General features: G+C 37.7%; 1 pseudogene; it reads left to right on the forward strand.

Annotated features, from left to right (window-relative positions):
- The first annotated feature begins 19,207 nt into the window (after positions 1 to 19,207).
- LOC149171603 (protein MANNAN SYNTHESIS-RELATED 1-like) lies at positions 19,208 to 48,451 on the forward strand (annotated as a pseudogene).
- Positions 48,452 to 72,089: the final 23,638 nt, after the last annotated feature.

Here is a 72,089-nt window from a genome sequence, read left to right on the forward strand (position 1 = left end):
AAATTCAACATTTTTGGGTACCTAAGTGAGCCAAAATTGTGTGACATGTGGACCAATCCTATGGAACCATGTGGCAACAATGATGTAAGCATGACCTCATCCTTAAGGCTACATACCAGCTGGTTATAAAGGCACAAAGGCAAAATTTGTGCGTGGACTAGATGTTGAAAATAACATCAAGAAAAATCCTAATTTAATTTGTCTTTGAATTAAATTAGGAATTAAATTGTAATTCTAATTCCCATAGAAACTTGTAACAGTTAAATAAGTTAAGTTGACTTAGTTGAATTAGTTAATTCGAGTTGGGAGTGTATCTAGAGTCATATAGAGTGGTTCCAAAATTTTAGGGGCCCAGGTTGAGTTCTTTTGAGTTTTAATTATTCAATTCAATTTAATTGAGTTAAATTTAGTTAAACTAGTTCCAACTGATGGAAGAATTAGTGGGAGATCTAGTAGTGGGGTATAACCAGCACTACTCAACCAGTAAACTGAAGATTCACTCATAATTAACTAATGCATGCTAGATCAGAGAAAGACCTAGTTGAGATTGGAGTTCAAAGAAAATGTACTATCAGTTGTGCAATCATATAAATTAAACAAATGGTGCATGCAGTCATAGGAAGGCCTAAAATAAATCATTCCTTAATTAGAAAACTCAATAATTTTAACCATTTGAATTGCCTTTAAAAGGAGGAATGAAGGCACAAGTTTAATCATTATTTTGGTGAGAACGATTTGGTGAGACCAAGCAATAAGAAGCACACGTTTGTGCATTGAAATTGTGAGGGCAAGGAAGTAGGAGCTTGGAAGTCTAGGAATTTAGCTAAGTATTGGCCAAAGGTAGTAAGTAGGGCAGAGGATAAAAAATAATTGTGAAGGTTGAGCTCAAGGTTGAGCAGAGCATATTGTGTTCATCCAAATTCTTTGACTAATGCAATATACAAATAGCAAGGGTTTTTAACTATGACTTTCCTCATAAAATCATTATGTTATGTGTGATTGAATTCTTTCTCTTATACGCTTCATGATTTCATCAATCATTTATTGTTTTCACTAATGAGTAGAGTAGATTCAAAACTTTTTCCTCTAGTAAACTACAATTAGTGGTTTGAATCTACAAGGAATTTCTACATGGAACCAAAGCTAGATTTGTAGAAATTTCTACATGGTATCAAAGCTAGATTTGTAGAAATTTCTACATCATATCAGAGCTAGATTTGTAGAAATTTCTACATTGTATTGGAGTTCAAATCAAAATAAAAGAAAAGAATTTGAAGTTTTCCTTGCAGATTGATGGAGCTCTAGTTCAGGGCAGAGCTAGAAGACCCTATGTGCAGACTTCTTAATGGAGCTAGAAGGTTGCTAGTGGGAAGATAAGCGAGCCAATGTTTAGTGACACAAAAGGGAGTTGTGATCATTGATATTGGCAGAATGAGGAGCAACGAAATTTCCCACAAGGAGATAAAAACTTAGAAGGAGTTTAGTTTCAGAGGGAGCAACCCTATGGAAGTTAGTACTTCAGGATTTGGGTAGATAAGACTCATTATCGCAATAGTTGCAACAACAGTGCAGAAGCAACAACAGTAGCGGTTTGAGTAGATCAAATTTAGCTCATGCATGCAAAGCCTTGAGGAGAAATGCAAATGTTAGAGACTTGGTGGTTGAGAGGGAGCATGAATTACCTCTCAACATGCAGCCTTAGATAAAACCTCATATGCAACCTCAATAAGTTGTCGAGCAGCCACAGTTGAAGCAAAGAGGAGGCTAATTAGAGACATCCACTCAAGCAAAGACCTCTAGTAGGGGGATATTTGGGGCAAGTGGGTAGAGGGAGAACATGCAGCCATACCTCCAGGTGAGAGGTGGGGCAATGTGAACCAATAGTCCCAAGAGTGCAGAAATTTGGTCAGGGTCCAATGAGGTATTTTTTACCTCATGGATCATTACATTTCTACGGAGGGCCATAGTATTCAGTAGCAAGAGGATCAGTGTCAGTTAGATATTGAGGAGTGCAGATCAGTGTTGAAAACAAAGCATGATGTGTAGTAGTAAAGTCAATAGTAGCACAATTTTCTGAGTAGACAGTTGTAGACACAATTGATTCAATTTATTTTATTTAGATGCTTTTTGGTTGCAGATGTTGCAGTAGCAACAAAAACAGTGACAAGTGTTGCATACCGAACATTCCAAAGGTACCAAATCAGGATAGTGTTGAATTCCTTTCTTACTGAGAGGGAGTTTTTAAAATAAAAACAAGAAATATTAAAAATAGCATCAATAAAAATCAGACAAATTAAATTAGGAATTAAATTGTAATTCTAATACTCATAGAAACTTGTAATAGTTAACTAAGTTAAATTGACTTAGTTGACTCAGTTAATTCGAGTTGGGAGTGTATCTAAAGTCATGTAGAGTGGTTCCTAAATTTTTGGGGCTAGGTTGAGTTCTTTTCAGTTGTAATTATTTAATTCAGTTAAAATAGTTCCAACTAATGAAGGAATTAGTCTTAGATCCGATAGTGGGGTGTAACCAACACTTTTCAACCAATAAAACAAAGATTCACTCATAATTAACTCATGCATGTCAGATCATGGAAAGACACAATTGATATTGGAGTTCAAGGACAGTGTACTGTCAGTTGTAAAATCATCTAAATTAAACAGATAGTGCATGCAGTCAGAAGAAGGCCTAAAATAAATCATTCCTTAATTAGAACATTCACTAATTTTAACCATTCGAATTGCCTTTAAAAGGAGTAATTAAGGCATAAGTTTAATCATTGTTTTGGTGAGCACGAGTTGGTGATACCAAGCAATAGGAAGCACAAGTTTGTGCATGGAGATAATGAGGGCAAGGAAGTTGGAACTTGGAAGGCTAGGAATTTGGCTAAGTATTGGTGAAAGGTAGTCAGTCCAACAGAGGATAGAAAATACTTGCAGGTTGAGTTAAAGGTTGAGCAGAGCATATTGTATTCATCCAATTTCTTTGACTAATGAAATATACAAATAGCAGGGTTTTTAGCTGTGGATTTGCCCAGAAAATGATTGTGTTATGTGTGATTGAATTCTTTCTCTTATACGCTTCGTGATTTCATCGATAGTTTATTGTCTCCGCTGATGTGTAGAGTAGATTCAAGTATTTTATTTTAGTAAATTATAATTAGCAGTTTGAATTTATAAGGAATTTCTACACTATGAATTAGGCTCATGTGGGATACAACTCAACCTGACTTGCAGTTTATTGGTGCATGAGTGCAACATTGATCCCACTGGGAGACGCCATCCTTGAGGCTTCATCCCTGAGGTTTAAAATGGAACGCATGCAAAAGTAGCAGGATGATTTGGCACCATGTTGTGGGGGAAAGTATCCAACTCGGAATGACCCTAACCCACTCTAAGGGTGACAGTTCCTTAGCAACAACAGAAAGCAAAGCTATCTAAAGTTTCTTCTTTATGACATGCAAGAGATAAAAGGGAGAGATCCACTTACCGATGTCTTGCGCAAATGGTCGATCCAATCTCCTTTGTTTGCTGCTTGCTCCCGGCTCCAAGTCTTTTCACGGGCCCAACTACATGAGATCCTGCAAATAAGACAAGGAAAGGAAACTACAAGAAGCATGCATTCATAATCGATTCAAGGATTAGCATAAATCAAAGACGCAAGTAAGACAACACACCATTGAAACACATGCGAATAGAAGAACCTCAAATGCTTTATTAATATATGGAAGTAAGGTTCAGGCGGTGATACAACCATGAGAGGTCCAATCCAGCATCACCTTCTGGACGCAGAGAAATCTCTTCTTCACCTCCCTCAAGCAATCACCCAATACTTCACAACTGTAAACCAACAGCGATTCTTTGCACTGAATTCCGCCCTCCAGATCCCATGGGATGAGATCCTTATATAGAGTTTTGGAGTGAAGATAAGTCAGCTTGATGTGTGACTTGTCCTCTTCAACCCCAGTTGTTCTTCAGTTCTTCACTTGGAGTTTCTGTCTTCCACTTGGAGTTTTAGAAGCTCTTAACTCATCATTAGGCGAATCTTATGATCAAGTGTCTTTTTGGAAGCTTCCTGGGCACTGGCACATTGAGAAAAAGATTCCTCCACATGTCCAAGTACGCCCAGCACAGGTAGCCTTTGTTGCACTTGCTATGCAGCACAGGTAGCCTTTGTTGCACTTGCTATGCAGCACAGGTAGCCTTTGTTGCACTTGCTATGCAGCGCAGGTAGCCTTTGAAGCAACTGCTTTGATCCAAAATTGACCTGTTTTTGAGTGTTTTTCAGTGGAGAACTGATTTGCAGTGCTGTGGTTTGCTGACCTTGTTCCTCTAAGGGTAAGAACAACTTGTTTAGGGACTTTGGATCCCTTAGATAATTGACATTTCATGCTCTATGCTGTAAGGCACAAAAATGTCTATAACAGTTGCCCCCTAAAGTATGAGGTCGTTTATCGGGTGAAATGCTTTATTAGGAGGATCCGAAGTTCATTCAATCATCGGGAGGTGACCTGTAACAAAATACAATACAATACAATACATTATCTTTTCATACTTTCTTTTCATGATCTAATTGATGCGGGCATTTCCCATGCTCAGCTTTATAAATACATTTGTTGTACATAAACAGACGGCCGTCTGATAATAGACTGATAATTCTCTGCTTTTAATTATCATCCTTTTAGTAGGATGATCATCTGCTGCACATGTCTATGTTTTTATCTCCTGAATATATATCGCAGCCCGGATAGATGAAACTAGATCCGGGGTCTTCAAACTTGTCCAATCTTCACTTTAGTACAAGTCGATCCATGTGAGAATTTCTTGAAGTCGAACATGGAAAGACATCGCTTGATTACCAGTCAATAATGTAAACTGTTAACAAGCGCGAGAGGAATCACCGATAATGATGATGACCCTCAAGGTACTGCAGCACAATTCACGTGGTGTGAATATAGGATCTGACGTCGAACACCACGCAAAGTCTCCTGGTCGAAGGTCGTTAATGTATACCTATCGCCGGAGTGAGAAACTTGCCATTGAGGCATGCAAGCTTCAAAGTACTGAGGGGGTGTTCCTAGATCAACTTCTTGGATAATGAGCTGATGTCGACAAGAAGTGATCCGTCAAAGGAGGGCCTTAATGAATCCCACATTAGTGACACGGAACGGAGCTAGTGATGATGGTGAAAACGATATGTGAAATATGATTCAGGGTGGCGGTCATGGAAGGATGAAAGATGATGTACGGTAGTGGATGGGACCCGGTTGACACTTTCTGAATGACATCTCTTGAACATATAACGACACTGATGTGATGGATCGGTAGCATTACCCCATGTATGGATGGTATGGCGAGACCATGGTGAAGGGACCGGTGAATGATAATAACCCAACCCGATATTTACGGAGGCAAAAGTGTCATGTTCAAGAGCGACTTGCTACCATTAAGCTTTGAGGTTCTTCCCAATTTTTCCCCAGTCATTTCTGACCAGTACCTCTTTATTTTTGTCAAGCTTGAGGAGGATAACATATGCTTGATCTATAAGCTGCCCTTCAGGCAAGCCCATCGCTATGTTTTAACGAGCCTAGCGATAGGGAAACTCGTTCTTGTCTAAAGACAAGTTTGTCGCTATCTAATATTTTTAACGAGCCCAGCGACAAAGACAACTCGGTCCTTTTCATTTTTAGAGAGTCTGAAAAGTGTACATAAAGTAGACTCCAAGGGTCCTTTTTCGTCATCTAATCCCTTAAGTCCGAAAAAGTATAAAACAATACAGAAGGGATGAATGTTCGATATCTTTATCGAGCCGAACTAGACAAGCGCTCGATCTTTTTGTGCAATAATCCCTCGGGTCCAAAAAGATTAAAATCTAGAGGAGGGATAGCTCTTCCAGTCCTTTTAACGAGCTGGAAGGCCAAAACTCAACAAAATTTTCATTTTTTACGAGTCAGTGAAAAGAGCTTAAAGAAGACTCGTATTTTGAGGAACGAGTGATAAACAGGGGTAGCAGCAGATTCCAGGTACAGGTTGGAATTTTCCAATCATGGCAGTATTACAAGGATGGCTAGGTGGGATCACTCTTCGCAGCTGTTCCTCAAAATAGGTAAACAATCAAGTGGATGTGAATGATCGGCCAAATGAAAAGTGGAGGTGACGGTGCACAAACACGACCAAGGCTTTTATGGCTGATGAATTTACGGTCTCAAATGGTTATTTATCGGTTCATTTTTTCTGGATGAGCTTGAACTCTGGGGGAAGCCTGCTCACTAGCTTATGTTTATTTTTTAACGAGCATGAATTTCTGCGTTAAAACTGCTCAGATCTTGCGTTTATTTTTTAACGAGCATGAACTTTGCCAAAACTGCTCGTTTTTACCAGTCATAAAGTAGTAAGGTCTCATGGAAGATCGCTATTTTTTAAAGAGCTTAATCTCCCTACGTATTGCTCCAAATCCTCTCTTTATGCAAGCTGGGTATCAGCCCATCCTACGGGTTAGCGGGGTTAGTCCTACCTAAAACTAAAAAGCCGCCCGAGCTTGCATTCCAAGAGGTTTGCATGCCCCCAGGTGTAAGTCTAACTTCAAGGCTGCCCCTACTTTTCCGTTAAAAACCTTTGTTTTCAACAGGTGAGGCTTACCTCTTTCAGGTTACCCAAAGATTTTCCTGCTAATTCTTTCAAACAGAAACTTTTTTCGGCGACGGTGAATGACGTTTCTCCGCCACACACTTAACTTTGAAAAAAGAATCCTTTTCCAGAACAACCCCATTCCTAACAGCCCCTTCTTCCGCATGAGAGCTCTTGCCGGCTCTTCTGTTTTACGAAGAAGGAGGGGACGGAGTACGGACTAGTCATATTCTCCCGCGGAAATTCTACTTTACACCCAAGGTTTTTTCTGCCTCCAGAGCAGACCAGGATGCATGCGCCCTGGGTTCCGGCCTTCCTTTCCCGAATTACTCGCATTCATCGGGAAGAAGAAGCGGAGGTAGAGACCTTTCTTGATCAAATAGACCATTGAGGATAGGTATGTGACTACTTGCGATGCGTGATCTCGGAAGTGAAAGTTGGTCTTCGAGCTTGACCATCCTTCCTTCGTATGGAAAACACATTATTCGAAAGAGTGAGGAGACTATTGCTTCCATGCAATATATGTAGTCTCGTCCAAGGAGTAGGTTATAATCCAAGGGTCCTTGGACGACCATCAAATTCATCTTGACAGCCTTCCCTTTCAATGTAATAGGCACATTACGTAGAATCCCTAATGGTCGACTGGTTCCTTTGTCAAAACCCGAGAGACGCCTTGTCTCGGGCAAAAGCGCCGGGCAACCGAGTGCTTTCCAAGCAATAGAGGACAGGATACTCACAGATGCCCCTTCATCAATGATAGTTCCAGCCATCACCATTTTGTATATTTGGACTATAATTCTAAATGGTATACTGGCTGGTAACCGGGGTCTGCCTAGTTGGTTCCAATCAAAGGACACAACCAGGTTGCTTGGTGGTGGGACCGAATATACGGCCGGATATGATCCTGACGATGCTCCTTCCTACGACAAAGGAGTGGGCACATTGCCCTGACGTTCATCAGAATCGGTGTTGATGAAAAGAATCTGGACGGTGTCATCCTTACTCTCTTCGGTAGGGGTGTCAACTGAAGATGAATCCTCAGTGACTGTGGTATTTGAAGATGAAACTTCTAAAGGGAGAACCGGGTCAACTACCGTTTCGACCTTTGGACTTTCGTCCGGTCCGGATTTAGTAGGTTCACTTTCAGTGACTGACACTTCAGCTGGCCCTATGCGCGGGGCAGCTGTATTTTCAACCAACGAAGGACTTGGCGTGAGTTTTTGATATCCAGGAGGAAGTAGCAACGGTGCAACCGGTTGATCTTCCAAAACTCTCTTTGCTTCGTCTAAAAAGGGACAACGGCGAAGGGTGTGATTGCCTTCACACAGTTCGGAGGGGAATCTCATTCCCCTTCGTCGTCTGGGACCTTCACTTTCGCTGGTCGACGGTAAGCATTCAACCTGGTTGTCAGAGGTTGACGCTTCCGAACTGTGCAAACGAGGGGACCAGTCCCTTAGTATCCGGGGAATACTGGGACAATCACGGTGGAGGTGGTCTCCTCTACATATGACACATGGCAATTTGGGCCCGGTCCGTGCTGTGTGTGGGTTTTCGTTAGATACCTTTTGCTTGCCCCCAGGCGCCTTTGGCTCTTTCTGCTTCTTTTCCTTCTTCTTTTCTATGGGAGCCGCGCTTTTGGCGGCTTGACCTTTCGAAGAAGAAGGATCGAAGGAAGGCGTATAAGAAGTGGAAGGCTGGAGGGTAGCTCTAGACTGGTCTAACTGTTGACTCGACTGTTCAGGAACCGTGGTGGTCTGAACTACAGCGATTGAGAATAGCCAAATTGGCAGGCCAATTGTCAGCCCTGGAAGCGACAATGTGGCCATGTGGGGCGCACCAACTTCTCCCCAAGAGGAGAAAGGGCTAGGGGTCCCATCATGTGGAATCCCTTTGTTGGTGTGTTCCATGTTCTCAACCTAAAGATCAACGTAGGAATAAGGGGTGATTATGTTCCGTTTAAGATGAATTTTATTTGACGACGCTTTAGACACAACTTGCTTTTTCACTTTTTAAGAGTCGAGAAAAAGCTAAAGATGACTCTAGTCTCCTTCAATGTATTAACGAGCCCGAAGTGACAAATGCTCGGATGGACTTTTTCAGTTATAGAGTTTGAAAAAGGCCAAAAGAAACTACTCTGGAGTTCTAGGCAAGGGTGTGCCAAACCTTTCACGAAACCACAGAATACGTTTTACGGTACGAGTGGTCGATCTTCGTGAATGCTGTGTTCACTGCATCGCGATCAGTAGGGCGGCCGACACGGCTTCCTATGGATAAAGGCTTTGTTCCTATAGGGGTCCCCCAATATACCCGACGGTACGCGGGGGCACAAGTCCGTATTAGTGCTATCGTCCCTCAGGAGGAATCACCCACCTTTATAGAGATCAACAGTCACTATGTTTAACGACGCCAGTTCACGTCTCTACCTAGACCTCTACTGTGTTTCGTTATGTTTCAAAGCGTTGTTAGATAAATTCAGTTCTTTTTAGGTTAATCTTGCTTAGCAGTTTTCCTTTATGGATCACCACGTGATGTATGTTACAACTCCTAAATGCAGTCTAAGAATGATAAGCAAGCTTTTTCAATTCTTTCAACTTATGAAAACCTTAACTACTGAAGGAAAAGAAAGACATCATCTTTTCAACAGATCATAGAGCACACACTGATGCAATTTTTCCTAAATCAACATGCAAACTGTCAAAATGCACATGCACAATGCAAGTATTTCTTTTCTCCTTCCTTAATGTTGGTGTATTACAAAAATAAAGCTGTTGTATAATTTCGAATTCAATTTCAAGCGTAAGCAAACAAGTTTTTGTCCAACAATCAAAAGAACACCTTAAGATTCACTCGTTTCAACACAAGAAATACTGAAATTCGAACCATATAACGAAAGCAAATGCTCAAGCAGCTATGAACAGCAATAAACTAGCTCTTAGAATCACAACAACACTTTCTCATAGGTCTAGATCCAAGAGGTCATAGCAAGACTAGTTCACTTTCGCTATGCGAAACTGTGAATGACAGCAAGAAATACAATAAGAACAATCACGGTTTCTTCATACAACTGAGGCGGAATGAAGGCAAAGAGAAGTGGTTTCAGCTGGGTATACAGGTTGACAACAGGCTGCAAAAACAATACTGAAAACTGGGAAACAGACAGTGGGGAATCCCAGCTGCACAAGGCAAAACTGGATCAGCGCAGGTGTTGCACTGTCAAACTGAGATGCAGCGCAGGTAGCCCCTTTGGGACCTGCGTTGCAGTGCAGGTAGCCTTTGTTGCAGCTGCACTGATGAGACAACTCTCGTCTCTCTCAGATTCCGGGTCACAGTTTGCTCAAAAATCAATGGTTTTTGGCCAAATCAGAGGCTATCAGTCAAGTATACACTAGAGGATGATTAAAGGAAGATGAACACTATCACAAAGAGCTAAAAAGAGTCCTTGTGGATCAGCTCTTCAAATCATAAACATGCCCAGCACTGGGCTAGAGTAGCTGCCCTCTACTTTTCATTCGAAAGACTCGAATGCAGTTCGATTCGGTACTCCTTTGTTTAAGAAATGAATAGCAAGAAACACAAGCTACCAACAAGACACGATCCCCAGCGGAGTCGCCAGTCTGTTGTGGGGGAAATTATCCAACTCAGAATGACCCTAACCCACTCTAAGGGTGACAGTTCCTTAGCAACAGCAGAAAGCAAAGCTATCTAAAGTTTCTTCTTTATGACATGCAAGAGATAAAAGGGAGAGATCCACTTACCGATGTCTTGCGCAAATGGTCGATCCAATCTCCTTTGTTTGCTGCTTGCTCCCGGCTCCAAGTCTTTTCACGGGCCCAGCTACACGAGATCCTGCAAATAAGACAAGGAAAGGAAACTACAAGAAGCATGCATTCATAATCGATTCAAGGATTAGCATAAAACAAAGACGCAAGTAAGACAACACACCATTGAAACACATGCGAATAGAAGAACCTCAAATGCTTTATTAATATATGGAAGTAAGGTTCAGGCGGTGATACAACCATGAGAGGTCCAATCCAGCATCACCTTCCCGACGGAGAGAAATCTCTTCTTCACCTCCCTCAAGCAATCACCCAATACTTCACAACTGTAAACCAACAGTGATTCTTTGCACTGAATTCCGCCCTCCAGATCCCATGGGATGAGATCCTTATATAGAGTTTTGGAGTGAAGATAAGTCAGCTTGATGTGTGACTTGTTGTCCTCTTCAACCCCAGTTGTTCTTCAGTTCTTCACTTGGAGTTTCTGTCTTCCACTTGGAGTTTTAGAAGCTCTTAACTCATCATTAGGCGAATCTTATGATCAAGTGTCTTTTTGGAAGCTTCCTGGGCACTGGCACATTGAGAAAAAGATTCCTCCACATGTCCAAGTACGCCCAGCGCAGGTAGCCTTTGTTGCACTTGCTATGCAGCGCAGGTAGCCTTTGTTGCACTTGCTATGCAGCGCAGGTAGCCTTTGGAGCAGCTGCTTTGATCCAAAATTGACCTGTTTTTGAGTGTTTTTCAGTGGAGAACTGATTTGCAGTGCTGTGGTTTGCTGACCTTGTTCCTCTAAGGGTAAGAACAACTTGTTTAGGGACTTTGGATCCCTTAGATTATTGACATTTCATGCTCTATGCTGTAAGGCACAAAAATGTCTATAACACACCAAGCAAGCATGACATAGCACAGGACAATGAGAAAGGCTCCAGGCAGACCCACAGGACACGACATTCCTAAGGCTTCACCCTGGGGAAAATAAAAGTGGGAAAGGGAGAAAGCGACAAGATGACAACGTTGGGAATGACGGCCCCAAAGGACATGTAAAACTGCAAGGAAAACCCTGGTAGTTTTTAAATGTGCAATAAAAATAACGTTGGGATAGAGGCACTCGGGGCCAATAATGTGAGAACTTTGTTCTACAAGTGCCATGTGACCAAGGGTGTAGAGGAAGATAAGCCCTCGGAGATTAAATGTAAAATGATGCACATAGAAGTTAAAGGTTGTGGTTATGGCACTTGGTCTTATGGGCCAAAAGGACCACAAATTGTAGAGTTAAATTAAAAGGCTTGGTTCAAGCAAATTTCACCATCCCTAGTCTTCCTTACATGACATGAAGAATTAAATGAAAGGAATGCTTAGGTTCCCATTACTTGAATTAATAGAGTTTCAGTGGTGGAGAATTTGTACAAAGCAGAGTGATAATGTTTCCCATACACATTTCGACTAACAATTAATTCTCGATATGGAAGTGCACTCTGAATGTCAATCACTTAATTAATTTAGCTATAGAGGCTAAGTATTTAGATGTGTCAGCAAAATGGAGATCATACAAGTGCCAAAGGTTGAGTGAACCATTCCATATGCAGGATTTTAATTGAAGACTAGTGTGCCACAATATGCACTAAGTGTGGTGGTTGATGAGCTGATAGGGAGTGTTGTGCATTATATCTGCGGTGAACAAAAAGGCTCAGAAAACATTGAGTCTAGTGTCAAGCAGTATTGTGTGCAAAGTGAAGAGTGTGAGGGGTTGTAAGTAACCAAGTGTGAGCATAAGGGTGAGTGTGGCTGAGAAATGATAGTTATATAGACCAATTCAGAGCTAAGACCACAGCTAGTTGAGCAGTGAAGTGTGTAGTGCAAAGAAGGACTGCAAAGCAGAGAGGAAGTTGTTTTTCACAATAATTAACCATGTTTTATATTTATGTTCATTTGTATAAGCCTCTCTTTTCACATTCTAAAAATTGTATGAAAAGTAGAGAAGTTGGCTAGAGCAAGTGGTGGCATGGATTCATAAGAGGTTGGTGCCTCTTGGCAAGTAGTGGCTTGCTAGCTTAAAGGGGATTGGGACCTCTTATGAGTCGGTGCTCACAAATAATTTGATGTAATTAAGTAGGAGATTAAAATACATCATAAAAACAAATAGATTAGTGGGTTTCTCCCTTTGGTTTTACAAGTAAAAATACATGTGTCAATATGTGAATGCTACTCAATTGATGGATTGCTTGTTCATGTGAATGGTTTACATTCCTACCTATGTTTTGCATTGAGAATATTCACATAATTAACCACCAAGAGTGAAAGGAAATTAAGAATTTAGCTTAACAATTAAAAAAACCTCACTAATTATTGATTCATCCCCCCTCTCAGTAATTCCTTTTTCCAACAATTGATATCAGAGCCAAGTTCCTTCAAGAATAATTTAACCACTATAAGGTAAATCTTTAAGGAATCATGTCTAGACAGAGAGAGTCAAGATGCTTACTCAAGTAAGATACGAGTCTTTGATGGGAAAACTATCCTTTTTTGAAATTCGGGATGGAAGCCTATATCATGTCCATAGGGGTATATGTTTGTAGCTTTATGTTGGTAGATTATGATATCCCTGTAGTCCCTCATACACATGCATTTGGTAAAAAGGTGTATGGAAATAATGCAAAGGCCAAGAATGCCATTATATTTGGTCTTAGTCAATCTAAAATTGTAAAGGTTATGCACTATAAGTTTGCTAAGGAAGTATGGGACAAACTCAATTAGAGTCATGAAGGAGATGAGAAAGTTAAGCAGGCCAAACTTCAAACTTTCAAAATGAGTTTTGAGAGCTTAAGAATGAGTGAAGACGAAATTATAGTGGAGTATTTCCTCAAAGTTGATGAAGTAACCAATATGATCAAAAGACATGGTGAAGCTATCAAAGAAGTTGTAATTGTACAAAAGGTCTTGAGATCTTTGCATATGAGATTTAATGCCAAAACCTTAGCCATTGAAGAGATGACTACTCTAAAAAGTCTCACAATAGATCTGCTACTTAGTACTCTCACAACCTATGATATTAAAATAGGTAAAGAGAAGACCAAACCAAAGGAAGAAAATTTCAAGGTGTTTAAGAAGGCTAAGGAGCACAAGGATTACAAAGAATGTTCCAGATGTGGGTCTGATTAGGAGCTAGCTCATTTTTCCAGTAAACTAAAGCGTGTATTAGGGAAGTACAAAGGTAAGATGTCATTCAAATGCTTTGATTGTGGAAGAGTTGGACATTTTGCATCCAAGTTCCCTTACAAACAAAATTAAGAAAATGACAAAGATCAAAAGCCCAAAGACAAAATTTGGAATTATCAAAAGAATAAATTCTTCAAGAAGAAGAGGCTCTACTCCAGAGAGGATATCTCTATACTAGAATAAAATAGTGGGGATTCTTCAGAGGGTGTGTCAAATGAATATCTACTTATGGCACTTGAAGCTAAATCCAAGAGACAAAATATCACATAATCTGAAGAAGAAGACGAAGAAGGAGTAGTAGACCTTGAAGGGAAGCTCATTAGTTGCCTTAATGAGTTAAAGAAGGCCAGAAAAAGGAACAAGCAACTAAAAGAGTAGTTATTGTGAGTTGAATAAGGTTTGTATAACTTAGACAATTAGGAATTTTTCTATCAAGGAGAAAAACTTGAAGAAGCCATTAAAGTAAAGACAGGCTGGCTTTCCAATTAGAAGAAAAACAAAAAAAATGTGAGAAGCTAGAGGAGCATAATGGTCTCTTAAAGCAAGAGTTGATCAACAAATAGGTTAATGATAGATTTTGTCCCTTAAAGCCAAGTTAGAGGAAGCAAAACAGAAGGAAGAAGTTCTTAATGATTTGATTCTTGAATGGGAAGAGAATTGTCAGAGTCTAGAGGCAGAAATTGTCTCCTTGAGAGCAAATCTTAAGAGATTAGAGACCAAGAAGGATTTGGATAAAAGGTTTATTGAAGGGTCAAGAAAGTTAAACCATATTCTGAGTAGTCAAAGGTCTCCAGAAAACAAGGCAGATCTGGGATATTTTGGATCATAGGAGTCTTCTATGAGAAATATGAACACCATGTCTATAGGATTTGAAGAACCAAATAGCTATGTGAGGGTGCTTCAAGGAAGAATCAATGAAGATAAACAAAAATCAAGCTAGAGAGGTACCAAACATTAGAACAAGAAATCTAAATACTCAAAGGACTCACACTAGAGAAAAATGAACCAATCAACAAGACAAAAGAGGTACCTACAACTAGACCAAACTCCTAAAATCTCCAATTTTAGGCACTCAAATTAATTTTATGGTCATTTCTACAAATGTCATATCTTTGGACTTAAATTTATTAATTGCAAAAGAATCAAAGAAGAAAGAGTTGAAAATTTAACACACAAAAATTATCAGAATGTTAGTTCTTAGAACCCACTTCCCAAGAATAGGAACCCTTTTTCCCCTTTGATGGATGAAATTGAATGCTTCAAATGTAATAATTTTGAGAACAAGGCTAGAGAGTGTAGAAGTAGGTCTGAGTTTACTTCTGAATATTAGATTCTTTGGAATTCAACCTTTCCAAAAGACAAGAAGTTTTGGAAATGTAAGATTGAGAAAACAATGGAGTGTGGACTTGCTTTGTCTGCACATGATCAAGAAAATAGATGGCATGTGGATATTGGTTGTTCCAAGCACATGACTGGGGATAAGAGTAAATTCTTGTATAGGGATTAATGTCACTTTTGGAAACAAATGCTCCTGCTAGGATTAAGGGAAAGGGCATAGTGAGTCTTGATGAAAAGACCAAGGCTCAGAATGTGATGTATGTGGAAGGACTCAAGAAGAAGTTTCTTAGTGTGATCCAAATGTGTGATAATGGCTACAATGTGACCTTTAGATCTAAATAATGTGAGATCCGAAAAGAAGAAAATAGTAAGCTGGTGGGAAATGCAATAAGACCCCACAATAATGTATATGTGTTTGATGACTCGAGAATGAGATGCTACCTGAGTAAAAGAAGCTAAAATTGGTTTACATAACTATATTCCATGGTTTGCCAAGGTTACAGGTTTTTTCTAAAGAAATTCTTTGAAATCTACAGAGGATTTCGTGTCGTTGGTTTAATAGGTCATATGTTCCTCACCCTCTTTCCCGAACATACCACAAGACATATGAAGGAAACCATGCTCTTCCAGGGTTTGTTCTCGTTCCTTTTTGTGGTATTCATCTAAGTTGTAAACAACATTGTTGTTTCTTCTTCCAGTTCATGCAAGACTATCTTCCTTGGTTTGCCAAGGTTATAGGTAATTTTTTTTCCTAAAAACTTTCCTTGAAATCTAGAGAGGATTTCTTTCTCTTCTTTGCTAGAAATTTTGCAACTAGTGTTTTTTTCTTTAACATTTGATAACCCTATCCTTCTATGTTATCTATGCAGGTATTGTGGTTTGATTCCTATGGGATTTTATAGTTATTTACATTAAATCTCTTACCATTATCCATTACATTTGGTTCTTAAACGAGGGTTTTGTTTTTTAGAGTCTAACTTTTACCTTCCATTTTTTTGTACACTGGTTCGTGATAACTCTAGTTCTTACGGGATGATGCCAAAATTAAAGTTTAAAGTTCAAGTTCCTGGGAGTTCGAATGCTAACATTAACATGTTCCCAGTGCTATTCAAAAAAAAGTTTTGTCTTCATCCCTTCCTCCGAGTATCCAGCCTTCTGCCTCTCTGAAATGGATGCTTTTTCACTACCATACATAACTCTCACACAAACAAGCACGAGTGTAAAGATGTAACCCCACGTCTGGAAACAAGGGGAGTTTCTTCGATAGAATGTTGTAGTGTCTTAAATCAAGCATCCACACATTGTACATAATGGTGTGGAATGTTGCGTTTTTTATTACAAGGAATTGAGTGAGTGCATACACTAGATCACTTTCACACACAAACAATGCAACATCTTACTTTCTTATAGGGATTCAAGGTGTAGGAAACATCCTACAAAATACATTGCTCACCATTATCATTATTAAAAGGGCTTCAAATCCAAAGATTGGTATACCTTTTGTAAACATCACCATGGTGCCACGATGGTTCAATGTGAGATAAAATGAATTCTCTTGAGAATGGTTATCTTTATATTGATTGCAGATACTGGAAATATTTTGAAATTTGATATGGTCAACTATTTGACTTCAGTTTATAGGATTTTAAAATACTTCTTGAAATCTACAATCCAATTAAGTTTAGGGTTTGAGAAATAAAAAAAAAAAATAGGTCATAATATAAATAACGTTCTCTCACATCATCAGCCACATCGTTAGCAGTGGCCACTCCTTGCATGACAATCTGCTTAGCCGAGAAAGCACTTCTCTGAATTCCCTATAGTGAAGCTCCTTCTCTGGGAGAAGATGTCATGATGGTAGCATTTCCATTTTGTTTTTCTTGCAGTATTAATTTTTCTTTATCCAAGTGTGATTTCTCTTTGTTTTCAATATTATTGTTTAAGGTCTCCATAAGAAATTCTTTTCAACACTATCTTGCTTCCCCATTTGGCATAATATTGTAGAGATTTGGCACTTGTTCTTCCCAGGAAGAATCCAAACGGTATGGCAGCTATAAAATTGAGTCACAAATCAGATCTGCAAAAGTTTTTGGGCTTAGAAAAATAAATATCCTAATAATCGATTCATTAATTTAAATTTAAATTAAGGCCATAATAACAAAATGGCATTTCCATATTAAAAAAAAATAACACAACATTATTATCAAACCTATAAAGCAATTGTCCCAATTTGTCTCAGTTGAAAGCCATGAAAGTTCCTTAAACATACACTTGCTTAGCTGAGTTGATTTCAAATTTTACTTCGATATGTGTTTGGAAAATGGAGATCCTTCCTTTTAATTGCATCCCTCATAAGCCCCGTGAAGTCACCTAAATATCTTGACGCATTAAAAATGCAAATCACTTCAATCTCTTCTCACGCCCATGCCTATACGACCATGTCCATCACGATCCAAAACCTTCACTAAAAATTTAAAAATTGATTACAACTAAACTTTCGTCTTTTTATCTTTTAAAAATTGATTACAACTAAACTTTCGTCTTTTTATCTTTTAAATGAATGAGGGGGATGGTGGTACACATTTGTCTGAGAGGAAATGATGCAATTATAACTAATTTATTTGGAAGTCTCTATATTTATGAACGCATATTTAAGTTCAAGCAGCAAGAAGTACTCACTATTGTCAAAGTCAATGGTGTATAATTTTGAATATATAAATGTTTAGATGTGAGTTGTTTTTAGTGAGATTTTTGGAAGTTTTTGGTGGGTTTTTTTAATTTAATTTTTTTAAAATCCAGCGAAAATTTATTGAAATCACAATGAAAATGTTCTAAATTTTTTTAAAGTGTTAAATCCATATATAATGAAAAAACCAATTTAAATAACATAAATCAAAATTTTACCTTAAAATTTTCCACTAAATTTACCAAAAAAACACTAAAAACAACTCCCCTGGATGTAAACACGTCATGACAGGCATCCGTTTTGAATGGTGTATCTTATGACGTATACAGTAGTTGTAGCTTATTCATCACCTTCATTTACTCCAATAACACGCCATGAAATGAATACGTGTGAGTTGTCCAGCGGTAGATTAACACAAAGACGTGACAGGCACGCGGATGTATTTTTCTGTGGCCGTGGGACATGGGATTTGTGTGACCGATACACTCCAAATATAATTCCAATCGCTACCGCGGAAATCGGCCAACTGTGTCGGGAGAATATTATAAACGAACAACTTGCAAGTTGCACAATGCAAGTTGCACAATTCTAGTGAAGACACAATAAGTCATATATATAATTCAATTAGATTTGAACTTTCATCTACTGAATTTTATTCAGCGAAACTCACTATTAACTCATATCATTAACCCCATATCACTGTATAGTTCCAATAATTCATTTCGAAAAAAAACACAACAAAGTGTGCATAGAATCTCTCAGACGTAAGATACCGAAGGATTCAAGCCACATTTGCCTTAAAAGAAGCATTGAGTAAAAATAAAACCTACATAGCAGCGCTGACTACTGTCACCTAGCAGTTCCATCGATGTTATCAGGTTAGTCGGCGTTACTGTTCAAACTTTTAAGAGCTTTCTACTTTTATGTGAGGCACGCCCAACTGATTCGGAAACCTGTTGTTGGCCGTTGTAGGTAGAAAGAAGTACCCTATGGTTTCTGATGACAACCTTTGCCCGGAACGAATATCCATAACCATATCCGGTCCAGGGATGCTTTAAGATAAAATATACTCCCCATCATGTACGAGTTAGTTTTTTAAACTGTAAATAATTTATTTTTAATGCATAGTAGTTTATGAAATTCAGCGCACCTTAAAAGGAAAGTATAATCGAGAGACATAATTGTAATCACAATTATCATTGTCTTTTCCGGAAAATCAACTTGCATTGGGAATCGGGACAAATGATGTGTATCTTACTCCATTTTCACCACACCACTTGAGTTTCTTAATTTCCTTTCTGATAATTTTTGTGGATTTTTAAAAGAAATTGATGAAGTATTAACGTAAATTTTGCGAAAGAGACCAAGCCAGACAATTTAGCGTATAAACTACTGTTTTTCTTTTGACTGCTTAAAGAAAAATGATATTGGAGTGTGGTGTGACGCGGAAATGGTTAAGTAGTAGTCCTTATTGATATGATTGATTAAAAAATTGACATCCGCTAATGAAACAAAGCGTTATCCCAATATTTAAATAGGATAATTGGCAGAGAGGATGAGCCATGCCGACCGGCTCCAATCTTCCCCGCCATTCATTAATTTGCTTTCCATATGCCAGGCTATACCGGCTCAACCCAAGTCACACAGGTGCTATATAGGTATATAGGTTGCCTGTGAATTGCTATGCATAGCTACATAAGGCCAATCCCCTTATCGGTTCTTATCGATATTTGCTGTGTTATTCATATCGGCAGTTATAGCAGGAAGAGCAATTCTTCTCTGCAGCCGAACTACCATCACCGTTGTATTACGTGATCGAATCTCCAGGCAGTGTTTCATCATGTTTGATAAGCACAGAAAGCCCGGCCGAGAGCTCAAGGCTCCGCCAAATTCCACTGAGGTACGTGAATCCAAACGCTCCAATGGCGAAGAAACGGACTTGTTTTGTGATTTCTCGCTATTAGACAAATTTACCTTAGCAGAAGAAGAAGAAGCAGCTTTCAGTAAGGATCGTGTAACTGGTGTCATGAGAAGCTTGGAGGTCCCCATCTCGCTTGATTATTCGTGGGCCTTCGATATTTCTCGTGGCTGTGAAGGCCAAACTTCAGTTTCAGACTCGAGTATTGATCTGTGTTACCTCCCAGAGGCTTCAGACGACGATCTTGGTATCCCCTCGGGCCCCATTCTGGAAGTTAGGGATGAGGTTTGTCAATTTCCTTGGGAATCCTCGCGCGCCACAGGTCTTTCCGAGAACCCGGACCTCAAATGCCATAGCGAACACTGGAGTTTTGGAGACGAAGCTGGTTACCAGTTTGCATTGTATGAAGATACCTCGGATACGAGTCAAGTATAGGATTATATGAACAGAGACTTTTTCAGCCAAGACATATTTTCCGAACGAGATTTTTTTGCGGCATGTACATTGGAAACTGCCGATTGCATGTAATCAACTTGATGTTCCATTCTTCGGAATCAGAGCAATATCTACAGCACAATTTCCAGAATCGTTGCATATCTGCACGGTATATTGTTTCCTTAGTGATTTTAAGACACATTTAACTCTTGAACGTGGCCCTAAGCTGAAATAGAAGCGTTGTCTTCATTGGCCACTGAAAATTTGGCCAAATTATGTAATTTTTTTTATTGTATTATGAACATAATATTTTTTTCTTAATATTTTATATGTGGGATTTTAACAAATGATCTAAATTCACTAATTAATTTTAACAAATTCTATATATATATAAAAACCTCCAAAATCGTTAATAATGGCCACAGCATGGCATTAAATGCCCAGCTACATGCGTCCCTGATAGCTATTTAACACACGCGCGGTGATAGATAAATAAAAAATAAGCGCGTGTGTGTTAAACAGCTATCTATCGGGGGCACATGTAGCCGGGTATTTAATGCCCAATAGTATGCCCATTAGCTCTTGCCGTTAACAATTACACTATAACTAAAATATATAGTCATATAACCTTAAAATTGTATTTTTAAACTTTCACATAATTGATCCAAAATATAGGTTTAATATTTTACAATCAATTAAATTTTCAAATTTAGGTTTAATATTTTACAACCAATTAAAATTTTCAAGTTTAGGTACTTTCTTAAACACAATACAATGTGATTAAATTTAAAAGAGGGGGGAGAGGAAGGAAGACGGTGACAAAGTTGGAGCGCTGAGAGAGAGAGTGATGGGGGGAGAGAGAGGAAGGTGGGAGAGAGGGAGAGAGAGGAAGGAAGAGCGAGAGGGAAGAGAGAGAAGGAGAGAGGGGGAGAGAGAAATATGGAGTTGGAAGGTGAGAGAGAGGGAAGAAAGAACAAAGATTTAGAGAGATAGAGTGGAAAGAGAGAGAGGGAGAGATGGACACAGAGTGAAGGAGAGAGGGGAGGAGGCAAGATAGAGAAGAGGAGAGGAGAAATATAGGGAGAGAAGGGGAAGAGAGAGAGAGATGAAGACACACAGATGAAGGGGAGAGAGAGAAGGAGAGGGAGAGGGAGATAATGACAGAGTTGGAGGGAAGAGAGAGGGAGAGAGAGAGAGTGATTGGGGCTAGGGAGAGATAGAGGGAGGTGGGAGAGAAGGGAGAGAGAGGAAGGAAGAGAGAAAGGAGGAGAGAGAGAGGACTCAAGAGAGAGGAGGAGAGAGAGATGGAATTGGAGGGGGACAGAGAGAGAGGCAAGAAGAAAAACATAGAGGTAGAAAGATGGAGAGAGAGAGGGAGTGACAAATGAGCGATGGAGAGAGTGTGAAGGAGAGGGGAGAGAGGGAAGGAAAAGAGAGAGAGAGAGAGAGAGAGAGAAGGGGAAGAGAGGGAGAGGAAGATGGAGGAAGAGAGAGATATGGAGAGAGTGTGTGTATGTTTGGGGGTTGAAATAGAGAGAGGGAATAAAAAAGAGACACATAAATACAAATATAGATATTATATAGTATTATATAACCAACCTAGATATAATTTAACCCTAGATCTATCAAGCATCGAGAGGTATCCAATCTCTCGAGGTGCAAACCTATTTTTTTAGTGCAAAACTTGAGGAAGGGTTTGCACCTCGAGAGATTGGATCCCTCTCTACACTTGATAGATGCGAGGTTAAGATGTATCTAGGTAGGTTTAACATTCATAGAAAATAATAGATATAATTATTATAGTAGAAGTATACTTCACAATTTGGAGAAAATGTCTCTACATAGTCTTCTCCCTCTTACTAGGGAGATTTTCATGAATCTTTCTTTAAACTTCTCTATAGAACCATTTTCTTGTAGATGTCTTTGGAAGTTACCACTGTCTTCCCCTCAAATCTTGAGCACGCTTCCCTTCATCATGACATCCTTTGAACTTGTTAGCTTTTTTGCTCCCATTGAACTTGAAGCTCTTCTGGTCATGATCTGAATTGAGACAGATTAGTAATGTTGTGCTAATTCCCCTCATCATAATATAAAAATGTGCTTGAGGTTTGACTCCAAAATAGCAAGTAAAAGCATGAATTTTATGTGTTTTTACTTAAGTTAATTTCATGAAGAAAACTTAAAACATGAAACCAAAACACTGAATGGAAGCATGCATCAAACAGTAATACACGAGCCATTGATAAAGGAGTTCACCCCTCCTGGGCTACATCTCTTTGGATCAGCTCTAAAGGCATGACCCCTTATCATTATTCTCAATACTAAGAAAAGAAGAGTACATAAGCTGCTGAAATGGAAGGCTAGTTTCTCCTTCAAAAAAACAACTTCATACAAAAGTTTTCACTCCATACACATGTTAATCTAGAGTTAAACATGTAAATCTTCAGAAAACATAGGTATCTTACACCAAGACCCTATACTCAAACTTCCAAGAACATAAACAGTACTACAATCCAATAGAAGTACTTAAACAATTCTCTTTCTCCATACACATATTGAGAAAAGAAAAAATAAAGCTACAAAATTGTTGTAATGGTTGCTGCAGAAAGCATGATGCAAGAGCATGAGGCTTGGAGGAAAAAGTCTTCAAACTTATTCCAAAAATACAAAAATATACAAGCAAAGGATTGGGATCCTTTATCCATCAATTTACCAGCTTTCAAGATAGAATTTTGAGCTAGAATTTAGGATTGAATGATTCTGTAATTAATTAGAGTAGTTTTGATTTAGTTGAGAGCCTTGAGGAGAATATTGCTCACCCTGATTTTTGTTTAAAATAGACAGATTTGATCCATTGTTTGAGGATCTGATAGTTAGAGTGGGGTGTATTAATGTAAGTTTCGAATGATGAAACAAGGATTTGGTCTGATTGGATTGTGAGCAGAACTCATATATCTCTGTGCATTTTTATTAAAATTGTTCAATCCCCGAGGTATTTGCAACCTCTGAATTCTTGCTATGTATTAGAGAAATATCAATTTGCCTTTGAAATCTCAGAGTTTAGATATGGCGTGTTTCCATTTATTTCTTAAGTCGTGTTAATAGCGAGTCGGCCTTGGGTTTTTAATTCATGTATTAATAGAAATCTTGTAAGCGGAGTCCGAATTAGATTAGAAATTGGCGTTTATTATAAAAACTAGACCTGAAAAATTATAGAGGTGGATTTATAGCAGCTGCCTTGAAATCCTCTGACTTATGATATTGCGATGGGCGGATGAGTGATTTAATTGCGACCGTCAGATCGGTGAGTAATTGGGACCGTTGATTTCATTGGCTAACCTGTGCACTAGTGAAATCATTGCAAGTCGTAGAACACTCGGGCTTCATCATCCGATAGATTTCGGGTTGGAAAAGTGAACGGGTGTTAAGCGAGAGGTCGGACCCGAACTTTTTTAGATTGGTGGTTTATAAATTCCATCGGGTCCGGAATTTGATTAAGGGTCGTGTAGTTTGTGCGCCCGAAATTGCTATCGATCGTCAGATCAACTGGAGGTTAGATCTACGACGGAGGAATGCCGAGCAATTGGTTGATCGGGCGAGGAGCTGACCGTCGGATTAGGGGTTGATCGGACGGTGGAGGTTGTGTCGCGTCATTCAAAGGTAGAAGCCCGGTCTATTGTGATTGCCGAAGTGCGATACGCCGATAATGTTATTCCCCACTATTATGAAATTGTGTCGGTTACCATTTGGGCATGATATCTGCATGATAACGAAGGTTTGTGTGATTAATGAAAAGGACTGGTTATTGTAGTTATAAAGGAAAGGTTCATAAAACAGAAAGTTCTTAAATAGGTGTGTTGTGGGGAAAAATGCCTATGTAGGACGATCCTATCCACCTAAGCTGTGACAATGCGTTAGCAACAAATGAGTACAGCTACACTGGTTTCTTCCTTTATGAAATGTGAAAGAAGAGAGATCAATAGACTTACCGGTGTCTTCCGTTTGTCCCTCGATCCAATCTCCCTTCTCTTTGGGTGTTCACAGCTACTTGCCTTCTTGCTTATCCAGCTACAACTTCCTGCAAGATCACAAGAGAACAACTACTTGCGACAAGAGAACAACTACTTGAAACAAGAGAAGAACACTACACAAAGACAGATATTCACATTCATAACTGATTTAGGATTAGAAATAAACCAAATACGCTAATACATTAATACATCAAAATACATCAGCATATAGGGGAAACCAAGATAGCTTTATTGATGAATAACAAGGTTCAGGAAGAGATACAACCCAGAGGTCTCCAATCCAGCATCTCCTTCCCAGCGATTGGAATTCCTATCTTCAGCCCCTTCAAAGCATTAAGCACCCAATGATTCGAGTCTCAAACCAACAACAATTCTTTGCAATAACAAAATTCCGGCCTCTAGATCTCATGGAGAAGAGATCTATATATAGTTATTTTGGAGAGAGGATGAGTCAGCTTGAGATCTGACTAGTGTCCTCTCCCTCTCTTAGTTCTTGAGTCCACTTGGAGGTTCTTGCTTCCACTTGGAGATTTGGAACCTCTTACTCATCACCAGTCGAATTCCCTGAGGCAAGTGTAATTTTGGAAGCTTCCTGAGCATTGACACCTTGAGGAATGAGTCTGCCACTTGTCCAAACTCGCTCAGCGCAGGTAGCTAGTGTTGGAGTTGACATTCAACGCAGGTAGACAGTGGAGCCACTGAAATTCAGCGCAGATGGTCAATGGAGCAGTTGACATGATCCTGAATTGACTTGTTTTTGAGCAGTTTCAGGTGGAGAACTTTTGTGAATTACTGTGGTTTGTTAGCCTTGTTCCTCTAGGGGTAGGAACAACATGTTCAGGGACTTTGGATCCCTTAGATTATGGACATTTCATGCTCAATGCTGTAAGGCACAAAAATGTCTATAACAGTTGCCCCCTAAAGTATGAGGCTGTTTATCGGGCGAAATGCTTTATCAGGGGGATCCGAAGTTCATCCAATGCTGGGAGGAGACCTGTAATACAATACAATACAATACATTATTTTTCATACTGTTTTCATGATCTAGCTGAGGCGGGCATTCCCATGCTCAGCTTTATAAATTCATTTTTCTGTACATAGAACAGACAATCGTCTGATGATAGACTGATAATCTTGATGAAATTATCATCCTTTGAGTAGAATGATTATCTGCTGCAATGATGTATATGTCAATGTCTTTATCTTTCCTGAATATATATCGCAGCTCAGATGGATGAAACTAGATCCGGGGTCTTCAAACTCGTTCGATCTTCACTCTAAGTACAAGTCGATCCATGTGAGAATTGTTCTGAAGTCGAACATGGAAAGACATCGCTTGATTATCGGTCAATGATGTAAACCGTTAACAAGCGCGAGAGGAATCACCGATAATGATAATGACCCTCAAGGTACTGCAGTACAATTCACGTGGTGTGAATAAAGGACTTGGCGTCGAACACCACGCAAAATCTTTCGGTCGAAGGTCATTGATGTATACCTGTCGCCGGAAGTGAGAAACTTGCCATTGAGGCATGCAAGCTTCAAAGTACTGAAGGGGTTGTTCCTAGATCAACTTCTTGGATAATGAGCTGATGTTGACAAGAAGCGATCCGTCACAGGAGGGCCTTAATGAATCCCACATCAGTGACATGGAACGGAGCTAATGATTTTAATGGAGGTGAAAACGATCTATGACATATGATTCAGGGTGGCGGTCATGAATGGATGAAGGATAATGTATGGCAGTGGATGGGACACGGTTGACTCTTTCTGAACGACTTCTATTGAACATATGGCGACACTGATGCGATGGATCGGTAGCATTACCCCAAATATGGATGTTATGGCGAGACCATGGTGATGTGATCGGTGAATGAAACAACCCAACCCGATTGTGGTACGGAGGAAAAGTGTCATGTTCAAGAGTGACCTGCTACCATCAAAGTTTTCTTTAGTTTCTCCCAATTTTTCCCCAGTCATTGCTGACCAGTACCTCTTTGTTTTTGTCAAGCTTGAGGAGGATAACATATGCTTGTTCTATAACTTGCCCTTCGGGCAAGCCCATCGCTATGTTTTAACGAGCCTAGCGATAGTGAAACTCGTTCTCGTCTAAAGACAAGTTTGTCGCTATTTAATAATTTTAACGAGTCTAACGAGAAGGATAACTCGGTCCTTTTCATTTTTAGAGAGTCTGAAAAGGTACATAAAGTCAACTCCAAAATTCCTTTTTCGTCATCTGATCCCTTAAGTCCGAAAAAGTATAAAACAATACAGAAGGGATGAATTTTCGATAGTTTTAATGAGCCGAATAAAACAAGCGCTCGATCTTTTTGTGCAATAATCCCTCAGGTCCAAAAAGATTAAAATCTAGAGGAGGGATAGCTCTTCCTGTCCTTTAACGAGCTGGAAGGCCAAAACTCGGCAATCTTTTCATATTTTACGAGTCAATTGAAAAGAGCTTAAAGAAGACTCGTCTTTTGAGGAACGAGTGATAAACAGGGTTAGCAGCAGATTCCAGGTACAGGTTGGAATTTTCCAATCACGGCAGTGTCACAAGGATGGCTAGGCGAAATCACTCTTCGCAGTTGTTCCTCAAAATGGGTAAACAATCATATGGAGGTGAACGATCGGCCAAATGAAAAGTGGAGGTGGCAGGTGCAAACACGACCAAGGCTTTAATGGCTGATGATATTACATTCACAGTGGTTATTTACTGGGTAGGTTCATTTTTTATTTTAAAATGAGCTTAAACACTGGAGGAAACTCTTGCTCATTGCTTATGTTTATTTTTTAACGAGCATGAAGTCCGCGTTAAAACTGCTCGGATCTTGCGTTTATTTTTTAACGAGCATGAACTTTATGCTAAAACTGCTCGATTACCCAGTCATAAGATAAGAGTGTCTCATCAAGATTCTATTTTTTATGGAGCTTCATCTCACTAAGCTTTGCTCCTCATCCTCTCTTTATGCAAGCTCGGAAACAACTAGTCCTACGAGTTTAAAGGGTTAGAGGTCCTAAAAATTTTAAAAATAAATAGCCGCCCCTTGCTTGCACTCCAAAAGGTTTGCATGCCCCCAGGTATAAAGTACGATTTCAAGGTTACCTCTACTTCTCTTCCTTCAAAACAAATTGTTTTAAAGAGAGAGGCTTACCTCTTTCAGGTTACCCAAAGATTGTCTCGTTAATCTTTCAAACAAAACACTTCTTCGGCGATATCTACCGAAATAGACAAAGGTGAATGACCTTAGTGCCAAACACGTAACTTTGACAAAAGAATCTTATTCTAGAATAACCCCCCTTCCTCTACGGACGGGGTACAGACTAGTCATATTCTCCCGCGGAAACCTACTCTATACCTAAAGTTTCTCTGCCGAAGCAGACCAGGACGCATGCCCCCTCGGTTCCAGTCATATCCTCCCGGATTACTCGCGCTCATCAGGAGGACGGACCGTGGGTTGAGACACTTCTTGCATGAATAGACCATTTAGGGATGGTACATGACTATTTGTGATGCGTGATCCGGGAAACGAAAGTTGGTCCACAAGCTTGACCATTCTTCCTTCATGCGGAAAACACATTACTCTAAAGAGTGAGGAGACAATAGCTCCCATGCAATATATATAGTCTCGTCCAAGGAGTAGGTTATATTCCAAGGGTCCTTGAACGACCATCACGTTCATTTGAACGGTCTTCCCTTTCAACGTTATAGGCACATTGGTGAGGATCCCTAAAGGTCGACTGGTTCCTTTATCAAAACCTGATAGATTTCTCATCTCAGGTAAAAGCGCTGGCGAACCAAGCGCTTTCCAAGCAATAGAGGAAAGGATACTCATAGATGCCCCCTCATCAATGATAGTGCCAGCCATTACCATTCTGTATATTTGAACGATAATTCTGAATGGTATGCTTGCTGGCAACCGGGGTCTGCCTAGTTGGTTCCAGTCAAAGGACACAACCAGGTTGCTTGGTGGTGGGACCGAATATACGGCCGGATATCGCTCTGACGAACTTCCTTCCTGCGATAAAGGAATGGGGGCATTGCCCCCTTGTTCATCAGAGTCAGTGTTAATGAAGAGAATTTGGACGGTGTCGTCTTTATTCTCCTCTGTGATGGTATCATTCGAAGATAGAGCCTCTGAAGGCAAAACCGGGTCAACTGCCGTATCAACCTTTTGACTTTCGTCAGGCATGGATCCAGACGGTTCATCTTCAATGATAGGTGCTTCAGCTGACCACCTGGGTGGGCCAGCTGGATTCTCAACTAGAGAAGGACTTGGCAGGAGTTTTTGATATCCAGGAGGAAGTTGCGTTCGTAAAATCGGGCGATCTTCCATAACTCTTTTAGCCTCGTCTAAGAAGGGACAACGGTGGATGGCGTGATCGCCTTCACACAGTTTGCAGGGAAATCTAAGTTTCCCTCTCTGTCCTGGGGCTTCACTCCCACTAGTTGACGGTGAGCAATCAACATGGCTATCAGAGGTTGATGCTACCGAATTGTGCAAACGGGGAGACCAGTCCCTTAGTATTCGAGGGATACAGGGACAATCTCTTTGGAAGTGGTCTCCCTTGCATATGACGCATGGCGATTTAGGCCTGGTCAGTGCTGTGTGTGGATTTTTGTCAGACGACACTCGTTTGCCCCCATTCCCCTTTGGCTCCTTCTTCTTCTTTTCTTTCTTCTTCTTCTCCTTCTTCTCCTTAGGAGCCTGGTTTTTGGTTTTACCAGTTCCGTCAAGCGAAGATGAAGGAGGAGAGGAAGATGAAGTAGAAGGCTGGTGGGCGACTCTGGTCTGGTCTGATTGTTGACTCGACTGTTCAAGAATGGTGACGTTCTGAACGACATTGGTTGAAAAGAGCCAGACTGGCAGGCCAATTGTCAGTCCTGGAAGCGACAATGTGGCCATGTGGGGCGCACCAACATCTCCCCAAGAGGAGAAGGGACTAGGATTTCCACCAAGGGGAATTCCTTGGTTGGTGTGTTCCATCTTTCAACCTAAAGATCAACGCAGGAATTAAAGGGTGATTGTTCCGTTTAAAATAAATTTTAACGACGCTTTAGACACAACTTTCTTTTTCAGTTTTAAAGAGTCGAGAAAAAGCTAAAGATGACTCTAGTCTCCTTCGATGTTTTAACGAGCCTGAAGTGACAAATGCTCGGATGGACTTTTTCTGTTATAGAGTCTGAAAAAGGCCAAAAGAAACTGCTCTGGAGTTCTAGGCAGAGGGTGTGCCAAAATTTTCGAAAAACCGCAGAATACTTTTTAGGGTACGGGCGGTCGATCTTCGTGAATGCTGTGTTCACTGCATTGCGATCAGTAGGGCGGCCGATACGGCTTCCTAAGGATAAAGGATATATGCCTATAGGGGTCTCCCAATATATACGCGATGGTACGTGGGAGCACAATCCGTACTAGCGCTATCGTCCCTCAGGAGGAATCACCCACCTTCCACGAGATCGATAGTCACTAGGCTTAATGACGCCGGAACACGTCTCTAGCCTAGACCTCTATGTTGTGCGTTATGTTACAAAGCGTTGTTAAGTTCATTCAGTTTATTTTAGGTTGATCTTTTTAAAGTTTGCCTTTCAAGGTTCACCACGAGATGTATGATACAGATTCCTAAATGCAGTCTAAAGATGATAAGCAAGCTTTATTATCTTTTCAACTTTGAAAATCCTAGCTACTAAGGGAAAAGAAAGACACCATCTTTTCTCAAAGAGCAATCAACACACTCCAATGCACGTTTCCTAAATCCAACATGCAAACTATCAAATGCAAAATGCACAATGCAGGTGGTTTGTTTTTCGCTTTCTTAGTATTGATGCCTACAAAGAAAGCTTTTTGTACAACTTTGAATTTGCTTTTAAAATGATCAATACAAACAAGTTCACTTTTTCGAAATCAGAGAAGATAGAAGAGATTACACTACTTAACGATTTTCGAAATAAAGACTTGTTTTGACACTTCAAAAGAGACAAATTCAAACCAATAAGCAAAAGTAAATGTATAATCAATCTGCAAACAACCAATGAACTCTCTTCTAAGATCACAATCAATCAGATCTGAATCAAAGGCTACAGGATGACTACTTTACTCATGCAAAGGAAAACTGTGAATGACGCCACAAACACATAAAAACACTCACAGTCTTTTTGTACAAAAGGAGGCGGAATCTAAGCAAAGAAAAGGAGTTATCTGACTGGTACCTATGCTGGTTAAAGGCTGCAAAAACAGAGATCAAAACAGGGCAACAGAGAGCAGAGAACCCCAGCTGCACAAGGCCAAAATGGTTCAGCGCAACCTCAACACTGAGGACTTCACATTCAGCGCAGGTAGCCTTCACGGGACCTGCGTTGAAATGCAGACTGCCTTCACAGTAGTTGCGCTGAAGGAGAAACTCTCGTTTCTCCTGGGTTCTGGGTCACAAATTGCTCAAAAATCAACAATTTCAGGCCAAATCAGAAACACAAGCAAGGTATAATCAAAGGGATGCTTTGAAGGCTACTAAGATCTATCACAAGGATCATCAAATCATTTGTGAATCCATTTTTCAGATCATAGACAAGTCCAGCAACTGGATCAAAGCAGCAACTTTCTACTTTGCATCCGGGAAAGATGCAGTTCGATTGTTGCTGTCAAGTCTATGAAGTAAACAAAGGACATAAACACAAATGAAATGAATAAACAAATCCTCCCCAGTGGAGTCGCCAATTTGTTGTGGGGAAAAATGCCTATGCAGGACGATCCTATCCACCTAAGGTGTGACAGTGCCTTAGCAACAAACGAGTACAGCTACACTGGTTTCTTCCTTTATGAAATGTGAAAGAAGAGAGATCAATAGACTTACCGGTGTCTTCCGTTTGTCCCTCGATCCAATCTCCCTTCTCTTTGGGTGTTCACAGCTACTTGCCTTCTTTCTTATCCAGCTACAACTTCCTGCAAGATCACAAGAGAACAGCTACTTGCGACAAGAGAACAGCTACTTGAAACAAGAGAAGAAAACTACACAAAGACAGATATTCACATTCATAACTGATTTAGGATTAGAAATAAACCAAATACGCTAATACATTCATACATCAAAATACATCAGCATATAGGCGAAACCAAGATAGCTTTATTGATGAATAACAAGGTTCAAGAAGAGATACAACCCAGAGGTCTCCAATCCAGCATCTCTTTCCCAGCGATTGGAATTCCTATCTTCAGCCCCTTCAAAGCATTAAGCACCCAATGATTCCAGTCTCAAACCAACAGCAATTCTTTGCAATAACAAAATTCCGGCCTCTAGATCTCATGGAGAAGAGATCTATATATAGTTATTTTGGAGAGAGGATGAGTCAGCTTGAGATCTGACTAGTGTCCTCTCCCTCTCTCAGTTCTTGAGTCCACTTGGAGGTTCTTGCTTCCACTTGGAGATTTGGAACCTCTTACTCATCACCAGTCGAATTCCCTGAGGCAAGTGTCATTTTGGAAGCTTCTTGAGCATTGAAACCTTGAGGAATGAGTCTGCCACTTGTCCAAACTCGCTCAGCGCAGGTAGCTAGTGTTGGAGTTGACATTCAACGCAGGTAGACAGTGGAGCCACTGACATTCAGCGCAGATGGTCAATGGAGCAGTTGACATGATCCTGAATTGACTTGTTTTTGAGCAGTTTCAGGTGGAGAACTTTTGTGAATTGTTGTGGTTTGTTAGCCTTGTTCCTCTAGGGGTAGGAACAACATGTTTAGGGACTTTGGATCCCTTAGATTATGGACATTTCATGCTCAATGCTGTAAGGCACAAAAATGTCTATAACAAGGTGACTGATACTCCTCCTGAGATAGAAGAAGGAATTCCACTAGAATTAGAGGAGATTGTTATAGGATTTGAGCATTTGTCAATCACGCATGCAGCCAGGCCATCAAAGCACATGGAGGCTAGAATACCCCTACAAGGTCATCTCCATCTTCAAACTCCTGCATAAACTGAATCAACACTCTGGTTGACTAGGGCACCCATAGGCTTCACTTTAGAAAAATCCTATCCCGAAGTGCTCCTTTGATCCTAAAACCTATTCCAATTAGTTCAGAATCCCCAAAAATGGAAATCTAGCCTCTTTTTGCAACTCATTTGGTCGAAAATTTCCTTAGTTGTGACATATATTAGCCTCTCCATAGTTTTCTCCTCCAAATCTGGATTACTTCCATATAATTTGAATATATGCAATTAAAATTGGCAGTTCCGTTGAAATCAGCGGTTCGACCATCATTGCCACCTATCTCGTGGTTAAGGGTTAAGTGGTCACATGCAGAGTAGTGGTTTAGTGGTTAAGGCTACGGTTCTGTAGCCCTGTCAGTATTGCAATCGTAATTGGCTATCAGCAGAGGGACGAACGTCAACACTCCCTCAGAAAATGCAATCGTCAATCTAGCAGACCCGACGAGTGATAAATTACAACTTTGAAAACATATCGCATCAGGGACTTATCTCAATTGGAACTCATCACATTTCGCTATCGATGATCACTGCTAGAACCATATCGCAAATCACAATAATTTTCTGCAACTGCGATATGCGATAAATCGCATCGCAACCGGGCTTCACCGGGGGATGATTCTAATCATTATGCGATATGCAATTTTCTGGGGCTAATGGAAACCTGTCACTTGGCACCTCCTAATTTGCTGGGACCTTTACCATCTCATCCAGTGAACCTTGAACTTTGACTTGCTCTAACTTCTGCATACAAGCTCATATTTGAGTGTCGTTCACACCATTCGATTTAGAATGATGAGCTTAGATTTGAGTGTCATTCACACCATTCGATTCAAAATGACGATCTCTTCGATCTGAAACTAACCTCCTCGTGATTCTAACACTTTGATTTTTGGCAAATTTTGAGCTCCTGATCGCTCTTCCCCACTATAATCTACAACTTTTCTATACTTTGTCTGCACCGCAAGTGTCTTATAAGTCATCCTTCCTTCTCCTTCACCCTTGTTCTTCGGAGCCATAAGCGATGAGCCAACACCTATCCATGTCACTATGGCCATCCACAACAACATCCTTCCAAAGAAGAATTCCAGGAAGATGAGCACCTTGGAATTGTTTATCTGTAAAATCCTTATCTAGGATAAGATCTTAAAATACTTTTCCAAATGAACCCAAACAAGCTTCACATAGTGAATACTTGTATAACTTGAGTGCTACACACATTTGGAACATACTAAATGTGATGCAACTACTCATACAACAATTTTAAAATGATTTTTCAAACTACAAGTAGAAATGAATTTTACAAAATGGAATAAACTTGACTCCCAAATTTCTCCATTCAAATTGACTATCAACAAGCCAAACTAGCATTGTAATTGCTTAAAAAAAACATTGTTTCATATAAGTGATTTATTTATAAACATCACTTTTACAAATTACCCAACTATTAGGGATATGCAACTAGTGCAAAACGTAAATTTACAAACTTCAGTTGGACAATTAGTCCATCCATTTCTTACCCAACCATGTAAATGAACACTCTATTTGAACTTTCTCTTCTTCTGAAGCTACTTCAGGTATGGTCGCATCTTGCGCCACTTTTTCATTTGTTTCTTCCTCTTCTGGTGCTTGCCCTTACCAGGATGAAGTTATGGAAAGAATTTCCAACACTTCTCGACCCAATGCCCACTGATATTGCAGTGAGTACAGAAGTACTTTTGAGCTCCTCTCGACTCACTTGCCTTTATCCTTGGATGAGATTTTCTCCTGTTAGTCCCAATTCCAGTAGACATAAACATCTTCCTGATGATTGCTTTCCTTTTATCGCAATTATCTACACAATGGTTAGATGAAAGGAAAAAGGTGCATGGAAACATTTTCCTCAACATGTTATTCAAATTTTCATGTTTTTTTCCATCATGAACAACGTTTGAATTAACAGAATGGTTATACCTCTGTTTGTTGTCCTTTGGCTTATGCTGCTTGCATGAGGAACTTGTGTGGCAAGAAGAACTCGACTTTCCTTCTTCTTCATCTTTTACATCTCTCTTAGGAGACGTTCTTGCATTGTAAGTCCTGCTTATGCTTGAGGAACCAGGCAAGAACCATTTCTAGATGCAACTCTCAACATCTTGGCTCCTCATGTCCTTTCTTACGGCAAAAGGAACACGATATCCATCAACTGTCACTAGAAGATCACTCTTCTTTTGCAACATAGCCTAAGCCTTTGTATTTAAGCCTCTCCTTGGTTGTAATTGGATTTTTAATGCCTTGCTGGTTTATGCCAAGGCCTCCTCCCTTGTAACCCATCTTGGTCAAGAGCTTGGATCCAATGCCTTTACTGTGTTTTTCAAAGGTTGCAAATGAATTTACGTCAATACTTTCACATAAGGAAGAAGCATGTAAATTCTTACCATTTGCTTCATCTTTCGATTGACACACAAAGATGTTTTTGATTTCCCTTTGATTCAATATGTGTCCTCTTGGACTCTTCGGCTCTCTTCTTTCAGCTCCTCAAATTTGGGTGTTGATAGAACCTCATCTTCCACATCATGTGGACAAAAGGTACAAACTTGTCCATCTACCTTCTCGGAGGGACTTTCTACACTAGCATCTTGCATAATAGTTGTAGAAAAGCATGATGATTGTGGAGAAGATGGTGGTTTATCACCATTCTTGTTACCTTCTTCCCTTGGAGAACATTCTCCTATTAGAGTCTAGAGCTTTCACCTTGCAATTTGGTATTCCTCTCTTCATAGAGGACTTTCACCATTTCTGCCATGTCTAAGAAAGCCTTTCTAAAAGCCTTCACATCCTCTAACATTCTTGCAGGCTCTCCTCCTTGGGACATGCTTTTCTTGAAGCTTCTATTGCAATTTCAGGTAGAACTTGGTGGTAGAGATTGTAAAAATCTTTCTCTCCTTTCCAAAACCTTCTCCTCAATGAGCTTCAAAACACATTCACCTGCAAACAAGAGTCAATTCCTCCTTGCACAAAACAAACCATAGCTCTGATACCAACTTGATCTAAATTAGGATAGATTAGTAATGTTGTGCTAATTCCCCTCATTAGAATATGAAAATGTGCTTGAAGTTTGACTCCAAAATACCAAGTAAAAGCATGAATTTTATGTGTTTTTACTTAAGTTAGTTTCATGAAGAAAAATTAAACATGAAACCAAAACACTAAATGGAAGCATGCATCAAACAATAATACACCAGCCATTAATAAAGGAATTCACCCCTCCATGTCTACATCTCCTTGGATCGGCTCTAAAGGCATGACCCCTTCTCATTATGTTGAATCTCAAGAAAAGAAGAGTACATAAGCTACTGAAATGGAATGGCTAGTTTCTCCTTCAAAGAAACAAATTCCTAAAAAATTTATCACTCCATACACATGTTACCCTATAGTTAAACATCTAAATATTCAAAAAACAGAGGCATCTTACACCAAGGCCCAATACTCCAACTTCCAAGAACATAAACAATACTAGAATCCTCTTGAAGTACTTAAACAATTCTCTTTCTCCTTACACATATAGAGAAAAGAATAATTAAAGCTACAACACTATTGTAATGGCTACTGCAAAAAGCACATGGAGGCTGGAATACCCCTATAAGGTCATATCCATCTTCAAACACCTACATAAGTTGAATCAACATTCTGGTTTACGAGGACACCCATAGGCTTCACTTTACAAAAATCCTATCTAGAAGTGCTCCTTTGATCCTGAAACCCGTTCTAATTAGTTCATAATACCTTAAAATGAAAATCTAACCTCTTTTTTCAACTCATTTGGTTGAAAATTGCCTTGGTTATGACTTCTGACAGTCTCTCGACAATTTTCTCCTCAAAATCTAGCTTACTGCCAGTTAAATTAAATATATGCAGTTAAAACTGGCAGTTCTGCCGAAATCAGCGGTTCCACCATCATTCCCTCCTATCTCGCAGTTAAGCGTCGAGTGGTCACATGTGGAGTGGTGGTCTAGCGGTTAAGGCTACGGTTCTGCAGCCTTGTCAGAAATCGTAATCGCAATCAGCTATCAACGAAGAGACAGACGCGAACACTCCTTCAGAAACTGCAATCACCGATCTAGTAGACCTGACGAGTTATAAATTACAACTCTTAAAACATACCATGTCCAGGACTTATCGCAATTGGAACTCATCTCATTTCACTATCGACGATCATTGCTAGAACCATATCACAAATCACAATAATTTTCTACGATTACGATATGCAATAAAGCACATCATAACTGAGATTCACCAAGGGATGATTCTAATCATTATTCTATATGCGATTTGTGGGGGCCAATGGCAACTTGCCACTTGGCACCTCCTGATTCGCTAGGACCTTTTCCATGTCATCCAGTCATCCCTGAACTTTGACTTGCTCTAACTTTTGCATACGAGATCAGATTTGAGTGTCGTTCACACCATTGGATTCAGAATGACGACCTCTTCTTTTTGAAGCTAATCTCAGTAGGAGTCTGACACATTGATTTTTTCAAAAATTTTGAGCTCCTGATCAGGTCATCTGGCATGGTTCTAGATGTCTTATTTTATTTCTCCCTCTTGAACATAAATCATTTGTTGAGTTTTTGCATTGTCCTGGGAGAATCATCTTCCCATAGATTTTTCTTCATTATTCTCAGTGATTCCATTTGCTTGCAGGGTCTTGGCATTCTTCATAATGTACCTACAAACATCATTATGAATTCGTGGAAGAATGATTATTATACAACAAAAGAAAAAGAAAACAAGAGGATAACTAATAAAATAATAATAAAGAAAAATATCAAATACTTATCTTTGAGAATTAAAGGGAATTTGTCAACTCCCTCTTGATCCTTTTCTTCTTCCAGAAATCATGAAAATCTATTTGCAATCTCTTCATCTTTATCAACAATTAATGCATTTTCTGTCATTTCCTTCCTTGCATGAGCTAGGGTTTCTTCTTTTAAAGGAATGATCAATAGTTTGAATCTAGTTCTAGGATTTTTTCCACAAACCCTAGATTTTTATTAAATATAACCTTTAAATTTTTTCTAGGGTTTACAAACCCTAAAACTATTAACTCTTACAGTGTGAGGTAATTATTTAGCTTAATTAATATGAATCTTTTCTTATTTTATGTGAGAGACCCCTCCAACTCCCGCTTGCTGTGAAAGTCCTTTTGTAACTAACTCCTTAAGGCTGGAGGAACTCTAGTTAATCATAGTGTCTAGTCATGCCTACTTAGTGGGATCTTCAAATAACTTGCAGAAGCCACCTGCTCACGCTCCTTTGGCTAGAACTTGACCAGATCATGACTATTGTCTTTGATGGTGACTTTATTAAACTCATAGAAACACTACAATATATCATGCAATATCTCAACTTGCATCTCTTACTCTTATTGTTGGAATCTATTAAAACCCTTTGTATCATAAGTCATATGTCGTGAAGCTCCGATACTAGTCACCATGTTGTGTTTTTTGAAAGACGTTACATTATGGATAAAGTAGTATGAAGTCTGGTTGTCAACTCATCTACTCCCGAAGCTATTGCATTTTTTGTGAATTCTTGTTCATGTTGTGGTTTTGAGCCTTCTTCCTCTCAGATGTGAACAGGAATCGACAAACCCTTGGTCCTTTGAAATCAAGTAACTTGACCTTCTCAAAAACATTGTAACAATAACAATAATTTGTTCTTTCCAAGGATAACTCTAATCCTAAAGATGACTATCTTTGCAGGAGAAATTTTTTCCTTCAAAAAATTTGAAGATGACTATCTTTGCAAGAGAAATTTTGGCCTTCAAAAATTTTAAATTCAAATCATCAATATGGCTTAATAGTTCATCACACATGAAACAAGTGAACATGATAAATATACAAAATCCTTATTCAATGCATATCTTTTAGGACTACTGAGATTTTAAGTCTAAATCTCTTCCAGGAGAAGGAGGTCATATATTAGCACAATTGATATGAATTTTTCTTGGTTTATATGATAGATCCATTCTCCTCGGCTCCCTTTGGCTCTAGAGTAACTTTCAATCTATTTTGGAAAAACCAAATCAAAGATTTTCATGAGCGTAGAACAAAGTCAAGGGATTCGTCGATAAAGATACTAACACACGATACACTGAGGGACAAATAGATAACTCTTTATTAATTGGGTCACTGAATAAGTTAGATGGTGTTTACACTATATTCCAATCTGGAGCTAAGATTATAAAATGTTTTCCTTTTGGGTTCGATATGATACTGAACAAGCTTCCATTGAATGTTGGATTACTATTCATGCACTTGTTCTCAATTTATTTAATTTATTTCATGCCTTCATTTTGATTTTGATGCAAATGGTGATGAGTTTACATCTCCACTTTTGTGATTTCATCGGGCCCGAACTTGCTTCCACAATCTCACATGTATTAGCCTCCTACTTGATTGCTCCATTGAGCAGAGGTAACAATATGAATTCACTATAGATTGGAGATTGATACCATATTAGAGTTGGTCCATGTTCATACTCTAGAAAAACGAATGAAACTACAAACAAACCTTCACACCTCTCGATCTCATCCTCATATATTTGTTATGGTATAAAGATGATACAAATTAACATACCAAAATACCACTTGTTTAAAACACTAGAGAAAATATGTTTCCAATGCTCAATCATACAAGATGCCTCCTCCATCATTTCAATAGTTACTCCATACTCACGTGATCAAGTCGGATATTTCCATACTCAATATAGATATTGAATTATATTCATCATATCTTAGAATTAAATGTGCCTTGTTGGAGTATCTTCTATCAGTCCTTGTTTATAACACATTTTCAAATAGAACTAAGAAAATAAATGCGTAAGAGACAACTTGATGGATTTTCCAAAGGTATTTAAAATTTCTTCTTGTTACTTTCTAAGGTTCCTCGATTCTCATAAGATTTCTCGGCCCATGAAAACAAGCTATAAGGCCTCCTTCGCCCTCTATAACAGGCTCTGAGACCTTCTCGGCCTACTGAAGCAGACTGAAGCCTTTCAGCCTATAAATTAAAATCTTTTCCCTCTCCACAAATTTAGGTATACTTCGACCTTCTTGAGGCCATTTAGTTCATCTGAGATTAAAATAAGCCTTCAATCGTTTTCTTCTTTAATTGAGATACAAAAAAAAATTGTCTTTCAGATTAAAACATGGATCATAGGTCACATAGTTAGGACACGAGAAATAGGGAAAATCTAGGCTTCTTCTAGAATATTTTTCTTCCCTTTTACAACCAGAATATTTCTAGAGTTTTTAGGGCTAATGACAGAATACTCCAGAGGTATTTCAAAGTTCTTCATGCTACTGTCTAAAGTTCCTCGATTCTCCTAAGATTTGTCGGCCCACGACAACAAGCTCTAAGACCTCCTGTGCCCTTTGTAACAATCTTTGAGGCCTTCGCAACCTACTAAAGCAGACTGAGGCCTTTCAACCTATAAATTAAGATCTTCTACCCTCTCCACAAATTCAGGTATGCTTCGACCTTCTTGAGTTCACTTAGTCCATTTGAGATTAAACTAGAACTTCAATCATTTTCTTCTTTAGCTGAGACACAAAACAAATTTGTCTTTCAGGTTAAAACATGGATCATAGGTCACATAGGTAGGACATGAGAAATAGGGAAAATCTAGGCTTCTTCTACAATATTTTTCTTCCCTTTTACAACCAGAATAGTACTAGAGTTTTATGAATAGTGATGGAATACTCCCTAGAGGATAACTTGAAATAGATTGACTTCTTTTAATGTTTCTCTTTCACCCATGCTTTGATACCATGTTGATTTTTCATAAGTATTCTTAACTCGTAATTACTTCTAACGATTTAATCCTTTTCATATTCATATTCATCATTAAGAAATTGAACAAAAGACATCAACAATAGAAACATCTATGATAGTGGGATAATAAAGAGATATAGAAACAAGAGACAAAAATATTTTTCCCTAGGAAAAATCACATGGGGGAAAAACCCAACAACCTTTTCCTCAGAGAAATTATTCAATTCAATAGAGATACATCTAATTCTTCAAGTCAAACTTACTATTAACAAGGCCCCAGTCACACCTGGTCAAATTTCCCTCTAGACAAGTCAATCTGCTACCTAAAAATTTTGGCCTAGTCTAATCTACTAGGACCGAAATTCATCCTTCTTCTATGCTTAAAAAATTTTCCACCCGTTGTTGAGAAGAGTTCGGACCTACGGCTAAGAAACTATTCAAAGATTCACATGTGTGAATTTGTAGGAGGAAGGTTCGAATGTTCAATATAGAGAGAGACAAAGCTTGAGATGTCTTCATACTTCTCTCTCCTTCTTGTCCTTTTTTCCTTCATTTGAATGCCCAAAAGATATATTTTTCTTGAGTGGTATGAATTTTTCAATGTGGAGGAGGATGAGTGTAGTATATATAATATTTTGGATGGAAAAATGGGTGTCTATTCAACTCGGCCTTAAATTACTTGACGGAGGGTCGGCTTGATCACTTTGGAGACAAATATTCAAAATCTAAGATTCAAAATTTTCTCTTTAAAACTAACATGAAGAACATGTCTTATATTTATTGTTACATATATTTCAAGGGCCAAAATATTAATTATTAATATCAACCATAGCTACACAATTCAACAACCCCCCTATTACAAGATTTGTAGGCACCAACCTACAACAAACACAAATCCCATCTACTGCAAGATTTATATGGACCAACTTATAGGATACACCAATCCCCTTTGTTGCAATATTTATAGGAACCAACCTACAGGAGAGACCAATCCCATTTGCTGCAATAATTATAGGCAGCAAACCTATAGGAGAAACCAATCCGCTATACTGCAAGATATTCATATGCATCAACCTAGTTCACTGATTTTGATTACTGTTTTTTCCTTCACCATGTCTATTAACGAGTTATGCCTTCATTAGGTCTACTTGCTACTTTTGTATTCACTAGGTCTTATTATTGGTTATGCCTTCACCAAGTTTCGTTCTCCCCTATTTTTCTTGTTACAAAGAAAAAGCTTGTATAACATGCCACATATCTAATTTTGTGAATATAATTCTAGATTTTTTTCTTGAGACACTTCTATATGTATCTTCTAATATTTGAAATTTTCATAGTTTGAAACATCTCTAAAAAAAGTTATAGTAAATATGCCAAATAAACTCATTTGAAGATTATTTCAAGAGAATTCAATAACATTAATTCCATAAAGAATATCTCTAAAATTATAGAAAGTAAAAGTTTGAAATGTCCATCAAATGTATCAAAATGTCTCTACTATGTCTACTCCAAGTCAAAAGCATCCCAGAAAAGAGTCATAACCAAAATTCCAAGACAACTTATTTGAAGAATATTTTAGGAGCATTCAAGAACCTTAACTTCTTTATATTATATATCTAAAATTATAGGAAACTAAGGTATGGAATTCTATCATAATTACAAAGATATGTCTCTTTCGTCTTCTCCAGATTTGACAATTTGAAACATCCCAAAAAAAAATTATAGTAACTTTTCCAAGATGACTTGTTTGAAGTAGATTTTAGGAGCATTTGGAACACTAAATTTCTCATAGAACATCTTTGATATTATAGCTAAACAAGGCATAAATTTAATATCATAATTACATGAAGATATTGCTTTTATTTCCTCCAAATTTCACAATGTGAAACATCCCAAAAGAAAATTTATAGATATAATGAGAGGTTCACATGTTTGAAGAAGATTGTAGGAGCATTCATGAACCCTGCCTTATATCATATCTTCAAATTTATTGTGAAACAAAGTCTAAACTTTCTATCACGGGTGCATAAATATCTCCCCTCTATCTCTTCAAAGTTTCATTGTTTGAAACATCACAAAAAAAACTTATAGTGAATATCCCAACTGACTTGTATGAAACATATTTCTAGAGACTTTAGGAAACATAATTTCATCAAGGCATATCTCTAAAATTATAGTGAGCTAAAGTTTGAAATTCTTACCAGAGTTTTAAGAAGATATCGCCTCTATCTCCTCCAATTGTCATGTTGTAAAAAATTCCATAAGAAAAGTTATTGACAAGATGACTTGTTTATTCCATAAATCACATCTGTGCTCCATCTATAAGACCCAAAAAGTATTCCCCAAATTCTATTACGCATTTCAGATCTATCCTTACTTTTATGGTCTTAAATTCGCTCATATAGCATTTATTTATAGTGTTCATATGTTCACTTATAGGAATGACCAAAGCCACTAAGTTGACGACAACATATTAACTACACCATGATTATTGCCCTAAAACAAACTAAAATAACTAACCTAGTAATTGACAAATTAGATTAAATTTAGATTGAGTACCACCAATGTAGAAAGATAACAAAACCACATTTCCATATAAAAATCATCCTACAATATCATTATAGAAAATATAGAGTGATTGTCTCAGTTGTCTCGGTTGAAAGCCATGGGAATTCCTTTAACATGTACTTACTTAGCCTACTTGATTTCAATTTTTGCATCAATATGTGTTTGAAAAAAGAGGTCCTTCCCTTTAATGGCATCCAATGCATCTCTCATAAGTCCCATGAAATAACCTAAATAATTCAACACATTAAAAATGTGTATCACTCTACTCATGCTTATACAACCATGTCTGTCGCGTTTAAAAATCTTCACTAAAAACTAAAAAAAAAAATTAACTAAACTTTAATGTTTTTATATTTACATCGTAAGGGGCTTCCCTTTGAAAATAACTCCCTCATTTACCACGTGTACCTTTCTGTGCCATCGGATCACATGTTAGACGATTGAACTGTCGCCATCCATTGGATTATTTTGTTAGTCTGCAAATTATGCAGTATTTTTTTAGTTTGCAAATTATTTTGTTAGTTTTTAAAATTTTCAGTATTTTTTTAGTTTGCAAATTATGCAGTTTTATTAATGTAGTTTTTCCATTCCGTTTAAACATCCCTAATTCGCTCTCTCTGGCAGACGCACCATTTGCAGGCTAATGGTATAGATAATTCAGTGAACTACAACAGGGGAATGGTTGATAATAATGCCGCGCAATAGATACTAACTAGCATGAAGTTTCAGGAGCCTCTCTTGAGATACCTTGTCAAAACCTTGGATTCCTTGTAAGTGTACCAACCCTCTTCATTAATGCAGCCTTTTCTCCAAATTACTATTGAACTCTCGGCAATTCCATCACCCAAAATGAAAATTTACTTATCTAAAACAAATACCCAAAAATTTTATGGCTGGAAAATATGGGATGCCAAACTTGAAGGGTGATGATAAGGAGATTGGATCTGATGAATGTGATGACTTTGTTAGTGAATAACCTGATTAATGTGGTCAGGTTGAGAAATCTTATGAGCACTGCTTATAAGGTTGCAGTGGGTTGTTCAGAGCGATGGACTAGAGTTTCTTCCCCATTTGACAAAGTCTGGAGGAACAAGGATTAGAATTGAGTTCTGGGAGTTCGGAATGAGCTTGAATACAAGGAATGACATAGTCTCTAGAGATGGAATGGTGTTCAATGTTGCACTTGGGCTTCTGAATTTGCAATTGCAGAGTAGTAATCCTAAAACTATGAATTATTGTTGGAAATAATACTGAAAGGGGGGATGAATCAGTATTATCAAATCTATAACTTTTTCATTTCATACTCAGATTTATATACGCTACTTTAATGAAGGTAAATCGCGTGTACACGCAACTGTCTTTAAAGCAACCAACGAATATCCAACAAACTTATGATTTAGTTAATTCATCATATGTTGATCTTTAATCAGTGCATCAGTACTTCATTAACCATGTAAATAGTAACCGTGTGCAATAATAATAGAATAAACAATCACACATAAGAAACACACATGAACACCAATATTTAAGGTGGAAACCCAATGTGGGACAAAAACCACCTTTTGTTGTCTTCTTTTAATATAAGAAAAACTTGCTTACAATCTTGTACTGGTGTAGACTCATACCAGTACGCAAGCACCCACCTGCATAAGGCTAAAACCTTCACTCGTTCTCCAGCTTCTACTGGAAGGGAGCTACAACCCCCTAGCTCTTATACTAGCCGATCTGTTTACTAGTACATAGGTGCCAAACTGCAAAAGGCCCCAACCTTTACTCGTTTTCGAGATTCTATTGGAAGGGAACTCCAACCCCCTGGCTCTTGTACTAGTCGATCCATTTACTAGTATGTAGGCGCCAGCCTATAGAAGGCTCCAACCTTTACTCATTTTCCAGCTACTAATTGAAGGGAGCTCTAATCCCTAGGCTCTTGTAATGGCCGATATTTTTACCAGGACATAGGCATCGACCTACAGAAGGCTATGACCTTCTCTCTTCCTCCAGGGACCACGTTTCATAAATTTTTAGACTGGATACTCCTGGAATACAACACCACAATCTAAAGGCCACATTTCATCATATTTTCATGCTGGATCCATCAGTAACATTAAAGCTCAAAATCAATCACCATAGCAATACAACCATCAAATACATCTACATCAATCAATCACTGAAACTCAATCATCAATTTCTGAATCAATCACTGAAAACCCATCATCATTGAAGAAAATCACAATCAATCAATCTGAACATTTAAAACACTTTCACCAGAACACAAAGCAGAACCCAGAACTCTACATCAACAACCAGAACCAACTACAACTTCAAACATCATATTTCATAATGTATACGCTACTTTGATGTGTCGAACCAGCGTGTATACGTGCTTTTACTAAAGCAAACCAACATACAGATCTGCAAATACTAACTTAAAACATCAAAACTATTCTAGACTTCAGTCATGCCTAGATCAGAACATTTACAATGTAAATCATGCATTAGTATTCAGATCTAGAATATCCATGATCAGACCACATAATGATACTTCATATCAGGCCTTTTGATCCTGATCCATCATCCATCATCAACCACATAGGTGCATCCTTAGTTCAGATCAAGCAAAGCGTTGGAAACCCATAACCTACATATTTGATCTAACACTTCATAAGATATTCAATACTTGCACTACTTGGCCTAATGATCTTCTCCTCCTTATATAGTTTTAGGCCTTTCTCAATACCTCGAACTAAAACCACTTAGGACTAATATCTTGGACCAAATATCTTGGACCAATTCCTCTGACCAAATACCTCGGACCAAATACCTTGGACCAAAACCTTAATTTTCCATCCCATACGCGCTTTTCATTCTGTGAAAGTGTGTGTATACATATACGTTCATTTTGTTCTATTAACTTGCATGTATACGCTGCTTGGACAAAGTGAACTAGTGTATAATTCTTAAACCACTCTCTTTCTTCAATCTCTGAAATCTGATCTATAATCCTTTGTTGTTAACCTATTGTGCTGTGAACTATCATCTGTGTGAGTTTCCATCAAGGACAACACCTGTATCATAATGCCATCAATTATCCTTTGTCAATTGTTGATATTGTTGTAGTTAGGGATAAAGGCCTTGAAATTGCGACTTCTTGTCTCAATCCTAGGTTCAAACCATGATTTATTTAGGGCACCATGTAGATTTTACTGCCCTTCCCCAGTCATGACTTGAACATTGTGTACCATGTATTAGGCTTCTGCATATAATCATGAACATGATGCATTATGCATGTTATGCCCAAAATTATGAATCGACAAGTTTGAACCATGATTGTGTATATTGTTCATGGCTCCAGCCTATGTACTTGGTCCTCTATAAGGCGACATTTTGAAGTGCATTTTTTTAAATTATTTCCCCTGAAATCTAAGCATTATATGGCTAAATTTTTCAGTTTTACTATGATCCCAGTTGCAAGACGCCAATTTTTTTCCATGAAAGAAGTATTGATTTTTCTTGAGACAGGAAAGCAGAATAAACGAGAGCCTAGAATTAACCCTAAAGGAGAATTTGGAGAACAGAGTAAAGTTTTATCTGGAACAACATATCAGTTTTGTTCAAATGCTTCAAATATTGGTATAATTTCTCTGAAGACAGAAAAACATTAGAAAAGAGGGCCTAGAATAAACCCTCAACGAGAACTTGGAGATGAAATTACAGATTTTTCTGGATCACTATTTAGAGTTTTATCAAGTGATTCAAATATTGGTGGAATTTCTCTGGATACAGAAAAACGGTGTAAACAAAGGCCTAAAATGAACCTTGGAGGAGAAGATGCAGATGGAACAAAAGGTTTGTCCCAAACAACATCTGAGTTTTATTCAAGTGCTTCAAATATTGATGGAATTTCACTGGATGCCACTACTCTTCCCTTTTTGTTATCATCCTCTTCCTGTAGTATGTCGTTCTCCATAACTGGTAGTTCTAACCTACTGGTTCACAAAAAACAAACCTCTTGACTTCCTATACTTAACCAATGGTTACATTGCTTAAGTTAGATCGATATTATGTAGGAACTGAAGCTATGTTCACAGACCTAGGTCATTTTTCATTTCGTTCCATTCATGTATGGATATGGATCAATACATTGTAAACTAAATTTAAATTTACCTTTAAATTTTAAGATTATGTATGTAAGTAGTCTGACATGTTGGTCTTGATCAGATTTCCTTTACTAGAATAGTTTATCCTGATTTAATATGCACATATGTGGGCCAAGCTGCAAATCACAGAGTTTTTCCACAAGACTTGTCAAATACATTTTACAAATCTACTCCAAGTAGCTTCACTTATCCTTTAATTTGCTCTCTTTTATTTACAACTTATCCTTTAATATGTTTTATTCTTTTCAAGTCTGAGGGCGAGTTTTTTGTTGTTTCTATGGATAAATTTAAATTTTTAATAACTTTTCAAACTGAGCTCACCTTTTTTTAATGATAAATGACTCAAATTTTGTGACAGGACTATATATTGGCCAATTTTTGTAGTTGAAATTGTTGCTTCTATTATAGCAAGCCAAGCCATGATCTTTGCAACTTTTGCTACCATAAAGCAATCCATGTCCCTTGGATGTTTTCTACACTTAATCGTGATTCACACTTCATCAAAACATGAAGGCCAAGTGTATATTCCAAAAATCAACTAAATTTTCATGTTGGCATGTGTCTTTGTCACCATTTCTTTCCAAGATACTACCAAGATCGGAAATGCCTATGGTACACATGTACGATTAGTGTTAAACTAAAATATATAACATAACCTTGAATTTAAATTTTATTTCATAGAAATTGATGTTAGTGTGCTTCTTGATAGGTTGGTGAATTAATGGGTTGGTAATTCAAAATGGTTAAAATGAATAGACACTTAGTGGATGTGTTTGGTGAATCATTTTATGTAGATGATGTATTTTTATTTTATTTGTGCAATCATACTAATAACCATTAGTGTGTGCTTGCCTTGAACAATAAATTTGAGGAAATCTATGATGCTGATAAGTTTATCTACAGTTTCCATGATGTGGTTAAAGTGGCAAGGCAATTTCCTAATGACAGAATAGAAAAAAGAATTGTAGTAATTAAGATTCCACACAGGGTCATAGAAGAATATATAGCAGAAAAGGTGGAGCCATTATTTAGGAGGACAAGCAGTATCATGCTCAGTATCTTCTATCCATCTATAGATATGAAAATCAAAGAAGGGTCAAACCCTAGGATTGAATCTATCTGTTGCTTTGGCATGTATGGTGTTGTTGAGTTTCACCCTGATATTAAAAGGGTGGGAGATAAAATGCTAAAAAATTTACATGATGCAGGGGATGGATCACTAAGAAACTTTATTTCTATAGATTTGAGAATGGATATTTTGCTTAAAAAGGGTCGTGAAAATACTAGTGGCAGCATCAACTGAGGAACAAAAATACGTTTTTGAGCATAGGATATTGACATCTTTTCGAGAAAAGTTGGGCTCCAAATAGATACTCCTCTTTATTTGACACAGTCCACGTGGCATGAAAGCCTCAACTCTCTCAAAGATATATTTCCAAATGTATATACCAAGGTATGAAAACCATCCTGTGGCTGTCATGTTGCCGATCTGTCACTTATGCCCCTTGCCACTTCATCTTTTGTTCGTATCTTCAATCTGGTAGATGTAGGTATAATATTTATTTCACTACTTAACTATAGGACTCCATACATAATTTGTTTCTAAATCAACCTTATGTTGTGATAGGAAAATAGTATGCCATCTGATGAAAAGGAACATTTTTTTTCGTTCTGGAAAAACAAAATTTGAAAGAGCCCTTGATCTTTATATCTGCTCTCACAGTGATGTGTTTGTTCCTGCAATTTCGGGTATGTTCTATGCAAATGTTGTTGGACAGAGAATTGCAGCTGGAAGGACGCAAATACTTGTACCCACAACAAAATAATATTATGTTGTTATGTTGTCAGATTCGGTATCACGTTACATTATTGACAAAAGTCACTTATCCTATTCATGCTTATGTTAAGATTTATATGCCATTCAATTTTGAAAGCCAACTATAGCAAGAAAGTCCACAAAGGTTCCCCAGGCTAGATTTCTTTTATGGATAAGAAAATTGTAAGTTGCTTACCTAAGTTTCAGAATTTGTACTAGCAAAGAGTCCTATTAAATTATGAGAAAATCAACTTCCTACAACATGAAAGCTTTGATGGGGGTGACCTAGAAACTATAACATTAGTTGTTATGTGATGTCTATAAAGTTCTTCTATGATGGGATTCCATAAATACATTTTTAAATTTCAATTTATTCTATGGGAGATTTCATCTGCTAGAAAAAAATTGTTGGAATAACTTTAATATGATTGCACCTTTTAATTTAATGAGTACAAGATTTATTCACTTAACCGAAATTCTGGTATGTTGAAAGCTTTCAGATGGTTTATGTATAATTAGGCAGTGTTAAGTTGAATATCAAGCTTCATGCTAAGAAATTAAGCTAGCCGTAAGCTCCATGAATTACTAGCTGTTATGAGAATAGTTAATGACTTTCACTACTAACTGTCAAAAGATTAATAATTATTTATCCGTTGGAACAATTAACAATCAACATATCATAATTTCATAACACAACAAACTATATCTAGCAATTGCCCCAAAAGGTGCAAGGGAGGCCGATACGATTATTAAATTAAAAAAGTTGTATTTCATTTCCATAATAAAAAAATAGTAATTAATAGGCACAATTTCCTTTACTGGAATAGTCTATCCTTCTTTAATTTGTGCATATGTGGGCCAAGCTGCAAATCTCAGGGAGTTTCACCAAGACTTGTCAGATACATTTTAAAAATCTACTCCAAGTAACTTCACTTATCCTTTAATTTACTCTGTTTTATTTACAACTTATCCTTTAATATATTCTGTTCTTTTCAAGTCTAAGGGCGAGTTCTCTGTTGTTGCTATGGATAATTTTAAATTTTTAATAACTTTTCAAACTGAGCTCACCTTTTTTAATGATAAATGACTCTAGTTTTGTGACAGGGCTATATATTGGCCAACGTTTGTAGTTGTAATTGTTGCTTCTATTATAGCAAGCCAAGCCATGATATCTACAACTTTTTCTATCATAAAGCATTGCATGTCCCTTGGATGCTTTCCATGCGTAACCGTGGTGCACACTTCATCAAAACATGAAGGCCAAGTGTATATTACATAAATCAATTACATTCTCATGTTGCGTCTTTGTCAACATTTCTTTCCAAGATACTACCAATATTGGCAATGCCTATGGTATGTATGTATGATTGGTGTTAAATTAAAATATATAACATAACCTTGCATTTGAATTTTATTTCACAGAAATTGATGTCAGTGTGCTTCTTGATAGGTGGGTTAATTAATGGGGTGGTAATTCAAAATGGTTAAAATGAATAGAAACTTAGTGGATGTGCTTGGTGAATCAGAATGGTTAGGATGGAAATACAAGAAGGGAAGTCATATGTAGAAATATGTTTGTTACTCAAAATATAAGGGATTAAAAATGATTTATAGTATGAATATTTATTTATTTATATATCTATGTTTTTTTTTTAAAAGTCAAAAAATTAGCTGACATTCGAATCCTATATAAATTTATATATTAAAGTTTTGAATTGTATGTAAATTGGATGCAGGCATAGCCATGGTTGGGGTTATGATTGTCACTTCATCTTTCCTCACACTGGTAATGCTTATGATATGGCAGACTCATCTATTGTTGGTCATTATCTTTGTCACTGTATTTGGAGCAATCAAATTCACATACTTCTGAGCAGTGTTGTACAAGTTCCCCCAAGGGGATACCTTGCATCAACTTTTGCTGCAGTGTTGTTATTTGTAATGTATGTGTGGCACTATTTCCATATAAAGAGATACACCTATGAAGTAGAACACAAGGTGTCAACAAAATACATGTTAACCCTGGGTTCGAGTCTCGATGTCACCAAAGTTCCAGGGATTGGGATTTTATACATAGAACTAGCACAAGGAGTTCCAACAATATTTGAACATTTCATGAGAAACCTCCCTACTAGGCACTTTGTCCTTGTATTTGTCTATGTCAAGTATCTTCCTGTGAATACAATTCCAGCTGAAGAACGATTTGTATTTCACAGAATTGGTCCAAAGGAACACAAAATCTATAGATGTGTAGCTAGGTATGGTTATTGGGACACTAGGACTAGGAATGTGGAATTTGAGAACTAGTTATTGGAATACTTGAGAGAATTTATACAGTTCGATTACATATTCGCAAATGATATTAAAAGGCAATTTCAGCATGAAGGAAACAGTTCTAACTCTGGAGAAAGTATAGTCATATTGAGGCTACTTCTAAAAATAAAGTGATGAATACGTATGACTAAGCATCCCTATGGTGGGAATAGGAAGTACTAAAAAGAAGAGGAATTTTTAAGCAGTCGAACTTAGGAAGAAATTAAAGCCAATCGAATGTGAAAGGATGACGAAGAAAGGATAACAAACATGAGCGATCACGGGGAAGAAGGAATATTAGAGAGGCCATGTGTAATTAGCTTTTTAAAAACTAGGTGATATAAATGTTAGTTTTTAGTGTCTATAATATTCGGAGTTGTCTGAACCTTAAATCCCTTTACTAATGACCACCACCACGACCACCAATTTTGTCCATATCATCTTCAGTCACTTCAACATTGAGAAATGCATATTGCAAATAAAGATTGCTCAAACATGATAACATCAACGATGTATCAATACACTATTATGGTCCATCTCTTGTTAAGTGAGACACTATTACTTATATTAATGAAACATTTCTTGCTAATTTATCTAGGTAGGGAGGATGCCCCTATCTCTCATCTCCCTATATAATACTTTGATCACATCTTCTTTCTTTTATGTTATTGGTTCCTATACTACCACGTTAAAGACAATTACTCATTTTAAAAAAATAAGAGCAATGATGACACACATTTGTTTCACAGGAAATGATGCAATTATAATTATAATTTATTTAAAAGCCTCTCTATGTACGCTTATTGAATTTCAATTGCCAAGAAGTATTTACCATTGTCAAAGTCAATGGTGTATATTTTCGAATATATACATGTCTAGATATACACACGTCACGATAGGCATCCGTTTTGAATGGTGCATCTTATGACATATACAGTGGTGGTAGGTGATTCATCATTCACTTTAATAACACGCCATGATATGAAGGAAAGAGGTAACCAGTCATATATTGGGTATTTAATGTCGAAATATATGCGCGCAAGTTAACGCGATAACACGGGAGCGGGCAATTTCGGCATTAAATAATATTTGCCCGCTCCCGTGTTATCGGGCTAACTTGCGCGCATATATTTCGGCATTAAATACCCAATATACGTTGGTTAACTCTTTGCTGAAATGAATACGTGAGTTTTCCATCCCTAGTTGGCGGGCAAAACAGGGTCCAGCGGTAGAGCATCAAAGAGACGTGATAGGCACACAAATGTAAGTTATTCTGTGGCCATGAGACATGGGATTTCTGTGACTGAAAAACTCCATAAGTAATTCCCGGTACTCCCGCGGAATTATGGGCTCCAAAAATACGTTCGAGCTTTTGTGGCCTATCTACTTTTATGTGAGGGGCACCCAACTGATTCTGAAACCTTCTGTTGGTGGTTGTCGGTAAAACGAAGTGCCCTGCAGTTTCTGGCAACTTTCATGTTTTGCGGGGAACGAATATTCACTACCATATCCGGTCCAGGGGAAGCTTTAATATAAAATATACTCCATCATGTATCAACTGGTCTTTTAAACTGTAAAATATTTATTTCTAAGCTAAAGTGGTTTGTAAAATTCAGCGCACCTTAAAGAGTAGGAAACTATAATCGAGAGGCGTAATTGCAATCACAATTATCATTGTCTGTCCAGGAAAATCAATTTGCATTAGGAATCGGGACAAGTGATGTGTATGTTACTTTATTTTTCACCACTTGGAGTTTCTTGATTTGTTTTCGAAAAAAATTTGTGGATTTTTAAAAGAAATGGATGAAGTATTGACTTAAATTTTGCGAAATGGCACCAAGCTAGACGATTTAGACGTTTAAACAATTGTTAATTTTGTAGTGTCACATTCGTGTCCAACGAAATAGCGGTGAAGTGTTTAACCCGACACGTGATGTGACGTGGAAATGGTTAGGAAGTAGTCTTTATTAATATGATTGATTAAAATATTGACATCCAATCATGTCACAAAGCCTTATCCCAATATTTAAATAGGATAAATGGCAGACAGCAGGAGTAATGCCAACCGGCTCCGCCATTCATTAACTTGCCTTCCCATATGCCAGACTATACCTGCTATATAATTATATAGATTTCCTGTGAATTACTATTCATAGCTACATATAGTCAATCCCCCTCTCGGCTCCTGTCGTATTTGTTGTCATATCCATATCAGCAGTTATTACAGGAAGAGCAGTTATTCTCTGCAGCCGAACTATCATCGCCGTTGTATTTCGTGATCGAATCTCCAGGCGGTGTTTCAATCATGTTTGATATACACAGAAAGCGCGGCAGAGAATTGGAGGCTCCACCGAGGTACGGGAGTCCAAACGCTTCAAAGGCGAAGAAACGGACTTGTTTTCTGAGTTCTCGCAATTAGACAGATTTACCCTAGCAGAAGAAGAAGCAGTGGCTTCTAGTGAGGATCGTGTAAGCGGGGTCATGAGAACCCTGGAGGAAGATATCAGCGCTACATGTTCCACTCTATACGCCCCCATCATGGTGGATAATTCATGGGCCTTCGACATTTCTTGCGACTGTGAAGCCCAAACTCTAGTTTCGGAGTCAGGTATTGATCTGTCTTACCTCCTAGAGGCTTCAGACGACGATCTTGGTATCCCCGTTTTGGACTTGAAGTACGATCAGGTCCGTCAATTTCGTTGGGAAACCTTGCCCGCTCAGGGTTTGTCAGAGAACCCTGATCTCAAATACGTAAGTCAAAATTGGAGTTTCGAAGACGAGGTTGGAAACGATCACCATTGTGTATTGTACGAATATACCTGGGATTACGGCCAAGTGGTGGATTATATGAACAGAGATTTTATCAGCCAAGAAATGTTTTTTGAAGAAGATTTTTCTGCCGCATGGATATTGGAAACTACCGATTGCACGTAATCAACTGGACGTTCAGATCTTTGGAATCAGGGCCATGCCTACAGCACAATTTCCAGAATTGTTGCATAATTGTATGATATATTGATTGCAGAATAGATCTTAAGCCACCTTTGATTGATCTGTAAGAATTTTCTACAGTTTCAAACAATGATTCTTCATGCGGAATAAACTCAAAGAATCATTAAATCTTAATACCCAGGGATACGAGTTACCTCCAGCCATTGGTGATGTTTTGACGAAGGCCACAGTCCACTTGCTTACTTCTTCTTCAGCACTCCAGCTTCAATCCAATCAAAAGAAAAAGAACACAATAATTTTGAAGGCACTTCCAAGCTCTGCTATCTCAGCTAGATGGTGTAAAACTGAAGGGGGTTGAGATCTGAGCTTGGGGACCAAACAGATCAACATATAGCTAAGCTTTCATCAAGCTTCTCATAGCTATGTGTTAGATGTCCACAAATCAAGGCAGAGAACTTGAATCAAAGTGATGGACCACTTTAGTAGCTCCTAATTACAAATTTAGTAATTGTAGTTGCCTTTTGTTAACTTAAGGAAACTACTGCAGTTGGTTTCCATAAGTTAAGGAAAGACTGCAACTCCATAATTGTAGGCAGCAATTTGTGCAAACTTAATGGAGCTAACATTCTCCCACTTGGTCCATACTTCCAAACTTAATGTCTCAACTTAAAAACCATTGATAATATATATTAAGTAATAGATACATGAATCATGGCGATAAGTCCTCTAATGACGAGTATTATCTTCCATGTATTACTATGTATTTATTCTTATTATAATTTATGTGGCAACAATTTCTTAATGAATAAACCTTATGTTTATTCTTGGTCCTTCTTAAATGAATTTTCTCAAATCAACTTAAGGTGCACATAAATATGAGAAAAAACATCACAATAATTAAGAATTTCATTAAAATAACATTGTCCATACAATGAAAAACTACATAATGGAACCAAGTCCCATATTCAATACATGATCCTTGAATTTAAACGGTGGCATGCCCTTAGTCAAAGGATCAACGATCATTAACTCAGTGCTGACGTGCTCAATGACCACTTTCTTTTCTTTAACACGTTCCCTTATAGCTAAATACTTAATGTCGATGTGTTTATTTCGACTCCCACTTTTATTGTTTTTAGCCATAAAATAGCAGCTGAATTATCACAATATATTCTCAATGGCTTAGATATAGAATCCATAATTCTAAGCCCAGAAATGAAACTCCTAAGCCATACACCATGTAAAGTAGCCTCAAAACAGGAGACGAACTCGGCTTCCATAGTGGAAGTGGCAATCAAGGTCTGCTTGGCACTCCTCCATGATACAGCTCCACCGGCCATCATAAAAATGTATCCTGATGTTGATTTGCGTGAATCAACACATCCAGCGAAGTCAGAATCTGAGTAGCCAATTACTTCCAAGTTGTCCATCCCTCTATACATAAGCATGTAGTCTTTGGTTCCTTGAAGGTACCTCATAACTTTCTTTGCAGCTCTCGAGTGGTCTAAACCTGGATCACTCTGATATCGTCCCAACATTCCTTCATATCAAAAATTTTAGAGAGGAATTGTTTCACCTCATGTAGCAAACCCTTATCATTGGTTGCTAGTAAAAGGTCATCCACATATAAAACAAGAAAACAAATTTTACTCCCACTAACCTTCAGGTATATACATTGATCCATAATGTTTTCTACAAAACCAAAAGAAGAAATTACATTATGGAATTTCAAATACCATTGGCGGGATGCTTGTTTTAAACCATATAATGACTTCTTGAGCTTGCAAACCAATTGCTCACCATCACTAGAGGGGAATCAATGAAGATGTGTTATTAATGAAGAAGTGTTATCAATCATTAATGAAGAAGTGTTATTAATGAAGAAGTGTTAATAACCATCATCTTTTAGTGCCAGTGTGAACATGCATTGAATCATATGTGACATTGTTTTGTAAATTAATGCAGTAAAGACCATTAGACAAAATACCATTCCCAACATAATCAGATTTATAGAATAGACTGAAAGATTTTTCTGAAAAGTTTAAGGAATATCCAAAAGGTACAAGCCTTGAAACTAAGATCAAGTTTCTAGAAAAACTTGGAACATAAAAGGTCTTTTCTAACTCCAAAACAAAACCACTACTTAAAGTTAAATAAAATGTTCCTATAACTTCCACATGCGAGCCCATCTTGTTTCCTAATAAGATGCTTCGCTCACTTCCCACTGGCTTCCTTAGGTTTTGCAAACCCTTTGTCTGCAAGCCATTTCTGAAATTTGGCGCATTCCTTCTTCATGTGTCCCTTCTTCTTACAGAAAAAACAATTGGAAACCTTCTTGATATCGGCTTGGGGAGGTACTTTACCTTTCCCTTTCTGATTGGCTTGAGATTTTCCCTTTCCACGCGTTGCCAGCATTGCACTCTCTCCCAGTTCCATCACCAGTCTTTCTTCCTCTTGAACACACATGGTCATAAGTTCATTAATTGACCATTTATCCTTATGTGTGTTGTATGAGATTTTGAAAGGTCCATATTGGTGCGGAAGGGTGTTCAGGATGTAGTGCACTAGGAAGGACTCCGATATTTCAACCTCGAGTTTCTTCAATTGAGCCACAGTGTCCCTCATCTGCATGATGTGTTCGCGCACACCTTTCACACTGGTGAGCCTTAGGGATGAGAACTTCATGATTAGGGTGCTTTCTAGTGCCTTGTCTAAAGAGATGAATTGTTCATCAATGGCCTTCAACAAGTCTCGGACCTTGTCACGCTGATCAACGGAACCTCGAATAGCAGCTGAAATTTTAGTCTTAATGAACATCATGCTTAGACGATTGGATCGCTCCCATCGTTCATAAAGCGCGATGTCCGCTGCAGCGCTGGTATTGGTGAGTGCCGATGGTTCATCTTTCCTTATAGCATAATCTATGTCCATCCACCCTAGATGAAGGAGAATCCTCTCCTTCCAAATCTTGTAGTTATCTCCCTTAAGTTCGGGAATGTCACAACGAATTTCAGAGAAATTTGCAGGTTGTACTACTACATCAAAATAAAGAATCACATGCTTATGTTAAAATTGAGGCTTAATAAACTTTCATGTTTTACCAATGTAAATCATGCTAAAAAGAATTGAATCAAATGACATAAAAATTGCATGTGGGCTAAATTTTTAATTCAAATAGATTCAATAAAACTTTATGATAAAACTTATTAATTCATAACTCCTGTGGGTAGGTTATGAAATTTTATCCTAATTAATTACATAAATATAATAAAGATTCCTGTGGGATAAAATTTATTATATTCAGTGTAAATCATGCTAAAAAGAATCGAATCAAATGACATAAAAATTCCATGTGGGCTAAATTTTTAATTCAAACAGATTCAATAAAACTTTATGATAAAACTTATTAATTCATAACTCCTGTGGGTAGGTTATGAAATTTTATCCTAATTAATTACATAAATATAATAAGGATTCCCGTGGGATAAAATTTATTATATTCAGTGTAATTAATTACAATTTAATGTCTAAATAAACTTTATGTGATCTTATCAAACAAAATATATAATTTTATTTAATTAAAGATGCTGTGGCTATTCTCTAATTAATTAAAATTATATGTATCACTAGACATTATTTTTCTGCATAAACAAAACTTAACCAGAGAGAAAAATAATGTTTACTGAAAGGAGTAAGTCAAAATGACATTTTAATAAACTCCATATAATTGTAATAATTTTCCAGCAAAATCAAAATCAAGGTTAAAGCAGTCAGCATTACCGAAAATGACTACAAATTTGATTGTTCAATTTATAAACTTAACCCGGAGATTGACTGAAGCAGCGTTGATCTACTTTGCACTTGCATAGAAAATGCAGTTCGAAGGCTAGCTGGCTTGACTTCAGGCTCCGTCCTTAAGTTTATAAAACAACAAAAATTGACCAGCAAACAAGCTATTTTGCTCACAAAATAAAATTAAAATCAAATATACATTCCTTAGTCTAACTGTCCCATAATTTATTTAAGACTAATTCTTAAATTAATTACAAAATGAGCTCTTAACAATTTGCAAACAAAACTGCAAATTTGAAATATTCAAAACAAAAGACTAAATCATTTCAAATACTGAAATATTGAAATATGGATCACAATAGCAAAAGATCGATGTGATGTGATGTGATCACATATATTAACTTACAAAAGAACAATCGATCACAATAGTTTTAACAAGCTACACATCAAAATTCAAGTGCAGGCTTCAAGTCTAAAACTCAAGAATCATACCCTTCTTGTAATAAACCATACAAAGGAAACTCACAAGTTTCAATAAGAAATCAACATATGCTTTATTCCGGCACACACTAAAATAAATCGATCTCGAAATAATGTTACAAAAGCACCCTATAATAATAATAAATTTCACAAGCTACACATCATAACGTAAAGGAGCACTTCAAATCTTATACTCCAAGATCATATTCTTCTTATGGTAAATCATACACAATCGACTCATAGGAAATGAGCATTCAACAAATCATTACAGAAAACCAAAACAGTCAAATTTGTCCAAGATTTCCTAATCAAGGATTTTTGCATTCTAATTCTGAATGTTACTATTTATTATGTGAAAGAGTGCATAAACTGAAACAACAGAGAAGTTCCAAAACTGAAAATGCAAAAATCTTATACAACGATGGGTATATCTATATTTAGTGTCAATGTTTTAGAACCATCAAATTTTATTCATCTTCAAATAAAATAAAATTACCCTATTTTATCTTTGAAAATGAATTGCATTTAATAGTTCGAAACGTTCAACACTAAAATTCTGAAATTGCATTGTTTTGTTTTGTTAAATATACGTCTTTCTCATTATTTCATTATATTTACTGTGAAAGGACCAACGACGAGGGGATGGTGCTGTTTAAAGTTTAAACTCGTTCAACGCGTGTTGAAAAAAGTGACAGAAACGCCCAACTGTAACGTGTGTTGAAAAACGTGACAGAAACGTCCAACTGTTTTGCATGAGAAGGTGAAAGATTTTGAAAATACAGAGTTATTGCAGTGTATTAATCCCGTTCTTTGCGAAGAAAACTGAAGTTCCAAAACTGAAACTGAAGAACGATGGGTATATCCAGCTTCATATTATATTTTTCCTTTTAAAGATTTAGTTAATTCATTCATTTATGCTACCATCATACGATGCTCTTTAATTTTCTCGATAAATAAAACAAGCTTTAGATCGATAGAATCCGGGTATCCTGTTACTGAAAATTCGTAATTTGAATAGCAATTTAATGGTTCCTTTTCTTTTCAAGGACTTTCACAAAAAACACAGCCCTTCACATTCCACAAGTGTATTTAACAGTAAGTGATTTAACACCAGATTTGCGTGACCCCTGAATGAAAAACCCCAACATTTTTCGATTGCTCCGTGGTAATAAACAACCCACTGCTTATGTCAAAGAAACCCCAATATTTTTTTTTTTAATTTCCCTTTGAAAATAAACAACCCACCGTTGATGTCATGAAAATCCCAATATAATCAGATTTAAATTAGATTGAAACCAAAAAAATGCATATATTCCGAAGCTCAGGTCCAATTTAAACTCCAGGTAAAAACCAAAAACTCAACTATCATGCGAATCACATTAAGCTTACGCTGTATACTTCAATGCCAAACTTTGAGCTTAAAAAATTAAAAAAAAAAAAAAAAATTGAGAAGCTCGATTACAGTCTTTACAAAACCATAGACCTCGGATAAACATATGTTCGTGCAAAATTCAACTATCGACACGGCTGACAAAACTCATTAACTTAAATCCCGCAAAGACTTGGATAAGATGGAGTGGAGGGCATGCCAGTCAAACAAATGGAAATGAAAACAATAACGCATGCATGACATAGTTTCTAGGCCAACACACAGCAAGGCAGAGATAAAAGGGTTCTGATACCAAATGTAAGATTTTTCTACAGTTTCAAACAATGATTCTGCATGCGGAATAAACTCAAAGAATCATTAAATCTTAATACCCAGGGATACGAGTTACCTCCAGCCATTGGTGATGTTTTGACAAAGGCCAAAGTCCACTTGCTTGCTTCTTCTTCAACACTCCAGCTTCAATCCAATCAAAAGAAAAAGAACACAATAATTCTGAAGGCACTTCCAAGCTCTGCTATCTGAGCTAGATGGTGTAAAACTGAAGGGGGTTGAGATCTGAGCTTGGGGACCAAACAGATCAACATATAGCTAAGCTTCCATGAAGCTTCTCATAGCTATGTGTTAGATGTCCACAAATCAAGGCAGAGAACTCGAATCAAAGTGATGGACCACTTTAGTAGCTCCTAATTACAAATTTAGTAATTGCAGTTGCCTTTTCTTAACTTAAGGAAACTACTGCAGTTGGTTTCCATAAGTTAAGGAAAGACTGCAACTCCATAATTGTAGGCAGCAATTTGTGAAAACTTAATGGAGCTAACATGATCAAGATGGCCATAAGGAAAAATATGTAGTTATGATATCATTGATCTACAATATTACGATTGTATTTTTAACACGTTGATATGAGCGAATATGAAGTTCATTGAATAGTATTGAATGCCCACTCGTTCGTGGAGATAAATTTTCCTCACTATGGTTTTATATCGTAAAAGGTTATGGTAGAATTGTACATCGGAAATTTACGACGTGGGAAAGTATGATATGACTCACCATTTAGTACCAAAATTTTATACGGAGTGTCATTATATTAGGTAAAGTTAACTAAATCTTAAAATATATTAAATTTTTTAAAGTTATTTGTATAATAGCAATTTTATGATCAATAATTTTGGTAATCAATGTCATTGAAAGTACGATTTAGATTTTAACGACTTACATCAAACGAATGGCAACATGTTCCACATAACTTCTATATACTTTGAAGGAAATGGAATCACAAAAATTATCGATATAGATTGTTTAAAGAGAAACCATGAATAAGAACAAATTTAGATGAGCTACTATGCACTCCACTCAACATGAGATTAATGTGATCTCTTAAACTATTTCAACTTGTTTATATTCTTATATTATAATAAGGTTCTCGACTTCTCTATAATAATATAGGCAAAGTTATGGTTGTAAATATTAATGGTAAATTTGTTTTAAATCATATTGTACTCTTTTTATTGTTGTTCAAATCCATCTTACTATCTAGTGCATTGGAAGGCTAATTTATGGTCAAAGTATCTCACATTTCTATTAGTTTTAACAACATTTTACTCATATTGTTTTAATACTTTTTATAGGAATTTCAATCCATAAAGGAGGCAACTTTGAATCAAACAATAGAACTGTGTCAAGGGAACTCACATTCAATGGTGAGGAATACCATAGGATACACATAAAATGGGTTGAGGATCCAACCTCTACGCCCTTTAATCTACGACTCCTTTAGGAGCAATAATCTCCTAAAATTGAACCTCCAAGCCACCCATCCATATGCAAAAACTATGGTTGACAAATAATCTCCTAAAATTGAACCTCCAAGCCACCCATCCATATGCAAAAACTATGGTTGACATCCTACCTCTCTTAATTCTCTCTGTTTGAAAAAATGCAACAGTGAATAAAGAGGGCAGGAGAAGGATGGTTGTTCTTTTATCTTGAATTGCATGATGTGACGTGTGTTAACTTAGCAAAATATTCTTTTTTTTGGGAGGGGAGGGGCGAGCAGGGAGAGTGGTCATGTGGAGGTTACAAGTAAGCCCCCCCTTCTTTTTACAAGTCTCCCTTTCACCTGAATGGACCCTTTATTTAGCTTGATATTTAATTCCTTTAATGGTTTCAATATACATGGAAAAATATGGATTCAAACTCTTCTCCCAACACAAGGACCTATTAATAGAGTCTATAGATTTCAAGGTTAGGAAGAAATTCATGAAGGAATTTCACCCTTACAATGACCAAGTAGTTTCAAATCACCATGGCACCATGAAATCCTTCATTTTTTATTGGGCAGTTGGCCCTGTCTGAATGATTGGTTTCATCCACTATGTTGGCATTGATGCCAATCTAGCATTATTGAACATGATATGCCAAGCTCAGGGGGAGTCCTATGGTTGCTACAGTCATTGGTAGAGAACCATCATAGTAGCAACACGAAGAAAGAAGCTAAAATAGTGTACCTATGATGGTTAGGGAGTCCCAAGATTTGGAGGAGATTCTGGCTCAAGAGATCATCTCAGATGCTCATCGATGTGGCATAGTTGGATAGTGCTCAGAAAGAGATTTCCAGTGTTACATTGAAGTCCACAGCAGCCTCTTGGATTGAAATTTATTGCCATTCAAAGTCAGGACCCTCAAAGCCAAAAGGGTAGAGCTAAAAGTGTTTGGAGATGCTCATGGATGTGGCAAAGTTGGATGGTGCTCAGAAAGAGATTTCCAGTGTTACATTGAAGTCCACAACAACCTCTTGGATTGAAATGTAATTCCATTCAAAGTCAGGACCCTCAAAGTCAAAAGGGTAGAGCTCAAAGTGTTTGGAGTGCCCTTTGGAGAAAGTTTAATGTTGGTGGAATTACGAAACATGGTGGAACAGTTAGTAGAGGCGATTGTTTAAACAACGGGCAAGATTGTGGACGGATTTGCTACCACGTATTCCCACTAGGACATCAATGTAATTGTGATAGGGTTTTTCGCTTCACAGATAAAGTGTAGAGGGGTGGCGCAAAGTTGTTTAACCAAGCTGTTGATCTCAAGATTGACAACAAAGGTTGGTTCTGACACCCCCATCCCTAAAACCATAAACCGTGCAAAGGGGTGGTAGAATGGGTTGTTTTCTCAACAAAAAACATAAACATTTTTGCTTTGAGAGTCAGGCGGGTGTGAGCATGATGTCTTCCCGGTAGGGTGACCCCAAAAGGTTTAAAGGGATGTAGAGGTGAAGGCCTGGGATGGAAGCGTCATGAAATGTGGCAGCAACGCAGTACTAGAGAGAGTTACAGAGTAAAAGCTTGAATCCAATGGTTTTTCCTTTGAAATTCTAACAAAGGGATTCGACAATAAAAACGACTCAGACCCCCTATGTCTGTGTACCTAGGACTACATTGACAAATGAGAATGGGACAAATGGCACAACGTGGTTGGCTTGTACTGATGTGTTGACATCAACAATGGCAAGTGATGTCAGCATGACGTCGGTACGAGGGAAACGTGGCATGCAAATTCAACATTTTTTGGTACCTAAGTGGGCCAAATATGTGTGACATTTGGACCAATCCTGTGGAACCATGTGGCAATAATGATGTAAGCATGAAATCATCCGTGAGGCTGCATATTAGTTGGTTATAAAGGCACAAAGGCAGAATTTATGGACTGACTAATCATTGGGCTCACGTGGGATATCACTGAGCCTAAATTGTAGTTGATTGGTCCATGAGCGCAACAGTGGTCCCATTGGGACACGTCAACCTTGAGGCTTTATCCCAGAGGTTTAGAAGTGTGCACATGAGAAAGTAGTGGGCTGACTTGGCATCGGGCTAACGTGGTAGAGCACAGGACTAGGTGGACCCATGGGACACGACATCATTGAGGCTTGATATCAGAGGAAATAAAAGGGGGCAAGGGAGAAAGTGACAAGATGGCGATGTTGGGACACATCGAAACGTACAGGCAGAACCACATGCCAAAGAGAGAAGTGGAAGGGTGACCCCATTAGACACGTAAGCTCACAAGGTAGACCCTACTAGTTTTTAAATGTGTAATAAAAATAACATAGGGATAAAGGTGTCGAGGGCCAATGTTTAGCACCAGGACTTGGTTCTATGGGCATCATATGACCAAGGACATGGGGGAAGATAAGCCCTCTAGGATTAAATCTAAAATGGTGCACATAAAAGTTAAAGGTTGTGGTTATGGAACTTAGTCTTATGGGCCAAAAGGACCACAACTTGCAGAGTTAAATTAAAAGGCTTGGTTCAAGAAGATTTTTCCATCCCTGGTATTCCTTGTACGACATGAAGTAAATGAAAGGAATGCTCAAGTCCCCATTCCCTGAATTAATAGAGCTGTAGTAATCGAGAAGTTGTACAAAGAAGAGTGATAAGGTTGCCCATACTCATTTCGACTAACAACTAATTCTCAGCATGGAAGAACACTCTGAAAGTCAATCGCATAATTAATTCAACTAGAAAACATTGGGTCTAGTGTGAAGCAATATTGTGCGCAAAGTGAAGAGTGTGAGGGGTTATAATTAACATAGTGTGAGCATAAGGGTGAGTGTGACCGAGATACGATAGTTATATGGAGAAATTGAGGGTCGAGACCATAACTGATTGAGGAGTAAGGTGTGTAGTGCAAAGAAGAGAAGTGAGGAAGTTGTTTTGTGGAATAGTTGACAAGGTTTTATATCTATGTGCATTTATATACGCCTCTATTTTCACAATCTGAAAATTGTATGAAAAGTAGTACAATTTGTTGGGTGTGGAACTTAATTATCTTCCTGATTCAGATGTCTTTGTTTCAGCTAGATGTATACCCCAACAAGACTGTACACCCCTCAACACAGGGGGGTGTGAGGGGGGCTTGTACCCCCAATAGAGGTCCAGGGGGGACCATACCCCCAAATGGGGGGTCCGAGGGCTAGCCGGGGTTCAGGGGAAGTGCCCCAAAAGCTAGAAATAGATGACAAATTTCCTTGTAAAATATTGTAATTTCATAGTCAATATAGTTTGTTCAATAGGCAGATGATCTGATGGTAGAAGTTATGTTAACTCAGGATTCTTTCCCTAGAAGGCAACCCTCAGTTTATATGAGGGATTTGTATTTTGACTGTGTATTATTATTCTGAGCGAGAAACAAAGAGGGGACTATGTGAGAGAAAAGAGGAAATTACAACGGATTTGTTGTAGGTTGTATCTCTTCATTTTGATATATAATATAAAAGGAAGGACTGACTGTCTCTCTGTGGATGGAGCCCAAATTGGGTGAACCATGTATATTTGTGTCTCTCTTATTTTATGTGTTTATGTTTCTACAATATTTTATGTGTTCCATTACTATGTAATATATAATTTTCTAACACACTTGGCTAGGATTGGTGGTGGCATGCATTCATAAGAGGTTGGTGCCTCCTGGAAAGTAGTGGCTTGCTAGCTTAAAGGGGGTTGGGGCCTCTTGTGATTCAATGCTCACAAACAACTTGATGTAATTAAGTAGTAGCTTAAAATACATCACAATAGAAAATAGATTGGTAGTATTCCCCTTTTGTTTTCCACGTAAAAATATTTATGTCAATATGTTCATGTTGCTCAATTAATGGAGTGCTTGTTCATGTGAATGGTTTACATTCCTATCTATGTTTTGTATTGAGAATGCTCACATAAGTAATTGCCAAGAGTGAAAGGAAATTAAGAATTGAGCTTAAAATTTAAAAAACCTCACTAATTAGGTAATTCCTTTTTCAAATAATTGGTATAAGAGCCAAGTTCCTTCAAGAATAGTTTAACCACTAGAAGGTAGATCTTGAAGGAACCATATCTATACAAGAGAGTTAGGATGCTTACTCAAGTAAGACACGATCCTTTGATGGGAAAAATTATCCTTTTTCGAAATTTAGGATGGAAGCCTATCTCATGTCCCCAAGGGCATATGTTTGGAGCTATGTGTTGGTAGGTTATGTTATCCCCGTAGTCCATCCTACAGATGCAGATGGTAAAAAGGTGTACGAAAATAATTCAAAGCCCAAAAATTCCATTATATTTGGTCTTAGTCAATCTAAACTTGTAAAGGTTATGCACTGTAAGTCTGTTAAGGAAGTACGGGACAAACTCAATCAAAGTCATGAAAGAGATGAGAAAGTTAAGTAAGAAAAACTTCAAACTTTTAGAACGAGGTTTGACAACTTAAGAATGAATGAAGAAGAAAGTATAGTAGAGTCTTTCCTCAAAGTTGATGAAGTAACCGATATGATCATAGGACTTGGTGAAGTTATCAAAGAAGTTGTAATTGTTCAGAAGGTCGTGAGATCACTGCCTATGATATTTAATAACAAAATATTAGATAGTGAGGGGATGATTGATTTGAAAAGTCTCACAGTCGACCATCTACTTGGTACTCTCACAACCTATGAGATTAGAGTAGGTAAAGAGAAGACAAAAAAAAAGTAGGTAGCTTTCAAGATTTCTGAGAAGGCTAAGGAGCACAAGGATTACCAATAATATTCCATCTATGAGACTGATCAGGAGATGGCTCATTTTTCCAATAAAGTAAAGCATGTATCAGGGAAGTACAAAGGAAAGTTTCCATTCAAATGCTTTGATTATGGAAGAATTGGACATTTTTTCATCCAAGTTCCCTTACAAAGAAAATATAGAAAATGATAAACATCAAAATCCCAAAGAAAAAGTTCATAATTATCAAAAGAAGAAATTCTTCAAGAAGAAGAGGCTCTACTCCAAAGAGGATAACTCTACACCAGAATCAGATAGCGATGATTCTTCATAGGGTGTGCCAATTGAATGTTTATTTATGTCACTTTAATTTGAATCCAAGAGACAAAATGTCACATACTTTTAAGAAAAAGAAGAAGAAGTAGTAGTGGATCTTGAAGGGGAGCTCATTAGTGCCCTAGATGAGTTAAATAAGGCTAGAAAAAGGAATAAGCAACTAAAAGAGTAGTTGTTGCAATATGAAAAAGGTATGTATAACTCAAACAATGAGGAATTTGTTTATCAAAGAGAAAAACTTGAAGAACCCATTAAAGTAAAGACAGATTGGCTCTCCAATTAGAAGAAAAATAAAAAACATGTGTGAATCTAGAAGAGGAGAATGGACTATTAAAGCAAGAGATGATCAAGAAAAAGGAGGAAATGATCTCTGAAATAGGTAAAGGAGAGATTGTGTCCCTTAAATTCAAGTTAGAGGAAGAAAAATGGAAGGAAGAAGTTCTTAATGATTTGATTCTTGAATGGGAAGAGAATTGTCAGAGTCTAGAGGTAGAAATTGTCTCATTGAGAGCAAATCTTGAGAGATTAGAGACCGAGAAGGATTTGGATAAAAGGTTTGTTGAAGGGACAAGAAAGTTAAACCATATTTTGAGTAGTCAAAGGTGTCCATAAAACAAGATAGGATTGGGATATTTTGGATCACAAGAGTCTTCTATGAGAAATATGAGCTTCAGGTATGCAAGATTTGAAGAACCCCAGAGATATGCGAAGGTGCTTCAATGAAAAATCAATGAAGAAAAACAAAAATAAAGTAGAGAGGCACCCAACATTGGAAAAATAATTCTAACTACTCAAAGGACTCACACCAGAGAAAAATGAACCAATCAATAAGACAACAAAGGTACCTACAATCAAATCAAACTCATAAAATATCCAATTTCAGGTAATCAAATTAATTTTATGGTCATTTCTATAAATAGAATATCTTTGGACATAAATTTATTAATTGCATAAGAATCGAAGAAGAAAGAGATAAAAATTTAAGACACAAAAATTATCAGAATTTTTGTTCTCAGAACTCACTTCCCAGGAAAACGAACCCTTTTTCCCCTCTGATGGATGAAGTTGAATGATTCAAATGTAATAATTTTGGGCACAAGGCTAGAGAATGCAAAATAAGGTTTGAGTTTTCTTCTAAATCTCATTTTTTTGTCATTCAACCTTTCCAAAAGACAAAAAGTGTTGGAAATATAAGATTAAGAAAACAATGGAGTGTCGACTTGCCCTCTCTGCAGATGATCAATAAAATAGATGGTATTTGGATAAAGTAAATTCTTGTCTATGAAGGAAAAGGACAGAGGGAGCAATGTCACTTTTGGAAATAATGCTCTAGCTAGGATTAAGGGAAAGGGTATAGTGAGTCTTAACGAAAAGACTGAGGCTCAGAATGTGTTATATGTGGAAGGAATCAAGAATAACTTTCCTAGTGTGAGCTAAATGTGCGATAATGGCTACACTGTGACCTTTCAGACTAAATATTGCACGATTCGAAAAGAAGAAAATGGTAATGTAGTGGGAAATGCAGTAAGGACTCACAACAATGTATATGTGTTTGATGACTCTAGAATGAGATGATACCTCAGTAAAACAAGTCAAACTTGGTTGTGGAATATAAGCATTGGTCATATAAATTTTGGTAGCTTGATAAAAATCAGTGGGAAATTTGTTTTTAGGGGATTTCCAAAATTGTCAAAGTTTGATAACTCAATTTGCAAATCCTATCAGTTTGGTAAGCAAACAAGGACTTAGTTCAAGGAAAAGGATTTATCACCCTCTAAACCTCAGGAGATGTTTCACACTGATATCTGTGGCCCAATAAGGACAAAGATTCAAAGAGGAGAAAGGTACTTTACTCTATTCATTAATGATTTTACAAGAGCCACTTGGGTAATGTTATTAAAAGAAAAATCAGAAGCTCTAAAAAGATATTCAAAGCGCAGGTAGAAAATGAGAAATATCTAAAGATAAAATGCTTGAGATCAGACAGAGGTGGATAATTCACTTCAAGAGCATTTGAAGAGTATTGTGATGAGCATGGAATAAGGAGGTAGTACTCAGTGATTATAACTCCACAACAAAATGAAGTAGTGAAGAGAAAGAACATGACAATCCAAGAGATGGCCAAAGCTATGATTGATGAGGCAGATGTACCATAAAGATTTTGGGGAGAAGCAACATAGGCATCAGTGTATTTGGCAAACATAACACAACTCAGGCCTAATAGTAATAAGACTCCATAGGAGTGATAGAAAGGGAGACTAGCATCAATGAAACACTTCAAGGTGTTCGGGAGCAAGTTATTTATTAAAAGAAATAATAAAAATCTTTGAAAATTTGACTATCAAGCTGATGAAGGTATATTTCCTGCATACTTAGTCAAAAGAAAAGGCTAAAAATGCTTTAAAAAGAGAAAAAAATGGGTTTAAGATTGCATTGACATTGTAGTGGATGAAATACTACCATGATCAGAGCCATCCAAAGAAAATGTAAACTCAAATGGAGAAGGAAGTTCACCCACCAGATTCTCATACCAAGATGAGGTAGAGGAAGATGAAGAAGATGAAGAAATGAGTACAACACCAAGGCCCAAAACCCCTTCAAGCTATGTGCAAAAACAACATCCTGAAATTCAAATTATTGGTGATCAAAGACTTGGTGATAAAACCAATAGGAGACACCTTGGAAGCTCAAGCTACACAAATCTTGTTTTTTTGTCTCAAATTGAGCCTAAGAATATCAATTAGGCAAGTGAAGATAAGTCACAGGTGAAGGCAATGAATGAAGAATTGGATCAAATTGAAAAGAATGACACTTGGGAGATTATTCCAAGACCCCAAAAAAAAAAACATTTTAAGCACTGCAAATAGAAATATGTTTATAAAATCTGAAGATGATCACTTGTTGATAGTGGTGGTTTAGGTAGATGACATAATCTTTGGCAGCGACTTGGAGCAGTTGGGGCACCAATTTGCAAATTGTACGGAGTAAGAATATGAGATGCCGATGATAGGAGAACTATCCTTCTTTATGGGCCTGCAGATTCCTCAATGAAAGGATGGCATCTTCATCTCTGACCAAGTGATCAAATTTATGCTCAAAAATGAAAGTGCCCAGAACTTATTAAAACTAGCACTAAACCAAAGTGGCCTTCGTTCTGAATCCAACGACATTTGTTTCACCTCAATCTGACACTGGGAGCTCAAGTTATCATCCGTTGACCGTTCTCCCAAACATGTAAAAGAAATTACAAGTGATAGGCTGATTGTGCATTTTTGGGCTAGTGGCAAGCTGCCACTTGGCCTCTCCAAATTGATCAAAAAAATATTAGAATTTCATGGGTTCACATTTTTTATTATATTGGTGGCTGACTATGTATTTGGGTGGACCAATGGGGGAGAGCCATGTGGGTGAATTGTTGACTGCCACATGGCCTCCTGTTGGTGTGTTAAAAGTTTGTATGGTGGCTGAAGCGATCCATAAGATTCAAACCACGGACCAAGCACCAAGAAAAACAAGCTCTACCATCACACTACACCTATGTTCCTTACCCCATATGGTCTCAACCTTAATTTAAATGATAGCACAAATGGTTTTGGAGTTGGGGCTAGGGCTAAGCCCTAGCCCTAGTCCCCTTACCCTCAAAACCAAGGGGCGGGACCATGGGTCGGGGCTTAGCCCTAGACCCATGGTCAGAGGCCTACACCGTGAACTCACAATGCAACCGTTGGTGGATAATGGATGGGGCCAACCCCAAGTCACTTGACCCTTCATATAACCACAAGCAGGGAGTGAAGGGGGCAAGCCCGAGGAACGCAACATTGGGGTTAGCCCCGGGTCACATAGACCCTCACATGACCACCACCTCTGACCTTTCGTGCACGCGTAATTTTCTACACCAAGCTTAGTCACATGCACCACCAATGCGCCCAGGTGCCAAGCTAGTTTGGGGCCCGACCAATGGGGGAGGGAAGTTAGCCCCATTCTCTGGGCACGTGGCCCCCATACGACCAAATTTTTCAGAATTTGGGGGTTAATGGATATTTTAACTGTCTGATAATTTCACCCATCGAGTGGGATTGTAGGCCATATTTGTGTGCCAGTTCCAGGTTTGGGCGATCAAGCCAAATTTAGGTCGAATTGTAGGATGGTTAACAAAAACGTTCATGAGAGAGCTTGGAGGCTCATAATATTTTGATTTTTTATCCAAATTAAGATCAGAAAGAGGCTTCTTAGGGGTTTTTGGATGTTCTGAATCCATTGGTAACATCTAATTTCTTATTTGAGCACATCTATAGGGTCTTTTTGTAGGTTCTCAATTAAACGTGTATGGATCAGTCAGGGTTTGGAAGAAGTTATGGGAAGGTTTTGGGCATGAAGAAGAACTTGTAGGTGTATTCACACTTCTAGAAATCTACTACAACACCTGTAACTAATAGGGTTTAGTCTCGGTTCAAATTCTCTTATAATGAAGTTTGATTATATGTTGCAATCTGAAATTGAAGCATGCACATGATGTTTTTAACTCATTTCAGTTGAATTATGTCATCTTTGAAGGAGCTGTTTTGATTTTTTATTGTTGTCTGAGTTTTTTGTAGGAGAACATTACCTTGTAGGGGTAATAGCCACTTATTTACCTACAACAAATATTTATGTAATTCATTGATATTGAATATATGAGTGGTCTAGTCATGTTGACAGGCCCAAAGATGTAGCCCAGGAGGGGTGAACTCCATCAACAAACCTTTGTCTTGCTCTTCTTTATGCCTTCATGGATTATGTGTGTTATGTTCATTATGTTCAGTTACATATGAAGACTAATTCATGTTTGAAGAGACATTGAATAAACTTGTTGTTTCAAGACCCATTTTTAACCTTGCAAAGCATTGACACAGTCCTAAGTTTTGTTTTATTTGATTTTGGAAAAGAGGAAGAAATCACCTAATCCAATTTCAGATCAGTTTGGTATCAGAGCACAGGTTGACCAAGTTGCAAGATGGGAAGAAAAAAGAATCTCTAAGAGCTAGAGGAGAATAATTTGGCTCTTCAGATGGAGAACAGATAATTGAGAAGGATGTTGGAGATAACTGAAGTGGAGAAGAGAAACATGCGCTTTGTATTGCATCAAGTTCTTGGTGAGAAAGTTGCAGAAATTTCTACTCCTACACCAGTAAAGGAAACTTGCAGTATGAGGCTAGTGTGTGGTCATGGTTCACAGAGTGATTTTGGACCATATGTGGAAGATGTTGCATGTACATTTTGCAAACATATTCAATAATCACACCATATGCCAGTGGATGAGAGTGGATGGCTAGAGTTATCTACAAGTTGGCCATCATCATCATCATCATCAAAAGATGAAAGGATGTATGACAAGCTTAAAGAGGTAATTAGTATCTCAAATTCCACTCCTTTTGATTTCATGCATAAACAATCTTTCACAATGTTCGAGAAACATACCAAGGGCATAGGTATGAAGTTTCTTTCCAAGATGGGATATGAAGGTGGAGGTCTTGGAAAAAATGGTCAAGGTATTACCAATCTGATTATGGTTGAGGAAATACCAAAGTACCAGGGATTGGGATATAGCCAAAAGGAGTTTGGAGAATGCTCCAAATAGCTTGAGGTACATCAAACATCTGAGCATGAGATGTCACCACCTTGTGACAACCGTCGAAGCTGCAACTCTAGAGACAAGTATAACTCTCAAGAGTGTTTTCTAATGCATGGAAATTTTGAATACTTGTGGAATCAATACCCTTGTACATTTTGTGATGCTTTTGACCATTGCATGGCTATATGCGAACAACGTATGATAATGGTTAAATGAATGAGCCAAATTTTTGGCATAAAGCATAATGAATTTCTTTTACATGAGAAAATTTCTATGTCAGAAAACAAGAAGAATTTTTTCTACACTCATTGCAAAGTGCATGTACATGACACTCAACGATGTTGGAAGTTGCATCCAGAACTTC

Source organism: Pinus tabuliformis, chromosome 4_2, assembly GCF_031772625.1.
Source record: "Pinus tabuliformis cultivar Carrire ecotype Pingquan chromosome 4_2, CPIR1, whole genome shotgun sequence".
NCBI classification, from domain to species: Eukaryota; Viridiplantae; Streptophyta; class Pinopsida; order Pinales; family Pinaceae; genus Pinus; species Pinus tabuliformis.